This window comes from Struthio camelus, chromosome Z (assembly GCF_040807025.1).
Source record: "Struthio camelus isolate bStrCam1 chromosome Z, bStrCam1.hap1, whole genome shotgun sequence".
In the NCBI taxonomy this organism is placed as follows: domain Eukaryota; kingdom Metazoa; phylum Chordata; class Aves; order Struthioniformes; family Struthionidae; genus Struthio; species Struthio camelus.
In genome coordinates, this window is record NC_090982.1 from 68,460,137 (window position 1) to 68,532,225 (window position 72,089).

Genomic DNA, 72,089 nt, shown 5'->3' on the forward strand with positions numbered 1-72,089 from the left:
AGTCCTTTCACTGGGCTATTACAAGGATAAGATCCGTTAGGCACCAAGGCACAGTGTCTGAGGGCACATGCATGTGGAGACAAATGGCGCTCTATGTCTATCGAACAGATACACAACTCAAAACAGCGTATGGCTTCTCCAACCCACAAAATGACCACTTCTGGGCACAACAGTATTTTCCAGACATAGTCATTAACCTCTAATCTGAGTTCGCTACCTGGCTATTGGGTCTGTCATTTAGCCATTTCATCCCTTTGCAAGCAGTCTGCCTATGGTGCAGGAATACACACATGAAGGAGACCTTTATACCAGAATCATCTTGTAACTACCTGGGGCAGTTCAAAAATAGCCACCAGCCTGGCTTAAAGCTCAAGCAAAAACCTAACGTTGTTCTCGATCCAAAGAGCACGTAGGTCAAGTGAAGGTTTTTATAAAAATCCAGTCTCTCTGTCTTACCTCAGTTTTTTATCATTCTTAAAAAAGATTAGAATACTAGCAAATGCATTAAATAAGATAAACACGTGGGTAAGCTGTTAGAGTCTAGGATTTGAGAGGTTTGAGTTTTTTTACATATATACCCTAAGAGGTCAACTGAGAACTTGCATCAGCTGAGAAAGACAACCCTCCCAAGTCTTCATCAATACCGATCTGAAGAAAACTCCAAGACTTACGATAAGACTTGCAGTTCATTAAGGGTACTCCATCTCAGGCTGCCAATTTCAATGAGACACTAATACTGGTAATGAAGGGCAAGAGCCTAAGGAGCGGCACATAGAAAATTGCAGTAATTAGTCACAGAGTTTAAAGGGGAGGAGATGACCTGAAAAAGCAGGCAGTAATAAGTAAAGGCCTAAAACAGAAGAGTGCAAGAGTCAACTCAGACAATTTTTGAGAGGACACAGACAAATAGAAAATAATGCTACACAAGGAAACTGATAACCATTGGCAATAAAAGAAAGTGTAATTGTTCACATTAAAATCTCCAAAAAGTAATGTTAATGCACTGGTAAAAGTGAGAATCATTCTTCTTCAGAAGAATTTGTGACTGACCTATTTTTCCTATGAAAACAATCACGTAAAAACCTAGTTTATTAATTTAGGATATCCATACTCTGTACATAAGGAAACAGCATCCACATTTGCCCTTCTGTAATGCAAACAAAAACTATTTCACTCTATTAGGTGACATCAAAAAAAAAAAAAAAGATGTAATTGAAGACTTTCTGAAGTAGATTAGCTATGTTTGCATATATCAGATGTATTAAGATCTTGATTTGCTACCCACAAAGCTGACTAGTAACAATTTAGTTTTAGACTACGGCTGCTTTTAGCCACTATTCCCTAACATTAAGAAAAAATAACGAATATGGCTGAGCAGACAAATACAGCGAGAAAATTCAACTAATTTTCAGCAAATATTACGGACAATTCTTTGAGCCCAGCACTACTTCCCCTCAAAACAGCTTAAATACCCACTCCTGCTAACAACATTTTTCATGACAATACGGAACTAAACGAAAAAGGAGGTCATGTGAAGTCATTTTGTAGTCAGTGAAGGATGGAGCTCTATCTCTTCCATGGTTTGCTGCTAGGTTAAATGAAAACCTCATCTCCTATCAGCACGTGTATTTAGCACCCATCAACAGCACATGTATTTTAAATGTTAGATTTATTCCAGAACATGGTGCTCTCTTCCCAAAACACTTTACAAGAAAGAGTTACTGATGTGGCATAGTAAATCCTGAGAGCAGAGGATTTACATTGAGATGGAACCATTACTGAGATTCTAGGAGCTCCATAATAAGAGAAAAATGCTAGCAAGGCTTCTCCCTCCACAGCCCTGTTAACTCTAATAGAAGGACAAGATTTGAATAAACAAATACAGTATTACTGACAAAGAGTACTGCAAAAGGCAGTAACTTTATTTTGCTCTATTATTCTGAATATGTATATGCATAATTGCCTAAAGTGGTTCAAAATCAACCTCGCGCATAAAAACAGGCAACAGATGGCATCAGATGGAGATGGCAGGGGAATGCACATTAAAGAAACAACTGACTCAAGCAAATATTTAAAGAAAAAAAACATTTTAATGGTCATTTTTATGTCCGCATTCTTTTTTTTTAAGCTATCTAATTAGTAGCATCATGTGTTCTCAGTTAAGAAAACTACCTTGGGCTCTTAGCTTGAAATTCTTCACTAAATTTTACCTTTAGACTTATTCCACACAAATAAAAAGAAGTCCCACTGCTTCAATGTTTTACAGACCATGCAAACAGTCTGCTTCATTCTTTACACCCTATTTCCATATTCATCTGTTCTGCATAAAAATCTGGGTTGCATTCTCAATTAACTCCTGCCATGGCTGTAACTGTTGCTCTGTCCCTGGCTGCCCCTGCTCCATCCCACAGCACACGTTGCACTGTGTGCAATGCAGCGATCACTCATAGGCATTCTCTTCCATTTATGTTAGACATCCAAGAAAATAAAGCAAGCAGGTTTGGTGGTTTCTTCCTCGGAAGGAGAGGAGTGCCTTTTTGCAGGGAGAATGTTGATGTAATCAGATTTATGCTGGCTACATCTCTTATTTTGAGAGTAGTGTCCTTTTTGCAGCAAAAATTTGCATGCCAACCACTTTCCTACTTAGTAAATTCTTGCATAGTTTGTCACATAACACAAGCACCTCAAGCATCTTGCTTTTACTGTAAAATGATGACTGTTTTATCAATTCACTTAGCTTCCAAACACGGGAATGAAGGATATTCATTGCGGCCCAGAAATGCTTCTATAAACAAGTTCTTTGACACTAGCAACTTCAGATTTTACATGTACTTTCTCTTCTTTTCTACATACAAGGCATTTGGCATTGGACAATCGTCTCATAAGTAATAATGTAAAAAATTGGGAAAAAGCTTGCAGTGTAAGGCAGGAGGAACAGATGCCTTCTTAGACTGTCTGGATCATTGCTCCTCATTATGTTGGCTATGGCATTTAATTTTCAAAAGGCAAAAATATAGGAGTGGGATGAGCAAAGAGAAGTTCAAACTTGAAGGCACAGAAGAGGATTACAGCCAATTTTTTAAACCAAGGGATGAGTCTCTTCTTATTAGAGGCACAAAAGTCATCTCCATGTATAATTTAGGAGTGTTTTCGTACTTCTTGGGGATGTACTCATCTACAGTGGGAACCCTATTTCCAAGTGGAACTTGCTTGCCTTATAAAGTGAATCTGTTCTATCCTGGTAAGTCATAATCAAGCACTAGCTGTACTTCTAACTTCCTCTGAAAAACAGCAGTGTTATACCCTGGATACAAAACTACTAGTAACTAGACTCTTAATGAAATGTCGTGATACCAGCATTCCTTTGGTATCGCTGGCCACCCTTACCACATCAGGCCTGTCTTCTACTCTGTTCTGTGAGGTCAGAGAATTGCGTATCAAACTCAGTCCTGACTATCAAGATGCAAACGGTCCTGACAAGGATATCTATAGTTGACAGCTTTGCTACTAAGGACCACATAACTTTTCTTGCACAAGGATTAAATATAGGATGAACTTTCCCAGGAATTAGTCCAAGCCAGCGAAATGAACCTTCCCATGAGCTAAGGATCATTACAGTGTTATGATCTCAATCTCCTCTTTCTCAGGTTCAACACAGTCCTGTGCATGTTTCAAAGATGCTCCATAGCATACTTAACCCTTGGTGGGGTAATTACTGTAGACACCATTAAAAGATATTCAAGACCTGTGCTCCTTACTGCTGTGTAAAGACCTATACAGAATAAATCCACTATACCTCACTCAAGAAATGAGGATAACCGATATATTAGTTATAAAACTCCAAAAGTCTGCTCAGGTTAAGACAATGTTTATTCCTCAGTTGGATGTACAGCTGCAGCACACGTAAATACACCCAGTGCGTCAGTAGAGTTAGCAGCAAAGACATGCCTATCTAGATTTCAGTGCAATCTGCCAGGTTTCCTGGAAGATATCTGTAGCTTAGAGTATGATTTTGTAGCTAGTAATATCCAGGTTAGTTAAATTAAAGCTAGCTCGTGTACAGCTGCACATGCTGCAATCACACTCTCGATCATAGAGTAGAAAATATCACAAACGGTTAAAAAACAAAGTTAGCAACAAGCCCCAAGCCCCAAAATTTTTCTGGGCATGCCTACAAAGGCAACTGGCTTCAGCAGCTACCTGGACAAAAGCCAAAACCTGGCCGCACACCATGTGACTCCATAAGCATTGCGCGGACGTGCTCTGCCTCTGCAGTAGCGCAGCTTCTGCCAGAATATGCCCGCATATTGCACCGCAGGCCCAGGAACTCTCACTGGTGACTACCTGGCTGCGCAGACACCCTCCTTGGTTCTCTTTACTTCCAGACTTTACTAGTTTCAGAACAGGACAATTTCTTCTCACTGCTAGAGCTACCTTACTGTTCCCTAGGGCACTGTGGGGGAAATGTTGCCCATATTTCCTGTAAGGGACTAAAGCAGGCCCTGGCATACTAGATTCAGCTGCACAGCACAGAAAACGGTGAGAGCCTGCGCCCAGCCGAGCCCAGCTCCCGAAGGGTCTCTGAGAGTCTGGAGGTTAGCCCAGTCTCTGCTCAGCAGCCAGAAACAGCTGCAATGCCATGTCTGAGCCTAAATACCAGGGATCTACATAAATCCTGAACGCAGGAGTACAAAGTTCCCCTTATGCCATTCCCACGCTCACATTTTGTTGGGGTTCAGCACTATGATTCCCTCCTTCCTCCAGCTTGGGGAGCCCTCACTACGGGAAAGCCCACTGCGAGGTGGGCACGGCCCCAGAGAAAACCGGCAGCAGCACACCGTCCCCAGCCCCCAGGGCCAGGGGGTGGAGGGATTTCTCTCTTCCAGCTACTGAACAGGTACATCACTAGCACAAAATGACAAGGTCCCAGCTGAGGGAAAGATGCAAGGTTTTCAGCAGAGCAAAGATCACAGGAAAAGCCTTACCCTTCGCAGGGATCCGTACAGCTAAACCAGCTTTACCTGTTACATTTCAGAATGGGGCCCTTTTCCACAGCAAGGTCAAAGTAACTACCCGGTTAAGAAACGTTTGTTACAACATTGATTCATCTGGGCAAATGATAAAATCTCTGTCTTAGTTTCCCCACCTGTGATATTCATGTACCTACCTGAAATACGCACAGTGTTAAATCCAAGCAGCACTTCAGAGATGCAGATCTCTAGGTAGGAGCTTATTAAATGTGAAGAATATATATAAATGTACATAGAATGATTATCATCACATTATCATCAAATCTACGCATTACTTTTGTGTGCCTTCTGTGGATTTTGTCTTTCTTATTTTCTTTTAAACATAGATAAATAGAAATACATTTTGGGGTCATTTGTTGCATGGATACACTTAAAAGAGTTAGAGAGTAGGGGTCTACTTGAATTAATTCGCCACAAAAGATGAATCTATAATCATAGTTTCCTTTTACAACGTCTCTAGCAACTAAAACAGTTTAAGAGGTTCCCACTTTCTTCTGCTCACTTACCCTTGATGGGTTTATGTAACTGATTTGAGGTGTGTACTATAAACACAGCCGGTGAAACTATCCAGGTTAAAGAAAAACAAACAAAGAAAAAGCCAAAAAAATACACGCACACCCCTTACCCTCTCCTCCCAAAACTAAAAAGATGAGAAAGGTCAGATCAACTCGTTGATCTGGTTAAATAAGTGTCTTTGTAAGCACTTCCACCAGCACAGCTGAGCGGACAGAGAGCAGCAGCAGAGGCATGGGAGCTCCTGCACCAGCAAAATGAAAATGCTGAGCTACGTCCCAGCTTATGTCGGAGAGGCTGGCAGGGGAAATGCACAGAGCTGCTGTGCTGGCTGTGAACCTCTGCTCGCTCTCTCTCTCTTTTTTTTTTAACCAGTTGATTAGACCCTAGGATGGATCTGTGCCACATAGCAAAAGTCTGCACGCTGACACCCCTCTCTGCCAGGCCGAGCACACCTATGCAGCCGAGGGGAGCACAGAGCCATGCAGGAGCGAAGCTCCAGCAGCAAGGGGCTGCACAAGGGCAAGGCTTTGCTTCTCGCTGAACATCACTGCCACAAGCTCAGCTCTGCACCCACACGGCTATGCTGCTCCTGAACCCCGCGTCAGCTCGGACCCAGCACACAAGGCAGGTCTGCCCTGCACCCTTCTGGGCAGCATGGACATGTCCCTAACATCACTGAGGAACACACTGGGAAAGCCCTTTGCTGAGACTCACTTGCTCCTGGACCAGCCTTGGTTAGTTCACATGTGGCTGCTCTGTGCATGAGTGTCTGACCACAGGCACGAGGTGCCAGCAGTCGAGAACTCCTGCTCGTAAGGAGAACACCAAAACCACACCAGAACAGTCTTGTACATCGTGCTGCACATTAGCTGCAAGCCTGTGCACAAAAGCAGTACTGAATAAGCATTGGTTTCAGCCTTTTTGGCTTTCTCTCCTGCCTGGTGCTAGGCCGGGAGCGTTTGTGCCATCTGGTGGGTACAGCTGTCACCACGGGGCTGCTGGCCTTCAGCTGATTGAAGCTGAGAACAGCAGAAAAGAGCTGAAAAAAGGGAGACTAGCCTTTGCAATTCCACGTTCTGCTCTTGCAAAGGGTTTGTATACAAGTGTTTGTATACAAACCCCTGAGGGGACTGTGCGGCTCTCCAGCTGCATAGAGCTGATGGTCACACTGAGAGCATGCTGTCGTAAGCAGGCACGATTGTGCCACGTCTGCATCATACATATGGAAACATAGGTATGTTAAAAAGGCAAACAAATGCTGAGGTGACACGTCAAGATACGTTCCTGCAAATGTGCTGCTGCTGTCTAATACTGTTTCAACACCACCTCCTTTCCCCCAATTTCTCTCTCTCCTCTTCACTGCTGGAAGACATGGGAGAGGCTATGTTAGAAAGCAGATACAAGAAATGGATAACAAAGAGCAAATGCAAACAGAAGAGGAAAAATCTGCACATCACCATACCTCGTATTTTAACTAATCTTTTACCATGGCTTATCCATTCCACGTGGGCACAGGACCAGGCTGCACATACCAAGGGTCCTGCACAGTGCCTAATGTTTGAGCTTATCCCAGTGAAACTCTCTCAGAAGGAAGCAGAAAGGTCCCTAGACTCCCACCCAGCAAACCCCTACCAAACTGAGCTGAGTCCAAGCTCATTCATCTTATCTCAGAAGCTGTTTTAAAATACACTTAATATGCAGATCTTGTCGTGGTACAATAGTTCACAAGCTGTGAGACTAACGTGCCCAATCAAGGCCATTGATCAGGCATTAATATGGCAAGAAACATCAAGAAGAGCCCTTCCCCTGAAGGCAAGGAGGCCTGTTTCCGGTCTTGACCCTTGGCACAAAGTTACCTAAACAGTGCAAGTGATAGCAATGAACAGATACTACTAACATTTCCCTGGTTTGCTTTACTTCCATACACCTATTTTGAAAGGCTTAACAAAAGAAATAACAACCTACGAAAGCAAATTACATGCCTTTTATGTAAGAACTGTTATCCTTTAAGCTAAAACACAGGTTAAGTGCTCAAGAGAGGTCACATTGAGATAACCCAGCTTACTGTCAGATTTTAAAACCTTTCTTTAACTCCAGCCTCTCTCTTACTTAGAAAAACTTCTATGCTAACCCACTGGCCCTGTCAAAATCAATTATTTGAAAATCAAGGATTATATGCAGTATTAGGCTGTTTCTGCTTACTAAAAAGCCATCAAGACTTTGTATTTATATTTTGTCCAGTGTAACTTATCTTTTGTCTAGCCTGTTTGGGAACTGTATATCCACTTTATCTGAGCATGAACAGACCTTCCCAAAATGCGACTATGTTATTTTGAATGCTAACTGAACAAATGAAGCACTTTTCTATTTCACAAGCACTTGGTAATAAAATGAGAGCCGCTCAAAGCTCACACTAAAAGAATCCATAACCCAGGTAATTGAACTTCGTGACAGGAGAAGCATCAACACAATCCTGAGATGCAACAGAAATGGAGTGAATAGCACAACAAGGTGTTATCTGTTAATATTTACTGGAGAGGGAGAAATTGTTTAAGTAAATGAACAGCTCTGAATGATATCAAATTCACTTATTCCATTTTGACTTACCAGGAGAAGGAAGACAAAAATATTTTCAAACAAAGCTTTTTCCAGCTTACTAAACTAATTAATATAAATATATATATTATATAAATTTATAAATATAAATGTATATTATATAAATATATATAAATATATATCTTCCAGATAGTAGACAGTAATAGTTGAACAAACATGTGATTTATGTTTTATAGAGGTGTATAGTATGTGACGTTTCATCACCTGCTTAGAGGACCCACCTCGATGTTTCAAAACTAATCATCAAATGGGGTAGCATATTGCAAGAGGTGTCATTGTAAAGTGATATGGTCTCCTGCGCAAATCACTCAAGTGCAGCTATAGCATCATGAATCTCATTCCAGCTTGCCACTTAATTACTGCATGGCCTTCAGTAAGTCATTTTACATCTCTCCTTTTATGCCCACTCAAACGTTTTATCACTTATTTTAGAGGTGGGTGAGCAGGAGGGTAAAGGGCTTGAAATGTAGTGGTAGATCATCTTTTTACCAGGAATAAGGTTTTACTTCTTCTAAGAAAAGCTGTCAAAGAGTAGCCATAGTATATTGAGAACTGCTGTAAAGCACTCCAATATTAACATATACCAGCAATAAGCCTTGAAGTTCTGCATTATGGTACTCCTCTCTTTCCCTCAGATTTAGGTGTGCTCAGTAAGAACAGGAGCCAAGATTTTTGCTGTTCCCCATCCTGGGTGAATGATTTTACTGTTAAGTGAAGATAAAGAGCTTGACTCAGGTTAGACATACTGCCCTGAAAATGGCAGAAGCACAAGTCCTTAATCAAAAACTACCTCCTACCAGAATTCAAAGATTTTTCTCTTAAACATGGAAACCTTAAAGCCATTTGAAGAAAAAAAATTGTCATAGTTTCAGGGACAACTTTTTCCTTTGGTTCACACTTTGAAATAGCGTTACTGTTTCAATTTAAAACTCTCCCCTTGCCAATCCCTGGCCAAAAAAGCCCAATTGAGCCAAACATACAGCATGTACTAATTCAGCACAAAAGATTAAAACTCTAGCAGTTATGAACATGGCTGATAGTGCGGCATATCAGACATCCTAAAAAATAGATCATGTTGCCACCTGTATTACAGTACAGTAAGTTTTGATGTTCACAGGAAAATAAAAACATTTTTTCCCTAGTACAAATCTGATTTTAATGAAAATGTAAAATTCTTTACAGCCTAGACTAAAATTTATCTTATTTTTCAGAACACGTTTTATTTAAAAAAGAAAACAAAGAAATCTTCTATCTACTTAGGCTATACTTCCTGTAAGTCACACATACCCCTGTACATCCGTAACAACAGCAAAAAACCCAAGCGTAAGACTATTAATTAGCAGGACGTGGGGTTTTCAGTTGGTTTGAATTTAGAGAAGAACACAACACTTTCCCTTTTTATGTATGGGTACATTTTGTCCATATCATTTCAGTGCCAACATAAACACATTCTTAAGTATCACTTAAGAAACAAACTACATGCAGCTTTAATTTCTACACACCTTTCACAACCACAGTTAAAACAAAACAGAAAATACCACAGCAATGAGAGGATAGAGCATACTAGCTTAGAGAAAGACCCCAGCTATTTATAAACAGAAAAGCTCTTGAGCGCTGGGAAATAGAAAAGCCTAAATCCAGACATGGATATAAGCTGAGCATTGTAAAATAGCCATGACTAGAGACATCAAAATAATTTTTCATAGGACAGGAGTAAGTACATGGCCCAAACCTATTGATTCTCCTCTTGCAATCTTTTATTTTCCTAATCAACACAACGAGAAGAATCCGCAGACCTCACCTTCACACCTTTCCAAGCAATCAGGCTTTCAGGGAAGGGAAATGAAACATTCAGGGTCAGAAGTTCAGCAACTGCAGTACTACTTGTGGCCTTTCCTTAGGTAATCACCACACACAGCTTGGGGCCGTAACTGTACCTTAAGGAAGAAGAGGAAGCTGTTGATGCAGGAGTTTAGCCCCTCCTGCTAGCTCCTACCAGAGTCTCTCTCAAACCAGCTAGTGCAGCTAGCCATCAAGATTTACACTAGCTCTAAGAATATGATATTTGGGTGTGTTTACTTCCTCTAGTGCTGCAGAGGTACTTACTTACAGGTCTTAATTCACTTATAGCAAACGGGCACTTTTGTGTCTCTTTCGTGCCCTTCCCAGAGTTCCTCCATGCCATGCTGAAGCATTTAGCTGTAATTCAGATGGATAGATTAAATCATCCTGATGAGGATGCAATGACTAGAGCTGGCAGTGGAGCTATTTGTAGGACAGCAAAGCAGTGGGGTGGTTTCCCAAGAAAGCCCCTGGTGGGGCCAGCACAGGTTAAGAAATGAAGTTCTGAAATGAAGCCCATCAAGTTCATGTTATTATCTCCTCCAACAGCAACAACACTGAGGATGCATCTTCAAGCAGTGACCTGTTGCTACCATCTTCTCCTCCTAATACCAAAAGCTAAGGAAGAATCTTTACTTGCACAGACTGGTTTGGAGAAATACAAGGCTGAATTTCATGCCCCAGCTGCTGTTCTTCCCCTCTCCTCTGGAGTGTAACAGGCACAGTGACAGTATAGTTGGGCTAGGTCAGAAAAATAAGTCAGGCTGAGGAAAGATCCAAAAGCAGGAGCGGTGTCCTGAGCCTGAAATATCACATTGGACACGGTAATAGTCTTCACGTTGTGATGGCCTCTGAAGATAGGATGAGCTTCACAGTCTTGTGGGCTTCCCTATGTTATTTTCTCACTAGTTTATGAAAATCCTAGCTAAAATTTGTTATGGCTGCACCACAGCAGATGAGATGAAAACTGGTATGTTATACCACAGAGAAACTGCTGTGTTGTGCTGGACTTGGAGCAAGAAATGGCTACTGCTGCCACTATCTCCACCCAGGAAAATGGTGTCTCCATTCCAGCATCTGTTCCACTTCCCAGCGGACTAGATTGGCAAACTAGAATCAAAAATGCTGCTAAAAGGACTTTTGCACTAATTATTGTATGATTAAAGTACCTAGCATATCAGTGTATGTGTACCTCCTCAAGAACAATATTCCTCCTAATGGAAAAAGAGAAACTACTGCCATAAGACTTGTTTTCTTTGCTTTTCCTCCCCATACAACGTCCTGACCAAAAAATGCAAAAAAATGTGTGCAAAATTTCTCCCTACAAAACTAGGCTCTGTGACCTATATATATTAGTTTAAAGATACCTCTTTTAAATTACAGCGTTCTCCAAGCACGTTTCAAAATGTATCTGGTGACAAGATAAAACACGTAACATCCATTGAATAGCTCCTTAAAACGATGTTCTGGGTACCAAAATATTTAGGATCTCTTTAGGAATTCCTTAGGCACCATGCCAGTTTAACAGGGTCTTGTTTTCCTGAAGTAATATTTGCTTTGAAATGAAATTCAAGTTTTGCCTTCAACAACTGAAACAAAATTCCTTGTCTTACAGGAGGGAAAGTACATGAATCTTAATAGGCCAAATTTGACTAATACCAGAATACTTTTGAGTTGCTTGTGTATCTCAGAGACTATTAATGCTGCAAGGATCTTTCAGTCCTGATAAACTGTAATTTATTGTAAATTAGCAATCTACTGTGTGATTCCATAAAACAAAAAAATTGGTCAATTAAATCATTCTAATGGTAGTATCCCTTATCATGTAATACTCATTAGCTACTTACTGCATAATTGTGTAGCTGTACACTTAAGATGTGAACTTAAAATAGCAAGAATAGCAAGCAGCCCTCCTGTCATAAAGTTTTGATCTACTTAGAGTAGCATGCTCTTTCTAATAGGAGTTTCATTCTTTTAAATAAGAGCTCCTTTTAAAGCAATCAAATTCAGACTTCCTCTTCTGCAGTGGGAGTGGAAAACATTCCCTCAGAGTACTGCTTTATTGGAACATAATATAGTCTGGGTCAGCTTTCCACCACATGAAACCCCATTTGTGCCCTTTCATTGTTGAAATGAAGCTCTGTAAATAAGCAGAAAACATTCTGCTCCTATGAAATGTAAGTTCCTATCCTATTCATGCCGGACAGTACTAGAACTTTCTATATTTCACATGCAGAAACAGTGGTTTTCTCCTTTCTGTATTTCACATGCAGAAACAGTGGTTTTCTCAGGCAGAACTGATGCAGCATATCTGAAACAAAAACTTTCTTCAGAAGTCTATAGGAAAACACTTCAACAAGCACTTGAAAATCTGAAAGGCAGGTGACTGTGATGACTTCAACTGCAATTAGCTATTTGCATAATTAGCTTTACTGATCTGAAATCACTTCTGAAAAAAACAGTGTCCTAGACATCACAGTTGCTCCAGGAAGAATCAATGTCGGTTTTGAAGAATCAAGGGTACAATTCTGTTTTCAGGGAAAAATTAAACTCACTTCTAAGAGGGAAAAGATGTATGGCTGCATTTTTTATGTTTGCTTTGTTTTACTGTCAAACTTCTCTAATTAAAATGTCCTTATTTTATTTATTCAACATCTTAATAGGTGTGTAGTAGACTTGAGCTCTACAGGAGAGAACAGCTGACTTTCCAGAGAGAGCTTTTATCTGCTAAGGAGAAATCAATCAGGGTGTAGTGCGGTGGAAGGGTCCGAGTCCACCCTCTGCCATGGGTGGGGAGGGTGACCTAGCACGTATTGCCTCCACGTTCTCTGAGCTCTCGCAACTCTTTGGTGAGGCCCATCTCCATAATCCATGCCAATATTTCTGAGCTTACTGCTCCCTTTCAGATTAGTGGCAGTGAGGAAGGAAATGATTTCTGTAGCATATAAAAATAGCCCTTCTCCCTTTCCCCTCCCAGCGATGAGGAGCACAGAAGACAACCCCTCTCCAGCTACCCTGCAGCTTCACTTGGAGACGCAACGTAAGGAATCTTCTCTGACACCAGACTGGGAAGTTTTGCTCAGAGCTAGACTGACAGCAGCTCTGGGGTGAAGCGATATTTTCCCCTGGGTCATCTGAAAGGGCGCATAAAGAGGGTTTGCAGCATGGTGTGGCTAAGACTTTGCAGCATATTTTGCTCTAAGGGGAGGAGATGTACAGCATTTTTGGCATAATAATCTCTTCTGATTCTCCACAGGGCTCATCCTTCAGTATCCTGACAACTGAAATACTTTATTCCTGCTACTGTCTTCTTTTTTGGCAAAAGTTCACAGACCGCGTTGGACACAGAGGTGCTCTTAACAGTTCCTTATGGTTTTCATATTTATGGCATCCTCCTCTTACTCTTCAAATGCTCAATGTCATTTGAGCCTTAAGGCACCAAAGAAAATAAGAAAGGGTGAGCAAACTTTTCGAGGCTTGTTTGGATTGATATTCTCACAGCAAATAGCAGGAGAGAAGGGAAGTAACTCAACTTAAGATGTAGTTACATTCCTGGAAAACATAAACCTCTCAACTCTTACAGGGCTGCTCTTCCACTTTTTGCACAGTTTTAGCCCTAATATCCCTTACATGAATGGCCAGCCTTGCCACATGAGCAAACCTATCAGCTCCGAGAGAGGAGAACAACAATACATTATCTTCTAAAACCATCAAGAAAAGCAAAAGTCTGTTATACTTGCTTGAATAGAGGCAAACATTTCTCTTTATTTAACATAGATTGAGTCTTACAGTCCAATTGAGAATGCTTTCCTGTAGAACACTACATGCTATTCAGTAGAAGAGAGCTCCTTAAAACTTCAACAAAAACCTTTTTCATGGATTTTTTTCTCTGACTGAAAACTCCCTAGTGGGGGGGATGAAGGTTTAGGGGGGTGCGTAACACGCTCAATGAAAAAGAAAATGTTAAACACGTAAGAGGGAGGGAAAGACAAGTTTCCAATTTGTCTTACAAAATTCTTAAAATGTTGCCCGTTTAACCTCCAAAATATTTTCATGGATTTGCCTTTTTTGCAGTCCTCCTATTTTTCTACAGCTCTTTCCAATTGGCGCTGAGTTAACTTGTGAATTTAGCTACTGAGCAGCCTCCCTACAGGGAGGCAAAAACACCTCTCAAATAAATAAAACAGTACATTTTTCAAGGGAGAAGCAGGACACGGTGGGATGAATTGACCTAACAATGCACAACTAGCAGCACACACTGCTGTGTTTTCTTCCAGTCTGAAGTCTTCATGGACTCCTCAATAACCCAGCTAAAGTTAGTAACCTAGCAGAAACAGAATCCACCAAAACCAGTCATGACTATTCTGCTCAGTTAGAGTTGTACTGACACATGGGAAGATGCAGAGCAAGAGCTAGGTCTGCAGAGGTTTCCGTGAGGGTTGGAGACACAAGGGAAGCGAGATCCTCCATCTGTTTTAGGAAGAAGTGATTGGTTAGACAGCCTGACTCATAGAACTGCACTGTCCCCATGTGGATGCAGACGTAAGTAGCTTTATGCCATACACCGCAGTAACTTAATTCCTCTTGTCAATGGAAACATGTCTGCCTTAGGTACCTTCATGTAACTATAGTTGAATCCACACAAGATACTGGGACAGAAAATCATTATAACACATTATGCTGGTATAATTATGAAAATACAACCTGCATGTAAACAAGCCCTCACTTGCTGGGATTAGCAAGTTGCAAGGGAATGTGATTACTATGATTGCACAATAATTCCTAGATATGTCATTGAAATGAACACCAAAGCTCCCTTCAGGCCTGCTCTAAGACCTTGTCACAATCTTTCACACATACTACCTTGTATACTCTACTGTGCCAAAGCTAAAATGCGTGAGTGCGGGAATGGTAGTGAAACTCCTGAGGAAAATCTACAGACATGTGGCTGATGGCATTAGGAGGAATGATTCATTCTGCATCAGCTTGCTTTCCCTTCTGGTAAGGATGCTACCTTCCCCTTCTTTGTAACTGTTTATCATTTCCTCTGCTTTGTTAAAAAAAAATAGCATATTTTGGTTAGATGCCTGGAAATACATGCACACACTTTTGAATTTCAACCCAAGATGTTTATCTCAGGAGCCCAAAGATGTACATTTGGATGCAGAGACTGTCAGAATTCAGTTATTCTTTGTTCTGTTGCATTTAGGAGGGTATTCACCTCTGCTTTGTACAAAACCGATGGAGTGATCCTGCTCAGCAGAAGTGATGACAAGCCAGGCGGTTCTGTCTGATTCAACACAATCATCTGCCACGAGGTGCTATTTTAATTTCCGTATCTGGACTATTAAAGAGGAAGTAGAGGGAAATGTGTGTTTCTTGTGGTTTTGCTACTTCAAATACTCCATGCTATGTTGTCTCAAGTTTTGCTTGTTTCTGGCATGCTGACATTTCACAATCTACAGTGAACAGGAAATCACCAAGAATTATTGTTTACTTTTAGATGAGGAACACACATTGCTCATAATTGAATGGCAGTATCATACAAACATGAGGTAGTTATAAAAGTTACGGTGCAATATAGGAAAATAATTCTTAACTTTTTTTATCCTGGCTATATGCTACTAACTACATGTAATTTGTCTGGCTTTGTGCTCCCAGCAGAACAGCAGGGATATGTTACACATATAGCGGGGACATGAGGCGGAGAGTGCAGAGGATCATACCTCCCAATGTCTTCAAGGCAGGCTTCCTATCTATATTTCCTGAGATAAAATAAAATTCAGAAATGATGGGTTTTGAGGTGCAGAATGGAAGTGGAGAAATAAGAGAGGGAGGCAAAGCATAAAAACACTTTGAATACTGAAAAATTAACACATACATAATTTGGGGACTGAATCCTGCATAGTAAAGTCTCTGCGTTAACTCTGTTGTTATCTGGATGACTATAGAGCTGTTACTTATAAAACTGGTATTAGTCAATACTATAAGGGCCTATTTCCTCTGCTCTTCTAACTGAAGCATAGCTGAAGAAGGAATGACATACAGTGTTGTCTTCGAATTGGGGAGGATGTGGCTGGTTTGTGTCTTTCCTCATTGTGCAGAAGAAATCCACATCTGAGAGGTTATTCTGGAGGTTTGTAATTGCCTCCAGATGATCACAAGTTGGGGTCTGATCTTTCCTATCTCCATGGTACTTTAGTTATTCCCTAGGATTAAACTTCTGACCTTCTGACGTTCACATTTGGCATTTACAAACAGAATTAAAGCTGGACCCAATAGCAGATCTGCAAAAGTGTTCAGTATGCAATTCACACGCACCAGCAACACCAAAGTCCCAAATTCAGGTCCTGAATTATTTCTCTTTCATCTCTACTTGGGATTTTCAGCCATAAACCTGGAGTTAGACCCCAACCCTGTTCACCCAGGTTTCCTACCCAAGAAACAATGATAAACCCTAGTGAATTAAACACTTCATTCAAGTTCCTACAAGTTCAAATCAAGCAGAACGAGGATTTGGATGAAGAATTCATGTAACCACTTTGGATGCATTACCCATCAAAAGACCAACATATCACCCTTGTTCTTGTCTACACCAATCTCAAATACACAGATGTTGCCTGGGAGCTTGGGTCCCCTGGTGAGAGAGGCATGGGAACACTGTATTTGAAAATCCTGCGCCAGAGGCTTTGACTTCTAGAATTGTGAGCAGATACTCCAACGGGTATCATGTCTTGCTAAGTCAGCCCACTGGCAGAGACTTGAACACCTGCAAAATTAAGGAGAAGCTGATAACATCATTTCTACACCATCGGCTTCTACATCCAGCTCCCATATTCCCTGGCTTAGGCACAAAAGAGGAGGTACAGAGTATAGATGCTGAATAGAGGCACTGTACATCTGTTGAAACGGGGTTAAGAAATTCTAACTGAAATCTAGCACTGCTGCCTTGCAACTCACGCTGGGTTTAGGCTTACTGAAGGTGTACAGATGGCTCAGCTAGGCCAAGTCTACACTCAAGAATACAGGTATTAGCAAAACTGAACTGTATGTCAGTTTTCTATGGATAGAAAACCAACCAACTTGACTCCTGAGCAAAATGGCTGCTTTACTGTCCAAGTTAGATGAAATGGAAAATGGTAATGCCACCACTGTAAACTGTATGGCTGTATGGGTCCAGTGTTATGTGAACAGTCACATCCTCAGCTAAGATAAACAAACCTACAGGAGTCACAGTTTCTCTGAGAAAAGTTACACTCTTTCCTTCCATGTTTGAACAGGCCAATATCTTCTATATGCTAATCATAAATGATGACATGGATTGTAAATGACAATGGGTTGCACATTAGTATAAAGTTTTTCAGTCACGTTTAAAACAAGACATTCCTGAATTCTAGTCCTAGCAGGTCTTTAGTCACATAACCTCTGCAGGGGGCTATGTGACCTCAGGCTGAAATCATGCAAGAAGCCAACAGCTTGGGTGAGCACAGCCAGATGCAAAAAAACAGAAGGCAAGGAGGGCGATGAAGAGCCTGTGAACTGGAACTACCGGATCTAGCTGGGGCTGTCTCACAACCTCAGACTAAAGGACATACTGTTTCAGGTGCCATGGCTGGCCCTGCCAAGTGATGGCAACACTATGCAAAAGATTCATCCTTCTTTTACAAAGGGCAAAGAATACCTCATGGATTGTTTCTTACTATGAGTATATCATCTCCACTTGAATTGAACTCTGCCTGTGAAGAAGACCCTGCTGATTAGAGTAATAACTCAGGACATATGAGACAGTGGTTTAATTCACCCCTTTTTCTAGTGACTTTTGGTGTGATCCCAGGTGAGTTCCTTAAATTTTCCTTTTCTGCAGCTCTGTATTTGTAAATTTGGAGGAGGATATTCATCTGTATATACACCGATCAATGCTCACTCTCTGTCCTTCCCTGGGCACATACACAGGCAGCTCAGCACTCAAATACTACCATAACAGAGGCTGTTGGGGAGTTTAGAAAAACTGGATGTAAAGAAGAAGAAAGAGAAGTTCCCTCTGTCCTTGACATAATACAAGTCCCTGCAGGACTGTGGAATGCACTGGCAAAAAAAGGTATTACTTTGCTTTAAATACTTTAATTAGTTTATATACGTGCAACCTGAGGAGAACTTGCTGGTGATGAAACTATTTTTAATTGGTGCTATGGTAGCAATATTAGACTATTAATCAAGGATCAGGACTCATGCACATAACAGGAAGATGGATTTCACAAGAGTCTACAATATATGAGAGCTGATGCACACAGCTATTTCAGTATTGCATCTCTCTGAAATGTAAACTGACAAGAATTCACTAAAACAATGTATTTAAAATAGATCTGCAGGAAAAAAAACACTATTTTTTTCAATGCTGGAAAAATACTTCTATATAGGACTTTCGGTTCATAGCATTCATAGGGAACTCAGATCTCAATGTGGAGGGTTTCAAGAGAACAAATGTGGGAGTAACTAAAGAAAAATATTTTTGAAATACCTCCAGACAACTTTTATTTCAAAAACTGAATGGGAAGATGTCCAGAATCAAATACCTGGAAGTGCTCAGTGGAGTCAGGAAGAGAGGGTAAAAGGGGCCTAGTGGGGTTACAAACCCAAACCTGAAAGTGGCCTAATCTCTGCAACAAGAGCACCAGACTGCTCACGGCTTCACCACCAGCTGACAGCACCCTGGGTGATACCAGTGAGGAGGGGTGTCAGAGCATTCTCCAAGCACAATCTCGCTGGTACTGGCTGAAAAGGAGTTGCGTGAAGCTGCAGCAGGGATAATTTATAGGGAAGGTGCTGAGAGAGCCCTTGGCTCCAGAGCTGGCATGCGTGAGCCTCTTTTACTACCCACCCAACTAGGGAAAAGCAGACAATGGAGACAGCCATCTGCCCCTGCACCTACACATGCTGCCTTATACCTTCCCCCTGCCGTTTCATTTCGTTCCTTCCTTCCTATTCCCTTACAGAGAATGAAGTCAATGTTGAGAAGAAACCTATAACACTTCCAGGGGATTTGTCTGTTCTTCTACCCTTCTCCTAACAGGTTGGGCTGGAAACTTTTTGTCCTGGAGAGAAATTGAATCTGTAACCGTTTTCTTCTCGTCTTCATAATAGACTTTAAGTTTTAAGTTAGAGAAGAAAAAAATGCTACACCCTGCTGAAATGAGTAGAGGAAATAAAAATAAGAGCAAGGCAAGCAAGGGACTGTTTTAGTTATACCATTTTACAGACTGAAGTACAGCTAGGATATTAAATGAGCAGACAGGACACAGAATGGGAATATTAAAGAAAAATAAAGAATCAGCATGAAGCAAAATCGTTTAAGACATCTGGAGCCTGTTTGCAAAAAGAAGAAGAAGAAGAAGGATCCTACAAGGACACCATGAGCCGTTGATTTCTTTCTGAGAGACTTTGTGTTGAAATGTCACTTCTTGTTTGCCTTTAAATTCAGGCCCGCATGATTTCTTCCCCCTTTATGTTGCTTCTACAGTATCCAATATTAATGAAAAGTAAAAAAGCATATGACAGAAGAACATGGGGAGAAAGGAGATCAAACTTGGAATAAAAATTCTTAAATCCCTCCCAAAAGTTGTTCAATACCTTAAGTAGCATCTCAGCCCAACTAGCCTGCTATCTCTGCATCACTACCAGGAAGAAATCACTGTGATTGCTTCATCTCCTAATTCTTAAGTCCTAATTCCTATAAAAAGATTTTAAAGGATGTTCTTTCTGAAGTGTGCATTAACATCATGGAAAACAGCAACTCCTGTACATAGCCCCAAAAGAACACCTAATCTCTCAAGCAGAGAAGAGAGAAATATCATGTCAGGAAAGACGAGACAAAATAAAACTGGGGGCTATTTTGCAGCTAGACACATCAATACTATTCAATTTCTTGGCAACATCTAGGAGCCCCAGAAGCAAACCAGCATGAAACTGTGCAACTGCTAGACAAACACAGAGTCAAAACGTTATCTCTGTCCCTAGAAGCTTACAACTTGAGTATAGGCATTGCTCAGTAGGTTTCTTTCTAAATTTTCAAGCAGCTGGAAGAAAAGGGTAAATTAAGGATTTTGGTAGCTATGCCATTTTTCAGTGCTTTCCCTTCGGAGCAGGGAGTTGTAGCTGTCCAGAGCATCCAGAGTGCCCCATTTTTGCCTCTTGTCCAAGCAATACAGTGCTATTTTTGAGTTCATCTGTATTATTTTCATGCAGGGTAAGATGACTCATCTGAAGTGGAGCATAGCAGTTCCCGTGCCGTAGGATATGGCAGTGTCCAGGAGGTTGGGGTTTGCTGCCTGCCTGGTGGGCAGAGAGAAGAGGTAACTCTGCTAGTTTGCAAGATGGAGCGCTCTCCTGCAAATATCTTTCCCTAGTCCTTTCTTCTTCTGTAGAACAGCTGTAGAGCAGTATATTTTACATGTGCAGCTGAATTCATTTGAGCAGTTTTCTTGTCTCTGCATTCTGTTTTGGTTGGTACCAGAAGCAGAAAGGCCAAAATGGCATGAGAAAAATTATTCTCGCAACATTTCAAGCATTGCTAAAACAAAAAAGTGTTTACATTTTGGAAAATGCTTGCCCTCATAAGAACTTGAATTTAATTTTGGGGCCTAAGTTATGTGAATCAGTTAGGGATATTTTTGTCCATCCTCTTCCCTTAATATTGGTATACAGCATGAGTACTTTTTGCTGTGTACCACATTTATCCAGTCAATGCAAGTACACAGTGGAGCAAAACTGAATGAAAATGACTGGATTTTATACTGGCTTCACACTTGTCTTAAAGAAAGACACCTGCTGACAGATAATGGAAAAGCAGATACATGGGGATCTGTTCATGCCTACTAACTTTTAATGTCTCTGTGCCCTGTTTAGCCTTGAGGGTCCAAATAAAATATAAAAATTAGACACTCCTAAAACAATAGAGGAAGCTAGGAAGACTGTCACAGAGAGGAGAAAACAAGAGTCCTAGTCATGGTTCTACTTCAGACCCATTGCAAATCTGAGCCTTTTTTCCATAAAATTTGTAAAAGGTGCTATCTAACAACAACATGTTATTCATTATCTACCCCATAACCTCTCGCCATGTCCTCTGGAACCCCCTTTAACAGAAAGATTTCAGTAAATGACTAATTTAATCTTCTAAAGCTGTTTACTTTTGTAGGTAAAGTTTTGCCTAAAATGAAGCATGTTTTTTTAGGCACTTTAGTGAAATGTCTGGATCTGCTTATTAGACTGAAATTAGGTATTTCAAGTCTCCACCAATACAACTATTTCAAGATTTGGCAGTGCCTTTAAGTGAATAGGAAGGGGTTTCCTAACCACAACAAATGAACAAGTAGTTACTTTAATCTTCTCTAAAGTAGAAGCATTTTGTGTGTTGTAAAAAAAGCCACTGCTGGCAGATGAACAGTTATTTAGTTTCCTCCTCTATAGAGTTATCAGCATGGTTCAAACATAATGTGACCAGGTCTAAAATCCTGAGATATAATAACTGAAAATCTTTCTAAAAACTTACATTTACTCACTTTAAAGTCTGCGGCTTTCTGTTACTGAAAATTCATTGAGAATGCATACATGGGGTGGAGGTACAGATAGATAAGGCACCCTAACACCAAGCCTGCCGTCTGCGCTATTAAGGTAACATGTGCGGGTTTCACAGAGAGCTAGTAACCCACCAGAAACAAAGAGCTTCACCGGATATCTGCGTAACGGGTTGTCATCTGGGCAAGGAGGAGCAGCTGGAACGCTACACAAAGACTTCCTGAAAGGAAACTGGGACCAGATGAGCATGAAAAAAAAGAAAACAGGAAACACTTTGAACAATAAAGATAATAGCAGAGATGATAACTGCCCAGACAGGCCACCCATTTTGCATTTCAGCAGCACCCCAAAAAGAAGCTAAGGAAAAGAGGAGTTGGAGCAGGCTATCCTCCTCTACTTCACAGTGGCTGATGCCCAGGCCTGCTCTGAAGACAGAAAAGAGGGCATCATCGTAGTAAGTCCGGATGATGACTGCAGGAGCTGGGATACCTCTAAGGCATCCATAAGGAGAGGCTGAATAAGTAGGCTTAGATAAGAATTACAGTTTACACTTTATTTTACTTGTTTTCAGTCCTGTAACTACAGCCTGACTTCAGATCTTACTAGAAAAACTTGCTTTGTTTCCCTTTCAAGCATTCTCTTGGTGCCGCAGGGAAATTAGGATAAAATTGGCAGGGTAAACTGTCTCAGTAGAGGACCAGATGGATGTAAAGGGAAATACAGAATACTCTGAGGGAGCTGCATACTGGAGATGTGTTTTGGAAGACTTAGGGCCAACGGAATATTTCCTGCCAACCTGCAATGGACAATGGTTTTGCAGTCCACATACTGTAAGATGCTGAATTTGGAAAGGAGTTCTGCCTGGCGGGCAAAAGCAAGAGTTCTTCCTAAAAAGAATGACTGGCTGAGAGAGATCCCAGGGCCCTCAGAGAGCCTCAGTCTCACAGCTGCCTTCATCTTCTCTCATTAAAGAGAAGCGAAGCCCAGTTCTGAGCATGTGTTAGGGAAAGCTGAACCAGTGCTTTTCTCCTCCACACATGCTTCTCCAGACATGCTGTCTACAGAACAGGGTTTTGAAGAGGGGAAAGATTATAGATGGAGGTCAGAATGGGAAATTGAGGTTAAGAGCTACTCATGGTGGCTTTCCTTTCCACTAAACCTACAGGTTGCCCTAGAAAATGTGGAGTATGCTTGAATACTCAGAGGTAACTCCTAGTGCCATGAGCTTGGCAATTCTGACATACGTGTGAACAGCTGCTTACTCCATGTAAATACCATGTAAGTACTCTGAGAGTGGTCAAACGCTGGACCAAAGGGGCTGCAAATCTCCATCCTCGGAGATATTCAAAACCCAACTAGACATGCCGCGAGCCACCTGCTCCAACTGGACGTGCTTTGTGCAGAAAATTGGATTAGAGACATCCATAGAGGTCCCTTCCCACTTACGTGACCATGATGTGATTCTACAGTTCCGAACATAACCACCATTCCCACTAAAGAATAAAATCAGCAATATCCTTAAAGCGAACCATCCAACCATCACGCTCTTTGCTCTCCTGGTGTTTTAAACTGCTTTCCGTCATCCTTTGTCTGGTCTAGCCTGTGGTTCTTTGGAATAAGAGTAGTGAGGCATTGTTTTCAGTTACATTGCACTTTATAACAATTTTAATTTATCTCCTCTCTGATACTGTGAGATGTTGTACATCCCAGTACTTTCTGCATCTTTCCTTTCTTACTGCTGGGTTCTTTAATTTTCAAGTCCATCACACAGACACCTACACTCCCAACTGCAGGATAAACTTAAAATCATACAGAGATACAGAGGAAATCAGCCTCTGTGGATAGGAAGGGTATTCAAGTGTTGAGCTCAGGCTTTGTTGTTGCAAAGTATGGACTTGGAATAAAGCAGTTTGGATTTTTTTGTTTTTCTTTTTTTACTGCTGCCTATTCTATTTGAGGACTACTTTTTACTTGCTGGGCTTCACAGGGCCCTGATATGTTCAGTAGAGTAAAACTTCTCCACTCTGCTACAGCTATACTAAGGATCAGCTAAGTCTGAAAGTGTAGTTCTCAATACAGAACAGAATACCCATTGTCATCCTATTAATTCAGGGTCAAAAATGGTGATTTAATTGCTGTGCACTTTCTCTTCTGCTTGCACATTCTTCACTTCTCCCTTGTCATTCCTTCTGCAGAGTGGTATAGCTAAGCATAAGCGCAGGAAAACTAGAGTTTGTTCATTTCTAACCTGGGCTCCATACAGTTTACCTGCTTTTCCTGACCTGCCCTGAAACAACAAACTAAGTTTTCCACTTACTGACAGTAAACTTCTTTTCTATATCTTTGCACTAGTTTCTTTGCCCAGAAAGAAATGCTGGAAAACCCCTTTCTGCCAACATAAAACAAGAAGCTTTCCCATTTTTTCTTTTGCCTCCACTCATTCCACCTTTCTCTAAATTCCCTCTCTCTCAAAAACAATTTTTCAGCGTATTCTGCTGACTGGATTTGCCTACTGTGCAAAGTGATTTTCATGAAACTGCTACTTAATAGATAATCGTTAAAAAAAAATATGTCCAAATTCATCACTAGTGTAACATCATTGATATTAGTTTTAGTCACATGGGGAATTAATGTGAACTAACAACTTTGCAGAATGCTTTTTGTATTCTTGTAGGTGTGTTGTGTAACTGCCTTCAGCGTTGATGACTACTCCAGCTCCTAGAGCAGATACCTGTTGCTGAGGGGAGCTCTGCATTGTCTTGTCATAAGATTTAATTCCTTCTGACCGAAAGCTATTTAAAGCTATTTTTTGTCCAGTGGGTTTATTTGCTTTACTGCTGACTGTATTTAATATTCACATGTTAAACCATGCAAGTTTCCATAGAAAAAGATGTCAGTCCATGGTTCATGACGTTGCTAACAATATATGCTACCATTGCTGACCTATTCAGGAAAAATATGCATCAAGCATTCCTACGTACTGAACTTAAGCTCTCTTTAACGACAGACCAATAAACCCCTTTTAATCAGGGACCTGTGTACAGTGCACCAAGACTAACCTAAATCTTAGACCAAACAGCTTCCCATGTAGCATTTTTTCCCATTAACTTTGAGGACACTTTCATATATGTTAATATTTGGTCATTTCTTTTTGAATAAAAGGCAATCTAAATGATACACTGAAGTTCAGTATTCCTAGGATCTTTTCATTTGATATAAAATTTGATTTTATGACATGTCCATTTATCTTTATTATTTTAGGGGGTCTGGAAGATTTTGAATGGTAACTCTTGAAAGCTGTAGAGATATGAAAGAAGATTGGGTAGGGAGGGGAAGGCTAGCAAATAGCTAAGAGATATTTCATGTTTCTGATGTCTGGCAAGCATAAGAGCCATGGGGGATTATAGGTCATTCATAGTAGGTGGATGTTTTGGTGAAAAGAACGATTGGTTTTAACCAATTAGATAACATCCAGGGTAGCATTAGGTTTTAATGAAAATAAAACATCCAGATGCATGATCACACCTCCCTTAGCTGTTGTTTTAGAAATGTATTGCTTATTGATATGTAATGTTACCTTCACAACCCAAAAGGCTGCAAAGCCTGATCATTTGAAAATCCTAACAGTTTTGTGACTAAGAACAGACCACAAAGCGCTAGAACAATGAAATTGTTAGGGGACATGTGCAACTTTCAGGATTTTTAAAAAGCCTTCTGCATTCCCTGAATTCTGCATGCATTTATCACACTAACCCAACCAGGCAGATGAAATGCGGAAATGTGTAGCTGCGAATTAGAATTTGTGCTTATGGAATATAAACTCTACTAAAAAAAAAAAAGAACTTGTGAATGACCAGTCTGCATATGCAAAGGATAAGGTCGTGTTTTCATCCCAACATGCCCTAACTTTATGCAGAAAGAGCAAGGGACAGAGATGCTAAGAACTCTAATTCTATAAATAACCCCAGGGCAAGCTTTCTCAGCAAAGTGTGGTTGATCTGACCATAAAGACTATCTTTTGCTATATATAGTTAAAGAATGCATCTTTAAAAATGATCCAGGAAAGATCAAAAAAAGCTAAGTATTTCCAAGTGTATTTTTAAGTGCAGGTCTTGCCAGCACTAACTGAATCCAAGGACAATAGGAGATACCATCCTCTACTTAGAGGAAATCTCTGCTGAGAAATAAGCTTCCAGGAAGCCAGCTGCAAGCAGCAGTGTATGAGGCAGTCGCTGATGGCAGCAGCTTGCAGAGGCAGCAAAAAGTCACAGGTAGGCCTTGGCCATGCTGTCCAAATCATCTGTGGACAGCAGAGACAAGGACATCTTTGGGTGCAGATCTACAAATGAAAGGGTAATCCAAGCCCATAGACAAGAGTGGGATTTTTAACAGTATCTACATCCCACATTTTTAAAGTAATATAGGGACTATTACGTTCAACACTGCAAAGCCTAAGAAGTTTGGATTCCTAAATAATTTTTACTTAGAAGCCACAGGGTGGTGATTTCAGTATGGCAAAAGCATGTAACACTGGCTTTAAGCTGGCAGAACAGAACATGATAACCTACTTCTTGGCTTTGCAACCCATATCAGCTGCTGTGTTTAGATGACTACAAATGCTACCAAGTCCCTGAACTAGTCAGCTTTGCTTTAACTGGTGCCTTGAATAAGTCCCACTGCAGTCACAGCAGTAACTGCAGGCTAGGCTTCCCTTCAGGAGGCAGGTCACAAAAGGAGTTTTGAGATCATCACCAAGAAGGTCCTGCCCTACCTGCCAGTTTAGCCCTTTCATAGAGGGATGCCCAGGGGAATGCCCACCCCCAGCATCTGCAGAGCCATGGGGAAGGGCGCATGGCCATGGCTTTCCATAAACTGCCACAGGAGTGCTGGCTGGCAGGACTAACCCCGGCAATAAGCAGTGCTAACTCCATCTGCATAAAATGTGCCTATGTGTGGTTGAGGGGGGGGAGTGGAAAGGGAGGCAGAAAGAGGAAAAAAATTTCAACAAATCCAGTTCAGATGATGATCAGGATGTACAACAGTGGGATTAAAAAGCTGAAAGATATTTGTAAAGTGAATAAAAAGAACCATCTTAAGAAGAAAAGAAATATTTTAAGTCACCTCTCTCCTGGATGAGGTGTATATGGATATGTGGTATTATTAAAGCCAGCTTTCTGAGCAGGAGAAGCCTCTGACACATGCGTCCAAAAAAATAATCAGAAACAACCCAGGAGCAAACACATGAGAGCAGGCCAAACCTCCAGGGAGATCAGCAAGTTCCCAAGGGTACTTTGAAGTGAAAGATCATCATGCTTTCTTTACTTACACCAGTTAACCTCACGCTAAGAGTAGCACTGAGGAAGCAGAGCTATTCTACTGTAAAACCAGCGTGAGCTCAAAACAGGGGTAATAAATGATTTTTAACACAGCCTCTAACTTCATATACAGGTTATATAGCTGAGAAGCCCGGCTCCTTGGCCAAAATAGCCACACACGCTGGAGTCATACTGGGGCGTGCAGCGGGGTCAGAAAGCCAGTGCAAAGGACTTTCCTTCAGTAACATTTAACAGCTGAGACTTTTTGAACAGGGAGGTGTACAGCATAATTTCCTGTCACCTCCATGGTGTAACAATTAAGATCTGTTTATTTACACCAGCTGTGAGCTCAGCCATGGGATATCAGTGCACAGCCATAAGCACTCTCTGGTAGACGGGGTATGAAAGAGAGAGGAAGGCTGCTGAAGTCCAGAAGGAAAAGGGCTGCCAATGCTAGTCAGCAGCTGTGCTAAGTGTAAACAGGACAGGAAGTGCGTGCCAGAACTCGGGCAATCAATTAGACAACCAATTTAGCGTGTTTGTGTTTATAGTGCAAACCTTTGTTCCTACTACACAAAATCTCTTCCTCCTTTTTTTTCCTGAGACTTACAGCATGCAGCAGACTTGTGGGATCCTTTACTGAAAAGGTAGTAAGCCTCTGCTTTGCCCTAAAGACTTAGTCATTCGGTGAGCCAGAATCCCTCGGACGGTCAGTGAGCACATCGAACGCTAGGAGACACTCGCAGAGTGCTGTGCTGCAACCAGCGAGCCAGCAGACCCAGCCACGGCCCCCTGCTCTGCCTCTGCCCACCTTCTTCCTCTGCCTTCCTTCCGTTTTGTCTTTTTTTCAGCTTTTCTGCAGATCCTGAGATCACAGCACATCGTGATGAGATAGTTCCCTGGGCAATGCCTGACCTGTGAAGACTTGTGAAAGAAACAGCACTGACCAGTCTGACGTCATCCCCGACAGCAGAGGTAAGCCACCAGGAGTCAAAACCCGTGGCTGCAGCGGGTGATCCACCGGCCCTGAAAACCCGTGAATGAGTGAGCAGACGCCTCCCATCCTCACAGCACCATAATAGGAAGATTTCTCCCCATTCACGCTGTCCTATCATTTCTCTCTGTTCTGTCAAAAGCAAAAGTGACTGCTGTGTACAGTAGCCAACAAAACCTAACAACACGACTGACACCTTCTTTCCCACTCGGAAAGACTATTGGACAGAATAAGAGCAGGGTAAGAAAGAGCCTTGCCCTGAGGGAGAACTGTTCACAGGTTCTGATCAAGCTGTTTAGGCATCACCTGCTTCCAATTTCAGCATGCTTTATTTTCCACTTTTCACTCTTTTTCCTTTGTAAACTAATCAACGCATTTCAAAATGCCAGCACATATTTTCTAGTGTGCTCACCATGGACTGAGGCAAAACCAAAAAAGTTACCTGTTGAATGTAACAGTGAAAGGCAGTGACATGCCAACACCTCCAAACTCTAAACGCCCATTTAGTCTACCAAACTCAATGCAGCAACATTAAGGAACACTTTTTTCCTTTTTTTAAAAGCAACAGTGGGAAAATCTAGTGGCAGTCTATAGGAACAACACTGCATGACAGACAAGGACAGAGATGCCCCTGAGTTAAACAAAGAGCCCCCCAACAGCCACTACCAGGTTGTACAGCCCCACTCGGAGCGGGGTCGGATGATGCTGTGAGTAAAACCCTAGCTGGAGCCAGCCTAGAGTTAGGCAAGGCACAGAAACGTTAATAAATGGACCAGCACAGCCACAGCCACGGGGAGCTCACACAGCAGCATATGCTTCTGTTCTCCTTTTCGGCTATTTGATCAGATAAGAATCCGTTATTTTCCAAGAGAAAATCATTTGCAATTCAAAGAGTACATCTTTGTGGCAGAAGGCAGGGTGAGAACCCCGCTGAGTTCAGAGCGCTGCATCCCGCAAGGGGCCAGGGCACAGGAGGCCACAATTCATGGCTATCATGTGTGGGGATCACCCCAGAGCAACAGGCGTTACAGAGGAAAGAGGAGAGGCAGCTGCAGGCAGAGCTACCAGCACAGGCTAATTTTACAGACTGAAACAATAATGACAGTATAGGCGTGACAAGCCTTGTCACAGCTGGTTCTGGATTCAGCAGACTTTGCGTTGTTTTGATTAGCCTGACATTTGACTGTTGGGATGCTTGTATGGGCGCACGTGTGGGCGGGAGGATAAACACAGCTGAGCAAATCTGGTCCCTCATCTTGTTTCCGCACACGTGGCTTATCGTCAGCTCAGATAAGAGCCACAGCCATTCTCCCTCACACTCCCAAAAAGGTGTAGCTGTATTTAACAGGAATGTATCGCAGGAGCATTTGTGGCAATTTTGCTGAAGTTTATTGCTATAGACAAAGGGTAAATGCTTTTAATACTATGTCAAGCTGGTTAAATTCAGAGAGCTGTGAAGAAGAAAAAAAGATAGTGAGTCACTTGGGGAGAGAAGGAGGGAAAGGGAACAGGGTCTTGAATGACAAAGTATGAGCTTATATAGGATTCTTCCCCATCAAGCTAAGATACCCCTCCAAAGAGTCGACTTTCCACCAGCTCCTTACTCCAGAAGCTAGACAGAGTTTCTTCAAAGGTCATACTTTTGTTTTTGAAGAGCGTTATTGGCAACTGGCTATAAACACTCAACTTGCTTCTGAAGGAAGAGCTGGCTCTCAGAGACTGGGAAAGGGAAAAGGAGGGTAAATGTTAGGACATGAGCTGCGGGGAAGGCACACGTATAGATGGGTGTATGAACCACCACCAGCTTACCAAGCTAAATTGTTTAAGTTTGTGGATTCTCAGGCCTCTTCAGATATACTCTCTATTCTGTATCCCTGCCGCTCTTTAAAGTGGATGATTTGACTTTCTCCAGCTTCAGGATCTTTAAAAGAGACAACATTTTTTGCCAGTAACTCATATAAAAGGATAATAGAAAATGATGTTAGAGTGGCAACAGTATAAGCTGTCTCTGCCCTGTTTCCCTATAGCTTTTAAAAATTGAAACTTTTTAATGATGTATTACAAAATTAATACTAGCAGCTGTGAGCCTCTCTAGGGGTTAATAAATAAACACTGCCTACACAGATGGCTGAAAAAACACAGCCAAAACTTTGTGCTTCACAGTGGTCCAAGGCTGTAAACTCAGGCCTGCAGCTTGCTAATCCACCCCGACAGTACTTTAGTGCCATATGAAATCGTCATTACCACCGAACATGAAGAATACCTCTTTAGAGCTCCTAACTGCTTCAACACAATGTTCTTGGCTAAAAACAAGTACTTGAAGGTCTAAATGGCAAGATTTAGGTCAACAACAAGATCCAGACACAGGAGTGTGGATACTGGAAAATGTAGGCATAAAATAATGTTCAGAAATTATGACAGTGATGAACACTACCATCTTATAGCAAATGTGAAATAGTAGCATAGGCTCAGAGACAGCAGTTCCTATGGACCAAACCAAGACAACACAAACTGAGCTTCTAGTAACACCTAGTAGTGAAAACACTCCTGTTTTCAGAAGTGCTGGGAAATTGTTTTCGGGTACTTCTGTATTAGCATTTTTCTTCATATTAGAGTGTACTTTTGCAGTCAATCTCCCGACTGTCCTCACATCAGAGCTGCTGAAAGAGACAGAAACCCTCAGACGGCCACCAGCTCCTTTGCTAGAGGTTCCTGCTGCTCTCCCATTCTGCCATTCAAGGTGCTTGTGTAAACACTCCCTAATTATTTTGTATCAGCCAAGGGACTTCAAACCACATAAACCAACTACATTCATTTGATGGGCATGTAACAATTCTGCCAGGAGACAGGCAGGAAGCTGTTCACCAGTTCAACAGTTTGAAGAAAAATCATCTATCTATCTACATCTATTAACACTCAGATTTTGATGTTTATGGGAAGGACTACTTATCTGCCGTTCTGCTGTCTGTCCTATTTTCAGTGATATCCTCATTAATTAGAATGCAATGAGGATAACATGCTTAAGCAATAGCAAAGCAGGAGGTGGAAAGCAGAAACGCTCTCTGCCCATCTGTGAGCAGGAAGAGAACAAAAGGATTTCAAAAAGTGAGCATAAAAGAAAACAAAGGATATAGAAATGTAAAAGGAAGGGGAAAATGATTTGCCTAACACTGCTCACTCCATGGTTGTCTGAATAAGTAAAACCCCCCATATTCATGCGACTGAGAGGTGAGTGTAATCTATTGACACAAATTGACATAAACAAAGGCTGCACTGTATCCAGTGTAATTTGTCTTGACCTTTTGACTCTAGACTGCTGTATAAGCTATGCATTACATAATAAGTAATGGGCTTTTTCACATATTAATTATTGGCTATTTAGTAGAAGTAACTAATTAAATAAATGATTCCTAGATATTGTCCAACCATTTGGAAATGTGCGTATAATAAAAAACCCCACATGTGAATGGGGTTTTTTTAGTAAAATATGTTAAAACTCTTTGGAGAAGACAGTGCGTATTACTCAATTAGCACCAAAAATACTTCATCCATCTACAACATGGTTGCTATGTCTTATCTGTGCAGAGAAGTAATAGTCTCTAAAGTGAGCTAAAATTTATAAAATTTACAAAACAACAAAGAACTGCTTTATGGCTACATCGAGACTGTTATAGTTATTAGAATTAATTATAACAAGCCTCACTCTTAATCTCAATATTCCAGCAATGGATATCTTTTTCTATGTTGTAGAAGTAATTTTTTTTGCATGGAGGGGAATTTCTCCTGTGTAACATCTCTGCTGTTTATACACTTCATTTTGAGCCAGAGGGAGTGTCAGGGATGGAGCGCTGTTCCTTTTGGAGTATAGGTCCGACCAGCCTGACAATTCTTACGTTCTTGCTTTTCTAAACTTCTAAGACAATATGGAACCCTGAACATGTCTGAATCCTTTCCCCCGTTATTTCAAAACCATCTTTGCATCGCCACTGGGACAACTGCAGAATTGACGCAATCTAAGGTGTGGCACCCTTGCTTTCCATCTAGGAGGCCAGTCCAGAAATAGTCACAACAGTAGGGCTTCCCTGCCAACTTGACAGACACTGGCTAGCTGTCCTCAGTCTGGATTCGATCATGATTCAGAGGGTTCATGCTGAAATTCATTTGTTTTAACTACGGCTTCAGGGAGTTTCCAGCAGCAATTCTCTTATCTTTTTCTTTGCCCAGGTGTAAGGATGGAAATTCTTGATGTTATGAGGAGTGGCAGTGAATTTAACCATTCTTTCATGGCTGCTATGCCCCCACAGCACTGACTATGTCATCCTGCCAGCTATGGCTGGATACAAGCTAGATGCACAGTCCACATCAGAATCCATTTTGTCAGAGGATATGGGTGATCAAAGAAACTGGTTGTTTCCATATGAAATGGATTGAATTAATCTATCATCTTCAACTGAATACATTTCTTCTTTGACAAAAAAAAAAGGAGAAGGGAAAAAGGAAAAGGGAAAAAGGAAAAGGGAAAGGGAAAGGAGCTAATCAAATTGTTAGGATTATTAGAACACCATGTACAAAATGCAGAGGTGCTAGAGTAAAGGCAGAATCTTCATCTCGTCGGTAAAGCATGTTAAGGGATGAATGGATGAAACAGCATTCCACCAGCAAAAATGAAGTGTAATCCACATCCCACTTTACTAGCTGTTGATTTATTCCAGTTTACCAACACACTCAGGGCCTGCACACCACTCTACTGAGGAACTCAACATCTGTGGGACTTTTGTGAATCTAAATAAGTATGAAGCTGGCTGAAGGCCAGCTGAATTGGAGAAGGCTGAACTGGAGTTCAACCCTTCAGTCCATTCCCGATTGTAGGGTGGGCCACTGTGCTTTCTTTTCACTGTATCTTGAAACATTTATTTGGAGGCTTGCAAGCCAAACCCCATGGCTGATCTTCTAAGGTTAGGAGATGGAATAGACCAAGCACTCATAAGAACATCCAAGCCAGTGGGTATCTATACTGTAATAAAGAAATCTTGCCAGATGTGATTTTATAGCAGGATTGACAATGCATGCACAAAGCAGGCAATTCCTTAGGGCAGCAGAGCACTGGGTGAGGGAAACAGGCATTTTTCCCACACCACAGTGGTGATGGCTGCCCAGGGAAGGACTTGGAGGTATCAGTGCCTCTGGCGAGGAGCGGCACCTCCACACCTCCCTGGCACCCCAGCGGCAGCAGCACACCCAGGTATCCAGAGTTCCCCCCTTTCCCCTGCAAGGAGCCGGTCAGCCTTCACCCCTTATCCTTAGGACAGCAAAATTTAATTTCCCCTGAGCTGCTGAAGAACCCGGAGCCAGCTTTAAATAAAAGGCATATCAGTCAGGAAGTACAAAGGAATTCTGAAATAGCAAGTGTCCCTGGAGCAACTAGGGAATGGCAGCAGAACACAACTACCACAAAATAACCCAGTGATATTTTTAATGACAATTGCTGAGAGCCTTTTTCTTACTTCTCTTACCAAAGATGGGTCAGATGTTTCCAGCCAGACCATCTTTGATACAGCAACTTCATTTTTCCAATCAGAATAATTGTTTGTATCCTGCCAATATAAATAAAGTTTTAAAGGGTCTCTGATTTTAATTTTCTCCATAACATTTCATTTTTCAGATGTATTGCCAAAACCACTAGCACAAAACCAAAAGAATATAAATAACAAAACTATGTATTCAATGTCTGCATTGAGTATACTATTTTAACTGTATTTGAAGCAAATTATTTTCTATAATATGTTTACATCAAAACTATCTAAATCCTCTTGTCATTACTAAAAAAAAAGAAATATTATTTTACTTTTGACATAAAAATACCTTCTCTATACTGAACAGAAAAACATAAATTCCATCAAGTTGCTATCACGGGCACAGGAGAATATCTTGACTGAATTACAGTTTTTCAGTTCCTTTCCATCATTTATTTCATCAAAGATACTTCTAAAAAGAAAATTTTGGCTTCAGCCAAAAAAGAAATCTGGCTGAAAACAACTCCAGAGACCTCCCCAAAAAGTGTTTAAAGAACAAGGTCTGGAAGCAGCTGCCAAGTGTAAGAAAACTCAAATAAAGTTTGAATTTTTATCATTATGGTCCCTTAATACTACCTCACCAAGTGCCTGGAAAGGTTTGGGTTCTGAGATCAGGACAGAGTACGACCACACAGTAGAAACAATACTTTGCAAAAGCCAATGCGCAAAATTTCCTTCAGCTAGAAAAGCTCCTAGAGAACTCCCAGGGGAACTGCCCAGTCACCTTGGAAAAGTCCCTGCAATTTATATTTTAATGGATATTTAAAATAGTTGACTTGGCAAGCCTGAAACAGCTCTAATCCTAGCAGCCAAATTCGACTTTTATTTGCACAAGAGAAAAATCTGGAATAATTTTATTGACGCCAACCAGCCGTCCTCAGGAGCGATGTCTGGGGCCTGGAGCTCAGGTATTTTCCCCTGCAACCCAAGCCAGTGCACCTCAGCCTTACAACGAGGAGACCACCAACAGCATGAACACTGTCAGAGCTCATTTGACTCATGGAATCATTATCATACTGTCAGTATAGATTCCGGCACTAGTCCTCATATAAGCCAATTGCAGTGAGGTTTTTTATTTCTTTTTTGTAAGCAAGATCAAAATCTGACCCTATTTCTATTATTTTTCAGTGCAATTTACAGACCATGACTCTATGCAATTTCTATCTCATGAAATCCTTTTGAAACCTGAAAGGTAAGCAGGAACCCAACCTATTTGCACAGAAACTAGCATGGCAGGAGCCACGTACAGTGCAGTTCTAAACATGAAGAAGCTGGCTCATATAAATCAGTTTGCCCAAGCCTTCACATAAGCAGTGATACAAAATTCAGATTTATTAAAATGATGAGACTATCAGTATGAGAAAGAGGTTGTGCAGTTTTCACTGCCTCTTTCCTGGTGGGTTACTGCCAGTTGCTCTAAGAGGAAATGGGCCATCTACTCTCTTCCAGATGATAGAGCTGCTCCCATCTCTTCCCCACACAGGCCCTCCAATGTCTTATGTTATTTCCTGGGATTAGGACCATTTCTGGATGCACCACCACAGTCAGATGTAGTCAGCAGTTACCCATTTTTGTTATTTTAATAAATTATTACTCATTGTCATATGACTTTGATTTGGGAGGTTCAAGACACAGCTCAGAGCAAAATGCTCTGAGAACTCTTGCAGGAGTCATTCAAGTCTAATCAGAAATTGCTGGAAGTATTAAGGGCAAATTATTCTTGCAAGATTATCTAGGCTAATTTTGCAGCCCTCAGAAGTTCGGAAGTAATTTGGAATAATCTGAAATGTTGTATGCTTCTCCAAAGCAATCAGGAAAACAAGGTTCTGCTTTCGCTAGTCACCACTTACCACCATATAGGAAGAGACTGTGTAGTTTAAATAATACATTGCTCATCCCATATCAAAAGTGTCTGTCAGAATATCAGAAAGCCACAGAGCTCTTTAAAGCTGCAGGAGGGGAAGGGCAGATGATCTCAAATTTGAACACTGAAGTGTTAATCCACCCTCAGGCAATATATCAAACGTGGTCAAAGGGATCAAAGCAATACTATTTTTTTTTTTATGGGACTCCAAGCTGGCAACTTGTATGCCAAGTTTCAACATGATACTGTTTCAAACAGCTGAGATAACACACAGTACCTTGCAAACCAACTTGTTTAGTAGAAAGTACAGGAAAAAATATAGTGTAGAAGTACAAGTACTTGATCCAAAGCAGATAAGTCATATATGAGAAAAGTAGAAAGATATGAATGAAACATATCGCTTTGGTACATGAAGATACAGAGTGTGTCTTTTACATTCTATCTCTCTCAAAATGAAATCTGACAATTCCTGGAGAAATAACAGAAGTAGATTTGCTCTGAAATAAGCTGAAACAAGAGAATTACCAGAAAACAGGGATGGCTGCACTGTTGCAACATCTATGAATTTCTTTCACCTAAACTTGCATCACAAAATTACAGATGGCAGATCTGGGAGGCTTTTTTATTGCAGGAAATTTTTGAAAGTTATGAAAATGTTAAGAAAGGAGAAAGTAAAAGTATAATAGAAATAACATGAAGACCTTCTCCCTCTTTGATCATCTGAGCCTGGAATTCAAGACAGTTCCTGGGGTTTACAAGATTATAATGGCTTATAGGATGAAATCCATTATCCCCTAAAAACTTTCTCTGGATGTTACTTTCTCATATGTTACATTTTGCAAGCAGTGCTGGACCAATATATTTCAGCCAAATATTTTTGCTTTAGAAAATACTATTTCCTTGAGATGATGTTAGCACACAGTTGCTGCTAAAAACATTACAATCAGTAACATGCCACTGAAATTAGGCATTTTAAAAAAGGATAATATAAGCATTTGAGCCTTACTAGAATAGAACACTGTGATTTTTAAGTTGTGAGGTAGCTCTTCATTAACTTCATGGAAGATGTGATTTATTTTGTTTTGTAAAACTCTAGAGTGCAAGCAGTTATTTTTAAAGTCAAGTGTCCTGAGGAGCAGAAACTAACCAGATCCAAGTACAAGTGCATCAAGTGCTACAGTCAGGCACATTATAGCCATACATCTAAACCGGCAAGGAGCAACAGATTAGCAGAGAGGTGCTCTTAGATAGCTCAGATAAAGCTGCTCATCCCCTTGGAGAAGTGCCACACACGAAAGGTATCCTGCCACGTGCCCAGCCCCGCCACCACTGAGCAGCGCCCTGCTCCTGCGGCAGCCCACGCTCTGTCCTCTCCTAAACCCTACCTCTGCTGCTGTGCCCCAAGGGCGATCGCAGTTGTGCACACATCCTGGGTGCCGTGCAGGGCCTCAGAATCGAAACGAAATGGACAGTGAGCTTCGCACTAGCTGAAGAAAGCACGGCTCCTGACTACGCAGAGGAGACAGGGTAGTATTGCTTTTCTGCAGTTCACAGAGACATCTGAGAGTATGTGACAGACCAATACTCTCTATATTTTAGTGATGTTCTGCAGGGTGAAAGAGAAGATGCTGCTAATGAGGCAAGCTGTGAACTCTTTGGCATCTCACTGAATCAGGGTAATTCGGGTGGGTTTGGGAACCTCTGCAAGTTGTTAACTCTAACCCTGTTCAAAGCAGAGCCAACTTCAAAGTCACAGCAAGTTGCTCAGGGCCTTCTCCAGTCGTGTTCTGAAGGTCTTGTAATATTTAAAGTCCAAGCTACTGTATGCGGAGGCATAGGGAAAAGGATGAGAAGTGGAGAACATTTGACTTACTGAGGCGACTAGCTTCTGACATCATACCTAACTGCTAGCATAGACAGATGGAAGCTCGAAAACAGCCAGCTAAATAAAACTGCTTACCTGGAGCATGGGCCCCAGCTTCCTGCCTGGCGCCTCTGGCCATGCCAAACCACCAGTCCCTGCTCCTTGTGGACAGCCGTAGCATCCAGCCAGGGCTCTGAGGGCAGTGATGATCACGCAGGCCAATCAGGCAAGTTTGTCCAGGGCAAGAAACCTCCAGGCAGGTTATGAGAATAGCCCCATTGGAAGCCCAGCTCAGGTGCTGCAAGCGCGGCAGCGAGGTGAAGCTGTGAGCATCATATCCCTCCTCACAGCCTCTGCCACCAGTACTTCTTTAACCCTTGCATTGGGCACCCTGGGAGTGTCACAACAACACACCATACCTCATACCTCTCTTTTGCTCTAAAAGGACTGTGTACTTAAGAGAGACATTAACAACTCTGATAGCTTCTCCTCTTTTCTTTACACATGTATCATGCACACCCTGGTACCTTTGTATTTCAGTGATCTTTACCAATAGCCTTATGGCAAAGCTATGTAAATTTTTTCTATCCTTTCCACTTTACAGCCCCACTGTTATCATTACAGCAGGAACAGCCAGTTACTGGACAAAAAAGCTTGCCAGCTTGATAAACAAAAGGCTAATAGGAAAAAAGTTTCAGCTGGATTCCCCTAAAATCAGCCAGATATGAAGCTAAGGAATATGCTAATACCATCCTAATATGGAAGTAAAGTTTGTGTCTTAAGGGGGATGTAACTCAAAAAGTTTACACAAAAGAAATTGCATCAAGTGCATGCTGATATGATCTCATCTCAGCATCTCTGCAGACAAGTAAACTATTCCCTTTCGGTATACCTACCGCCTTGGCTAAGAGCGTCACTCACTACTGTTCTGTGTTTGGCTGAGAAAGGTGCCCTCCCACTACCTTAAACTCTTCATTTATTACAGGTCCCTACTTTCTCCTGGCTGAGAGCTGTGCATGTAACATGACACTCGGCACTTAGTGACAGGCACTACTTACTAGCTCAGAAAAACAGCCATGTTGCCACTTCCCACAGAGCTAATTTACCCTCTGAACACACACCCCCATCACAGGACATAAAACTACCCTCAGTTCATCCGGTCAGGGACTCTGTGCGTTTGGGCAGTAAGATATCAGAAGGTGAAAGAAAATTTCAGAGAGTGCTCTCCCCAAATCACCGTTCATCCTTTGATTTGAATACTCTCAAGAGATTACACAAATATTCAGGATTTGGTCGCCAGACACAGAAATCGAACTCTGCCGTGGCACACAACCATCACACACTTCACAGGCATACTTCTACCCTGTGCTGAGCAGCAAAACACTTCGCTGCGGCCCGTTTCTGAACAGAATCCACAAAGCAGGTGTTCCCTTGCCCACTCCACTGCAAGAACCAAATCAGGAGGAATTCACAGAGCAGATTTGCAAGAATTTTCTCTTCTGCCTTTTTAGTAATGTTCAGTAACGCATGGTTCATGCAGCACTTGTTCTGGGTGTGGGAGACCAGGTTTCAATTCTTTCCCTGCCTGACAGCACTAAAATCTGTGTCTTCTCTGGCTGGACACACTCACTGGTTTCCAGCATGTTCGGTGGTCAGGGGCTCTCGGGCCCTCCCGTTTAACAGCTCCCCTTTGCAGAGAAGAGTCAGATTCATTAGGCCGGAGGTGGGAATAAGGGCCACTGTCCGGCCTAGCATGCAGGGCTCTCCCCCATGACAGAGGATGCGTAAGTCCCACTCCTTATTCCAAAAGATATAAAATATCAGACACTTCAGCAGTACTTGGAGCTGAGTCTGACACCCAGGTCCCCTGGCCTCTGGGTGAGCACTGTGACTACAAGGCTTGAGAGACAGGCTTCACAGTCCCTCAAGACTGAAGACTGCTTCATGGCAGCAGCTGTCTCTGTGAAGGCTCCTGGTACAGACACAGCATCAGATACAGGCAGTGGGGTCCAGCCACAACAGCTGTGAAACCAGAGGAGGGCACCCTGAAGTCTACCCCTGAACTTCAGTCCTGTCTCCCAAATTCAGTCCCCAATCCACCACCACCACCCACAGCGGCATCAGAGTAACTTCTCTGGACCTGCTCAAGCAGCCACAGCTCTGCCCCGCTGTAGACAGAGGGGAGGCAGGATGGCTTCTGAGCAGCCTCCCCTTCACACTCCTTTGGGCAGTGAAGGCTGGCTCCCACAGCTCAGGCAGCTGGTCCCCAGCTCTTTGGGGAAGTCGTGGCAGGCCCAAGAGGCCAGCCCGCTGGCCACATCTGCCCCACCAGCTCCTTACTGCACCCTATCCCACTAGTGTCTGGATCTCCACAGAATTACACAGAGTTGCATTGGTTCACCTTCCCCTCTGGCCAAAGCCGCGGTCCAAACAAGGCCCCACTCTCATGTTACTGCACAAAGAACAGCAAACAGCTGCTCAAAACAGCTCTTCCTGAGGGCAACTCGTTGCTTGGAGTTTGGCTGCACGCCCACCATTAGGGTCATTGCTACATCCTTGCCTGCAATATGCCCCAGGAGGTTTTTTAGCCAGGCTAATCTTAAGAAAAGCCAGATCTTCAGCTAGCATAAATCAACACAGCTTTATTGCTTTAGTAAAAATTATACGGACTTCTGCCAGCTGAGGATCTGTTCTCCTAGTCCATTAAAGGCTGTGAGCAACAGAGAGGTAAAACAGCAGCTACGAATGCATGCAAAACAACAGTAAAGCCTCAGGCTTTCAAATAGCAAAGGCTGTCAACAGTTAAAAATGTTCATCGGCAGCTAAGTACAATTTAAATGAATTAAAGCCTCTGCATTCAGAGGGCACAGATTATAAGCTTCTGAAGCAATGACACAGCAGCAATGTATGGAAGCAATGTCATATCTGTATTCTCTCCAGCTGTTCCACTCTGATAATCACTTAGCATTGGCTCTGTGCAATCATACAGATTCGCATCACACTGGTAATAAAGCTGATTATTTTATTATGCAGCACTGTATTTGAAGTCAGAGTAGGCAATCTGACATGCCGTTCAAGACTAGAACTACTTTCAAAACCTAGTACATGCCTTGCAGCTCCACCACACTTTTAACTTCCAGGGACAAATCCTCAGCGTAAATTGATCCCATGGAGCTATACCAACTTGCATCCATTGAGAATCTAGCTCCCTATCCCCTGAAATAATGTCCTCTAACTTCGCAACATGGAGGCTAAAATAAAAACTGAGAAGTGAAAATAGCCAGTGTAGGTACAGCTTCCAGGCAAGTTTTCTTAGCTATTTTAGTGAAAACAATCTATCTAATAACCACCTAACTAAAAGGATAATACAAAACCTGACAACTGACATCTCTGCTCTAAACTCTTGCTGTTCCCCCTGAGTCAGAGAGACCAGAGAGCCCACAGCAGCGTGTGCACAAGTGAAATGCATGAATACTGCACACAGCTCTGGTCTCTCTATCTCAGGAGGAAAAAAGGGCACAATGAGTCACTGTTATTCAGAACACAACAGCTCAAGTGCACCTACAGTCATAGGGTCTCAGGTTTGAAACAAATAAGAGGAACTATGTTTTCACAGTGCATAATTAACTCATGAACTCATTTCTACAGATCTTTAGAAAACTAAAAAAAAAAAAAAAGGATTAGTAGATTAGTAGAAAACAAGTGACTCTTAAAAAGGATGATCCGGGCAACATATTCAAACTCTAAGCCCTAAACCGCATTGTCAACAGGTGGAAGCATTTGCCATGGGAATGGTCACTCAGAATATGACCAATTTCTTAGTTACTGAGCGTCTGCTGTTTCTTAGTTACTGAGCGTCTGCTGAAGGTCAGTATGAGAGACAGGACACTAGACTAGATGGACCTTTGCTCTGAGCCAGAATCATGCAACCAAGGAAGAGGGTCCACAACAGCTTTCTGGGAGCTAGACAGCGGCATTTTTAGTAGTGATGGTGCTTCAGGCTCCCACATTGCAGAGGAAAGGAACTATACTCCTATCTTCAAGAGTAAAAACCCAATGGTGTTTGCAGATGAGGCAGCAAGTCATCACATCACACATTAACACCAAGCTCAGTCACTGCAGCCCCATTTCTATTCTCTTCGTACTAGTCTGAAGCCAGTGACTGCAAAGCTATAGGTGTAAGTCTGAGCTCAGGTCACCAGAAAACCCACCTAACCTGTGCCACGCCATCCCTTTCCTGAAAGCCCTGTGGGCCTTCCTCCAGCACAACACCCATTAGCACATGTGCTGTCATAAGGTTTCACTTCCAGCCACATGACTGCAACATGACAAGACTAGAAGGGTCATAAGACTGGAACCTGCAGCCATAGCCCATCATGGGGCCCATCACATGTCATCAAGGGGAGAGACACTCCCACACAGGTCCCACACAGGTCTGGTTGCATGATGCAGAAAAGGCCATGAAATTCCGTGTTTGTGACAATAATGAGAGGTAAGATAGTAACAGGGTTGGATCCTTCTGCTCTAAACTTCACAGAAAATCATAGGGCAAACAACAGAAGGAAAATTGGAAGCGTTTTATTCAAGTATTTTCAGTCTTGAAGCTTTTGCAAGACTGACTTGAAATAAACCCATTGACCCGTGTCCCCTTCCTCAAATCCAGATGTCATAACAATGTCCTGTATTTATTTACAGTTCTGTAGGGTACCAAATTCATGACCAGGATTTGTAATACCTAGCAGGAGGGCACAACCAACATAAGCACACAATTAGCTATTATAAATAAACTGTGGCTAACAAACCTAATCATCAGAAACGCCGACTGGGTGCATCTTTTGCTGCAGCTAAGAGAAGAGGCAGTTATGTGACATCTTTTCAGCAGTCAGCTTATAATAACAGTATGGACAGAAAGAGGGGAAAAAATCAATTGTAAGAAGTCTCCCTCTTTAAGTTTGGAGCCACACTCAGTAACATCATATATTGTGTATGTTCTGCTCCAAAAAGAAATCTCCCTCATCCACAAATCCTCAAGTTTAGCCATTAAATCATGCAGAGCAGGGAAATAAAAGCACTATTTTCTGTTCAATTGCATTCACTACATGGGTTTGGGTCTCATCCGCCACCAAGATCAGCAAAGGAAAACCTTTCTAGTTACTGAAGCATAGCAGGAGCATCCTAATTTTGGTGGTAATAATAAATGGCAATTAGTCAGTTACTGGTGCATAGGGAAGTTATAACACATAAGCATTCTAAATGACAGTTAGCAAAGCTTCATACTGTTTATTGCTACTTCAATTTCAAGCCTAATTAATGGTCCATATAATAATCAAATTAACTTGCTATGGATTGTCATTATGTCCTACCCTCAGGAAATGCCTTATATAGGAGGACTCATTGCTAACTCTATTAGCTCATGAGTGATAATAACATGCCGCACTATAAATCAGAGTTGGCTCAAGAATAGCAATAGTCTTTAGCTTTGCTGTATAGGGGGCCTCATAAAAATGCATTTCAATAACCTTCAGGACAAACAAGTAACCGACTTAAGAAATACAATCACTGCAGCTACCTTTCAGCAACTCGCAAACTAATGAGGAAAAATGGCTGTGTCACTAATTAACATGTTAGGGTCCTGTGAATGAAGTCCCCAGCAGCACATTATGAAGAGAGGTGGAATACTCTGATAAAAGCCTAGGGCACTGCAGAGGTTGCAGCATTAAGCATAGCTGAATGAAAGCAAAGGAACATACAGCTCCTCTTGAGAAACAATGTAAAATAAAACAATTGTTTTAAGAGACATGGATATGTTTCCAGATGATTTCAAGTGCACGTAAATAGCACTTGAAAAATGAATAAGTGCATTTCTGCTCTGAAAAGCAATTACATATCAATAAAACTGTCTCATTCAAATGACTCTCTGCATGTACTCCCATTAAGACCTTATGATGTTATTTTCAAAAAATCATAGCTAACAATTTTTATTTGGAGCAGTGTTGTGAAGCCAAATTCCTGGCAGAGCCAGTTGAAAATGGTGAGGTCAGTAAAGACCTACTTCTGTAGTTCAAGTATACATGAAATGTTCTTGAGTTGTTTCAACAGCTTCCAGATATTGAAAAAAGTGACAGAATAAGCTTCACATTTTCACAATAAGCTATTCACATTTTCATTTTAGAGATGGCAAAGAAAGGTCAAAGAGCAGAAACAGGTTGCTGTCAGCCAGAGAGAAACCTTGGTGGTAGAACGCAGAGGAGAAGTCCGGAATTTTTCCACGTCATCCCCTGTGCCATACTGCTCTGATTTTCTTTCCTAACTGTTCTGTAAGCGCAATTTTGAAAGTTCTCTCAAGCCTGTGATTTGAGCCTCTTGCGGTAAAACAAGGAAAGATTGTTTAAGCACCACTAAACAAAAATTTTGACAGAGTTACCACTAACAAAACACAGCACTCATGCAAAATTGGCCTTTGTGACCAGGAGGCATTAAAGGCTGGTGAAACCTTATCAGAAGGTCAATCTGTAGGAATAAATAAGCAGCCAGCATCAGTGCAGCACAAAGGGAGAGGGGAATTGAACAAATTATTTTTACTGTGACTAATAATAACAACAAAAATCAACTAACATTCACTTCTCCTTGCAGTGTCAAAGCAACAGCAGATGCCACCATGTTAACAGAGCAGATAGACCTAAGGCACTTCAAAAAGAAAATCTGGATATGCTTCTCAAAGGCTGTTAAATTCTTGCTGAAGGAGAAACAGTCAAATGCACAGTGCACTAAAAAACTACTCGTTTTACTAAACACAGGCTAAAAGTGCAAACAAAAGAGGCCTGCTAGATCTAGCATGAGGTTAGGACAATGTTCATCCTAGTGCAAACGTTACCAAGAGAAGTAAGATGATGACTGTTGTTTGATTTCTACATTGAAAACAGTGAGGCTAATAAGTGGAGATGGAGAAGATGCTTTTGGAGGAAAATTTTGAAGCCGAAATCAAATCTGACTCAATTACAGCCTTTTCTAAAGGTTTATAAATAAGGTGACCCAGATTAGAGGTGAAAGTATTCAAGATAACCCAAGGATGGCAGCTTTCTTGAGCTCACTAATCTCAGCTGAGTCCAGAAACGATCCTTCTCTCTCCAAGGCTCCTCTTCAGTATCAGGTGACAGAAGATCATCTTTGTATTGTTTTAATTCAGAAGCGTCTTGTGTAGCTAAATATGTGGTGGAAGAGTCCAGTAATATAGAGTATGCTGCCTGCTCTTCTTGTCACCTTAACATACACAAAGTTGATGAATTAGCTTTCCAGTACCTCGTTTTCACACTTGAAGAGGGAACTAAATCTCTGCAAAGATGCTGGCTCTCCTCAGGGACGACATGGATTTAGCTGGGCTCAAGCCCATCGCTGTGCAAACACAACTATCTATTCTTAGGGACAACCCAGTTCTGGGAGCAGAAGAGGTGCTTCAGCAGAAATACAATAAAGTTCTAGCTATTCCTGTCCTTTGTCCAGCCTAACCTGTCCCTCCTCCCCTGCCTCCCCAAATAATGAACAATGGGGAGTACTTAGATATCAGATCACTCTGAATCTGGAAAACAATGTGGGGTTTTTATATGATTTGACCAGCTCATAACAGGATCATCGTGCTGGAGATCAAGCTAAAGTCAGCTAGAAAAGAACTAGGATTGATTTTAATAAGGTTGCACCCAGCTTCTTTAGAGGAGAATTACATTCATGTAGCAAATGTGCATCTAATAAACAGTAAAGACCTTGTTCTCTCATTACTCACGTTTTGGAAGTATTTCACCACTGGACAGTAGAGGACAGTGTATGATTCTTGGGGCATTATTTACCCTTACTAAGCTAAAGAACTGTCAGGACCTTGATCCAGCTTCGGTTCAGAACCTGCAAAAAAAGTCTCACTGCTATGAGAATTTATTCTCACAAATACTGATAATGGTGTTCCTTTGAAGCCAGAGCTGGGAGCTTAAAAACTGTAGCGCTGCACTCAGCCTGCTGCAAAAGGCTTCCACACTGCTGATGCTCTGCTAATAAAGACACACTGAGGGGTGCATATCTGCAAAACAGCTATCTTGAGCTGTTGCTACAGGATACCTTAGTAAAGTAAGCAAACACTGATAGGATTGAGTAAGCTCCCTCAAGCTTTTTTTTTTTTGTTAGTTCGTTGGTTGCTTTTTTTTTTTAATCTCTTCATATGTAAAAAATTATTCAAGCATATTCATATAGGACAGGCATTTATATTTAAGAAAAATAAAAAACTGCTATGTTTATTCTACACTTTGAAAGGAGTGCACACAACGTTTTCTAGACATGAAAGTTTAATAATGTCTTAATTCAATCCTTCTGACTGCTGGAAATGTGCTTGTTTAGAATGCGTTAACAACACATGATAATTTGCTTCTTCCAAAGTTCATCACTTTGAACATGGAGATGAACTGGATGTTTTCTGTTCATTCAGAAAATGAAAAGCTTTAAAGGATTTTTAAAACCAGGATGATTTAAAGCAAGACAAATGGTACCCGTTTTAAGTTTGTTGTGTTCAGTCCTATCCTCCCACATAAAAAAGCCCCCCTTCTCCTTGATCCTAAACAGAATTGTGACTGATGACAGCAAATATGAATACGAAAAATATGAATGTGCTACTGACTCTAGGGGAAAGAGTTTCTTATAGTTTATGGGATTTCCTGTGGCGGCTCTTTGATCAGAAAAAAAAAACGTTAAGTGATTTAGAAAAGTCTGTCATCAAGTGAATGGTGCTGTTGTGATATATTGTAATAAAATGTAAATTTAAAAAGGCTTAAAATAATACGAAGAACTGAAAACAGAAATACAGGAAACTAATATGCAGATTTCTAAAATGCAGGAGTTAAGAGTGCTAAGCAAAAATTACTCTAAGCTGGGATATTTGAACCTAACTACCCTCTTTCCCAAAGTCTGGGGGTGTTATATCTTTGGGGGTGGTCTCTATTTACCACCTTGTGTTAAAGCTGATTCTAGTGTTACATTTCCTTTCTCTTTTATTTGACAGATGAACAGGCTGGCTCTTCTCCAACAGAAGACAAAAGATGAAGCTGTTTGGGTACTTTCTGAAGAGCTAAGGATAGAAAATGAGTTTATTCCCTTCTTAACATGGGCATTCTTCCACACTTCACCAACCACCTTTTATACATTGTTCAATATGTATAGATTAAATACTCTAAGAAACAAACAAACAAATAAAAGAGTGAGTAAATAATTAAAGAATTAGATCACAATGCCTAGCTTTTTTTTTTTGGCTTTTTTTTAATTGCAAGTATTGTGTCCAGGTTCGGGGCATCTTTTCCTATCAGCTGAACAGGAAGTTAACTTCAGCACGCACACCTACACCCACAGTCCTTGTGAACATGCCTCCTGAGAGGGACTGTTAGTCTCCAGCTAAGCACCCGGTGTTTGGTGAACACAGCTGTGGGTTCACCCAGAAAACTGGTGTTCTGCTTGGGCAGACTCATACTACTTTCTTAAAAACTTTAGCTTCTAAAGACGGAACCAAAGTACATCAGTAGCTTATCTGTGCTCAGCTGTACTTGCCTCGGACAGAAGCAGCCAAGACATGGCCATTCTATTTCTACATATTTTCTTTTCATGCTGTATGTCCTTCTCCCATGAGGAGCTGAACAAGTCCTCTGACGTACAGAATCTCCTTCTGAAAGCAAAGCTGGCCTGATTCACATCAGCAAAGGGACTGGCCGATAACATATTCCATGTCACGGGTATTTTGGTCTGGATGAAAAAAATTGCAGTAGTCTAATTTATGTCACTGTAGGCATGCAGTTTTACCCATACAAGTATAGGTATACAAGCCCTGATGTGGATGCAACTGTATCACTAAGACTGAGTTCCAGTCTGACTGTTTCCTGCTATCAAAGTTAATATCACTGTAGTTGCATTAAAAAGGTTGTAACTTTCTTACAGTTTGCACTTCTTATACAAGTTTTAGAGACCAGATCTGCACTATAGACTGATGCTAGCATTTACACCAATAGAGAATAAAAAAGTTGCACCTCTTACTGATACGACTACACCGCTACACAGACAATTTAAAACCACCAAAGAGCTTGTCTGTTTGTAGAAGGAGTAGCTAACCACCAGCGGCAAAACACCACCATTGGTAATATGTATCTTCCTTCCTCTATGCTTTATACCTGCACAGCTGTGTAACAAACCCCTGAGGTACAGACTATCCTCTGGGGAGAAGGCTTCTACCCTAACATAAGTAGGATTCATCTTCTCATCCAGCTGAGACACTGCTTCAAGGTGCTGAGCCACCCAAACCCTAACCCCAGCAAAAGAGGTGCAATGCACCTCCTCTCAGGCACACAGGCACTGGCAACAGCAGCAAGGCACAGGATCACAGCACCCAGTTTCGGTCAGCTCAAGCTGCTGTGGAGCTGTGCCTTTGAACAACTAAGCTGGATAGTCACCAGAGGGTCCCCATACAGCCCTAGGTGGAAATGGGCATTCTCAGAGCAATTTGTGTCTTTCGAAACAAGCATCAAAGACTGGATACCTTGTGGTTCCCATTTCAAGTCACTGTCTCTCTAAGAAGCTGAGGCTGACTAGTTCAAGCTTAGGCATCTTGCTGACCTCTGAGGTTGGGGCACATGAATGCCACCTCCTAGTAACTTATATTCGAGAAGGAAAAAGATCTCTGCTCAGGAGGTGCCCACTATGGCCAACAGAGTGCACGTGGTAAGAAGATTTTGGCTCCAGTTATGGCCATTAGACAAAAAAGGGACATGAAAAGCATAATATATGCTTCTGCGAAGTAGCACATAGATAAAACCACCACATGAGGGGTTTCCTTATAAGCAGTACACGTACGTTTGTACAGCTTTGACGTATACACATACTCATTATTTATACAATATTTTGAGATCTCAGACATTAATTATATAAAAATCAGTCTTTATTTGATCATAAAAGAAACTGTTCCTTTTCCCACTGTGACACAGTGACAAAATTTCTAATAATTTCAAAAGGAAGTAAGAATAGGCCAAGAAAGTAGGTGACCTTTTTCCCCCCTTCCAGTTTTAGCTTCTTAGATCTAATATTTATGTATGAAGATCAGTATCATGAAATAATAATAGCTTCAGCTTCTGACTAACCACAAGGTTGAATAAGCGAAAAGAAAATAAAACATGAGAAATCTGTATCATCAGCTAAAAATGGTAGGAAACGGAACACCACTAAACTCCAACTGAGACTCCGTTTTTAATTCTGAGTGTAGACCAAGATCCTGCTCTGGCAACAGACTGAAAAAAGATAAATTTAACTGACGTGCCTCCAGGCATACGTAGTGTTCCAACTGCTCCGAACTCTGGGGCCTTAGATCTGAAGAAACCAAATAAAATTATTGCTTGTGCAAGCCCAATAATTATGTCTTAATAAAGGAATTGGATTCCTTGTGTATTTTAGGAGTCTTTAATCCTTTAGTTTGACTTCTTTTGGGGGAGGAGGATAGTTTTGGCTTAGATTATAGAAAAAAAAAAACAAAGATCAAAAACATCCTAAGAATTTCTGAGAAGCTATCCAGAGAAAATATATTTTTTACTAGAGCTATGCATATTTTCTTTCATAGAGATGTGCCTAATGTTGGGGTGGGGGGGTCAGTAAATTTAGACCAAAGTGTATACTAGTCAAAACAGTCAAACCAGTGTGCCTTCATTTCAACTGCACTGAAAACAGTGATTCTGGTCTTGTGGGAAGCTTAAGATTCTTAAAATACAACACTGATGTGACTTGAGTTCATGGTACCGGATATCTAGCACATCTGACAACAAAGGCACTTTAGTTCATCACAGGTGGTTTAAGATCCTAGTTTTAGCAGTAAGTCTAAAAGTCTTGTCTGAGGATGAGGGCATGAAGTGCTCTCAGCCCATACGGGAGAAAAAAGGAGTCAGTTGCACAGACCTCTTACCTCCAGCCCTTTGCGTGGGAGAAAGCAAAGACAGGACATCATCCCCCGACACATTCCAAGAAATACTAAGTTATTGAAGAATATATGGTGTAACAAGAACAGCTTTCTAATGACTTATGTCCTGCATGGGACCACAGAGAGACAAAGGAAAATTGTGACTTCCAGTGTTATATCCTCATCCTCCAAGATCTTTAAGCAGCAAGATTGCTCTTCATATGGACTGTATGCACCTAGATATGGATTTATGTAATCGCCTTCCATTCTAATTCACCATAAGTACATTGGTGGTATCTTTTATTACTCCACTGCTGTATCCAGAAACCAGTCTAACTTCCTGGCAATTAAACTTGCGTTTAAGAAGAAATGAACATTTTCTAGGATTAGTCCAAACACAAGCTGCACATTTTTTAGAAATCACGTGGACCAAGTTTGAAAGCTGCCTCAAGTATCCCTTCTCTTGCATCTTTATGCCAGAGACAAGCTTAGTACAATCCCACTGACATCCAACTAACTGCACTGGGAACAAACATGGCCCATTAAAATCCCACTACCACTACTCCTCCTTTTCAAGAAGTCTACCCTTAGGCGGTAAAGTTGATATAGCAGAATTTAGTCTCAGTCTTCAAATAGCTGAATGGGGAGCCACTATAACAAGGGATTATAATGGAAACAGCTTCAGAGCTCTGAACGTAGTAAGCTAGAGAGCAAGGGCTGTTAAAATGAAGTCAGATCCTAATGTTTCATGTGACGCAGTTCCAGCTTCAAAGCCACATGCCAAATTGCTGTACTCAAAACCACTATTAAACAAAGCGTAGTTTTGAAAATACAACATTCTGTATGACCACACTTAAGAAAACAATATTTTAACAAATGTTTTCCTTAACCACTGTGTGGTCTATTGGGACACAATTCCCCAGAAAGCCACATAGATGGCACTTTGAACATACAGACCAACCTTTATTCTTAGATTTGCTGATTCACAGCTGCTGGCATAAAATAAAGATGCACGGGCCAATTACTAACTTACTGATGGTATAACATCCTTCAGGACTTGCATCGTGCCACATTTCCTACTCATCTACCATTTTAGATACCACCTACCCATCTAAAGTCTTCAAGCCCTCCCCCCCCCCCCCCCAAAGTTTACTACTCTTGAGATAAGGGCAGTGAGACAGATGCTATCAGACAGATCCAAACTATCCCTCCCCCAGGTCGCAGCTAGTTTGAATTTTGCTCTGACTCCTGACTGGAGCAGCAGAACATACACCTCCTATCCTGCTACCCCTGCAATAATGTCTCACAGCAGGGCAGAGAACACAGCTGAGGACAATAAGATCTCCAGCCTCTTCAAAAGCAGATGCCTACATGCAAGCCACAGGGTCTTTTCTGAATCCCCTTAAAGGATTGCTTTTGATGGGCCACTAGTGGATACAGGATATATAACTTCCAAACCCTGTGCAAAAAGTCTTTCCCAGTGCAATTTGAGTCCTGACTTCTACCCAGTACTCTTACCTCCTTATATATCCATATGTTCACCATAATAAACTCTCCCATGTTAGCTGGGAGTAGAATGTCACAGCATAAGAGTTAATGCTGATGGGATGCTACCTCCTACGGCAATTGCCCTGAGTGATGGGGAAAAAGGAGCTAGCAGTGTGTTTCTGCCTCTAATACCTATGAGCCCAACCTGAGAGGATGAATAGCCAGTTTTCCACTAAAATGAACAGCACTGAGATTTAAATATCATCATTAAAGTTAGGGGTGACCAATTAAAAGAGCAGAAAGACACCGGCCAACAGTTTGTCAGTGGTACATTTAATAAAATAGCTACATGCTATGCTTTAAGTCTGCTGGTCAGGAAGTAGAAATAACACCCATCATTTGGGCAAAATACTGCAAACTGTGAGCCTGTGCAATGTACCTTTTACAAATGAACTGTACTTAACAGCTATTGACTGAAAATCCTATTAAACAGATTCTTTTTTTTAATGTATTTCTTGTCCAAAATAGCAAGAAGCTCATATGTTTTTATCAGAAAGCTAGGTCTCCGTTTACTTCAGAATTAACACCTGGCAATGGAAAGGGAGAGGAGGGATGAGAGAACTTCTTCCCTCACTCCTAGAGGTATATAAGGCTTGGTCTACTCTCAGCACAAGCCCACATATAACAGAGCCATTCCACAATCGGAGAGTATGACAGGCAATTTTTTCTTTTAAATAGAAGTTATTTTAAAAGAAGAGTCATGTTACAAATTGATAGTTCAAAACAGCAGCTGGATCAAGCAGAACAGCCTCAAAATCAGCAGCCCATCTCGTTACAGTTTTGCTAAAGCAAAATCAAAGTCTTCTGTTCATTTCTAGTTTGAGGGCTAAAATCCTCTGTCATGAAGACCAATACCTAATGAGGGCAAAGGACCCACTACAATTGTGTTTGGAATAGCCTGCTTCTGCTGGCAGCTGAATCAGTAAAGCTGTTAACCACATGAGAGTCACACCATTCACCCTGGCTGAAAATCCCATGGATGGTGGCTTACGGGATGTCAGGTGTTGCTCTTGATGTCAGCAATTTGGCTTACAGCTGCCTCCAAAATATTAGTTTGAATATTTTATGCAGACTGAAGTGGAAGTAGAATATGAGATTTTAATGAACCAAACACAACATCTGAGACAGTGCAGTGGATCCGGTAGAAAGTGAATCACTGAACATATGGTGCATCATATTCTAAACAACGAGCATCTCGGGATGAATCAGTTGTTTTGTAAATAACAACATAAGCTCTTCAGAGCTGTGGACAACTCAGCAGCCCTGCATTTTCTCTATTATGTCCTAAGCTTATAATACCGCAGAGCGGAGATGACGCAATAAATTGCCTATGAAAATATATTACATTAGGAATAATCACATGGTGAGAACTCACTGCAAATTAGCAGGCTGTTTGCCATCTTGAAGTTCAAAGCATTCTGCCTACTGGCTCTTCTACGTCCAAATGGAAATTAATTCCTAAATATTTATTTTCACGTTCTTTTTTGGAGCACGCATAAGCCTGTCCTCGACCTTGGTTCCAAAATCTTGACCGCTTCACGGTCTGGGCCAGTTTGTAGGGTTTTTTTACTTCTGTGTACTGGTGCCTTCACACTGCTTGTCCCACACAGCTAACAGACAAACACGTCCAGACAAATCCCTCTGTGGACAGCTACAGCAGCAGGCAAGGGGGGGCCTTATCTCCGTAAGGCTTTTCAGAGTCATAATTTTCATTCCCGAAAGCACCTATGTGCGCATTTAACTTGTTAGACACACCAGCCTCTGGCAGGCGAGCCATCCCTGGGGAGCAGCATGCTGCACCAGGATGGGTGACTCAGAGAACTGTCATTATTGCCTTCCCCAGGGGTACACTGTCCCTGTGGTCCCCAGTCAGGCCAGCTAAAACCCTCCATGGTTGCATCAGCCATGTCTTTCCATTTCTGACCCTCTTCACTGTCTTCTCCTTTTACCTTGTTTTGCTTCTTACCTTCATTTTTGAGGTCCCCTCCAGTACGTTCCTGTTTACACTTCCAACATCCACTCCTCCTCTGTGCATGTGTCCCACCGCCCCTCTTTGAATCCTGCTTTTGCTTTTATCTGAGTCTTTACCCTGCTACCGCAACCATTTAAAAGCTATCCTCTCTTCTTTCTGTCAAACCCCTCTGCACTGTTGCTCCCAGTCTTCGCTTCAACTCCTTCAGTTTGCCAAAGCAGCTCCTAAACCAAACGCCCCTTCCAGCAGCTCCTACTCAGATCCCACGTGTGCCTTGAAAAGCCACAGGAAGGGCAGGCGAAGCTGAGGTGCCGCTAAATGCTGCCTTTGCTGCAGGAGGCTGTGTGAGCTCCCTCTGAGAAGGGCTGCACAAGCCATGAGGTTCAGAGACAAATCAAAAGCCTCTAAGATACGTATATGCAATTAATTTCTTTACACATATGCCAGCTTTTTCACCAGCTATAAAGAAGGATCTCATTTGGGATTCTTTTTCACATGTTTTTAGAGTTGGCTCAAAGGTGCAACACTTGATCCAAACTGCTGCCATAACAACACTGATCTAATTACCTGTCATCCAGTTTTGTGACGACAAAAGCTTTCATTGAAGATTTTTTACAGACTGACCTTATTCATGTTTCTTCATTTCAGAGATGAGAGAAACAAAATGAGAAATTCAGATCTTGCTCAGCCCTAAATTTTGGTGGCTTAGGAAAAACTGAAGCTTAGCCAGCCCCTAAAGAAATTGCTTGTTTTGGTTTGGTTTTACTAGAACTCAGCATTCTGATTCAGTTTTTATACTCTTATCTTTACGTCTCTTAGCTCTACTCTTATCTTTTAGAAGAGATGGGCCAAAAATCAGATCAGATATCCATACACTTGCGGTTCCTGATAAAAAATGACATGGTTTTCCCCCATGACATTTAACCTTTTTACCAGAAACAAAGCAACACACTGATACTTTGAGGCGGGAAAAAAAAAAAAAAACTGTCTAGTTGAAGGCTCCCTAAACTGTGGGGGTAATAAAGATCAAACCCCATTTTAGAATTTTTTTTAAATAAATCTGATTAATCTTTATAACTGTCCACCAAAAGGCAAATGAGTACACAACCTTCGAAACCTAAGTATTCAGAATTCAACAGTAGAAGTCTGGGTTCCTACTGTCGTGAAACCTGTAAAAGCTGAACATCTTGGAAATTTCCACTCTTCTATCAAATTTAGAAAAGCAACACAATGGACAGAAAAGTTATCGGTGTTACAGCTGCAGAAAAGGAAAGAGCAATTACATAAACTTCATTTCATTAAAAACTTCAAAAGGATGCAATTTCCCAGAGTACTTTGTGGACCTAATTTGTATACCATGTCAAGCTCTGTTTGGGGGGGGGATGGGAAGAGGGGGAAGGCATGCAGGGACACACTGACTTCATGAATCCTCTGGTTATCCCCAAAAGGAGTAATCCAAAGTCAGCCTTGACTGCATTTGATAAAAAGCTCCTATCTTCACAAACAACAGTCTCTAAACAGAAGTAATTCATCTACAGAAAATCTCCTGTACAACCTACAGGTTGCTGGTATTCCTAGATGTCTGGGTCCTTCAAGTACACCTAGAATTCCTTTTGCAATACCATTTCATGCCCCTAAGCCCTAAGTAGTATCATCACATGAGAAAGAGAGATCATAGGCTTGTACCGTTTTGGAGAAAAACACTACTCTCTAGCAGGAAAAGTTGCAGTCCATCTTTAACCAAAATTGCTCAGTACTAGCTATAATTTTGATGAAGTAGTACATTACATCTCTGAGGAAAAAAAAAAAAAAAGGACCATGCATTCAGTTTTAACCCAATTTTGCTCACTTTACTCGTCTGAGTAAACCTTTCCACAAAAGGGGCCTCCCTCGTCAGTGAAGTCAAGCACAGGATTAAGCACATCAACAGAAACCTGCCAAGGGGGAACTCATAAGACTGCTGAAGGCCGTGGAACGCTTCATCATTAAGACAGTCTTGCAGACACCAAGGAATGGGCTTTGGAGAGTGCAAAGCTCTGCACTTTAGAAAGCAGGCACTTAGCTACTTGGTATAAGGACAGGGCTAGGACAGGCCTAACTTTCAGTGTACACGCACATACACACACACACATAAATTTGTCTGTTGTTCTTGGAGCCAAAGCTTTGCACTCTTCTACCTAAAAGATTAGTTGTCCCTTGATTTCTGGCAAACAGGTGAGAAATAGTTACCCAAAGGCTTAGATACAAAATTGACAAGCTCAAACTGTTAAGACCTGTTTAAAAAAAAGCTTACAAGTATTCTTGGAAAGAGGAGAGGAAATTTGGGTGTAGGAAGTATAATCTATCTCTACCTACTAACGTGTGCATTAAGGAGGACTACGTCAGCGGGAAAAAGGAAAAAGTAAGTGTGCATTGCTATACTCTCATGGTTTTTTAGGCATCTTTTGAGGTTCTACTCTCTACTCAACTCTGAGGTGCACTCCACTACACAGCACGTGGAAAAGGAGGAATAAGCCCATCTTTAACCAATCATGGCCAGCTCTCCAAATATTTCTGATATTTCCATGGGCTTCCTTTATGGCCTTGGCAAATCATCTGATTTTTCAGTGTAATTTCCTAAAATTCCTTTGAAGTGGCTTGGGTACTTTTTTCACTCACTTATTTCAATAGCATCAATATGCTTCTTGGGTGCCTACATCATTAATCTTTATTTATCCCCTAGAAAACGGGCTGGTTTTCAGAGGTCCTAAGCATTTACAACTCCTCCTGATCCCAGCTCAGCACTTTCAAAATCAGCCTTACACACAACTGGAAAATTCTGATATCCTACACAAGGATTGGTTCAAAAGCAATGTGAAAAACTAGTTAGCGCTTTAGAAGAAATTTCAAAGCCTGTGCGTCAAAAAAGCGGAGAGTACAACAAAGGGTTGATTTTCACCAAATTACCCTAAGAATGAAAAGCAAAACAGAATCAACAAAGCAGGAAAAGGACATCTAAAATGCTGCTTCCAAGACCCTAGTTACACTGCGTTGCACTGTACGGCACCAAAAGTCAACATGATCACAGTAGCTCTAGGTCAGACTTAAACTTTACCTGGTCTAGTAACCCTTTGCCACTAAGCTCAGCAATAGATGCTTTAAAAAAAAATCTTAACAGTTGAGGCAATTACAGAGCGATCTTCTAGCTTGCTCTAGGCTCCCTTGGGATCTCTAACCACAGTCCTTTGCATGACACAGATCTCTTTCAGGGCTCCTAACTGCCTGACTCACTTCTGTAAACATGTATTTTGATTCATAAATAATTGAACTGATTTTGAAAATTTTAGAGTCTTTGGGCAGTCTTTGCAGGATGGATTTTCTAGATACCCTTAATGAGGATACCAAAAGTAGGAGCAGAGACAAAGTGTTGGTATGGTAAGAGCTGACACAGTTGGAGACCTTACTTGCAGGGTACACAGGCCTATTGCAAAGGAACTTGTTAGGGGTGAGCTCGTAAAAAAATCTTTCAGCATACTAAGAATTTTTCAGACCTTTAGTAATGTCTTGTAACTGGAAAATATTAGCCTTTTTTGTTATAAAATGAGGTATTTTTTTCTTTATCCGTCACTTAAAAATCTTTTTCTTTTCCAAAAAGGGGACTTTTTTCCAGTACTATAACTTATAAGTGAGAAATAGAAGAAATTGCATGTAATTAACTCTTATTATGAAGACAAATAAACCATTTAAATAAACCATTCTTTACCATTTAAAGAAAAAGTTCAGGTGTATTAATTGTATTCTATAAGGAAACAGCAGCATTAAGAAAATTATCCTTTACAAAAATCTCAGGAAAAACCTAATATTTAAAAGCAACAGTGGAGGAAAAAAGGAGAGCAAAGAATGAAGAGACATGAAAATGGCTATGAGAATTCTCTACCATTTTATGTGTTCTAATACGAAGACATCTTTTAATACCTACTTTCTGTTTTTAATTTGCATGTTCTAAGCTTGAAACATTTTACTGTTGCGTGGATCACTTGAACTGAGTGTTTGGCAGTCCATAGTTGTGAGATTCATAAGTTTATTTCAGAACATAGCATGTCTGGTTGCACTGGGTTCCACCAACTGAAGTCTCCTATACTGATGAGATCACTATGCAGTAATGTATAATTTTCTTCATTGCTGCATTCGGTGACCAAAACTTTGTTTTATTTTATACCTTGAATTAAGCAGCTTGTAAATTTGAAGCTCACACCTTGTAAATTTGAAGCTCACACATATGCTGTTTCCAGCATCCCTTTGCTAAAGTGTCTATGCTACAGATATTGCTATGTATCTTCCATTGCTAAATACACATTGACATTCTCACCAGAATAAGACATATTTTTAATTTCCAAATAATATTTTTCAAAAACTTTTTTCCTTAAAAGTTGTTCACAAAAGTTGGACAGCAACTTGCTCATTCACAATATACTGCTGTGATTTCAGTAGTGTTTCACACTAAAGCAAACTATCAACTAGACTTTATTTACATAATCGTTTCTATTTGAAAATATTCTGTTTTAATGAAAAGTTTGCTAGTATTTTAATGAAGAATTTTTGGTACAGCTTTAGCTCCCTCCTGAGAGTCCACATGACTGTTATTTTACAGGAAGTGGTGTGTTCAGCCCCAATTGTTGTCCTATCATCTACTTAGGAATAAAGCCTGTTACTACTGAGAAATATCCAGGTTTGCTTCAGTACTTATCACACAGTCTTAAGCATTTCCAGTGATTGTTTTATAATAAAACTTTAGTAATGGTACATTTATACTACATAAATATCATGGACAACTGGCACCAAGATGTTGAATTTCTTCAAATGCTAACCCAGAGAAGGCTGCATCTTCTGTTTCTGGAATAACCTGAGTGTTTGAGGGCATATCACATCTTTTTTTTTTTTTTTTTTTTTTTTTTTTTTTTTTACTAGGACAGTCAAAGGCTCAGATTTTCTTCTAGGCAGCTGTGGGAAAGGCAGTGCATTTCCTGGAGGGGAATTGGGGGTCAAACCTTAGAGGATTATAAAAGTGATACTACTTTCATCATCACTAGAAAATGGGCTCATTCCAGTCTGGGTACAGCCTAGGCTTTAGCTTCACCCTAGTACTTCTAGCTGAGTAAGTAAACTGCAGATGCACTTCACACACAGTCTACACATACAGACTTTAATCAAACCCACCATGTAGATACAGCCTGAGAGAAAGCAACTATTGAACAATACTCGTGCCTATGAAATAAAGACTTTTGTTCAAAACATACTACTTCCATTTTTTGGCATTTAAAATATCTAAAAAATAAATCTATCATAAACCTTCTTGACCAGTCTGGCAAGCCCATAGGAAAGGTAAGAGCCCAACCAGGCAAGAAGCAGGAAGAGCTGACTGGGACAGGCACTCTGCCCTGTTTCTCAAGGACTCTTCCTTGGCTAACTTGCTACACACCTCCAAAAGCAAAATGAATAAGGCAGTTCCTACAAAAAACAGCTTCATCCACTCTTCATCTTCAATGAGGCTACAAAGCAGTTCGGCTCTTGGTACCGGAGAGGGCAAGGAGGCTGTGTCAGAAGCAGGATGTGTCTTGTAATTAGAGATGATGTTGCAATGCATAGGCTAATTAAGGCTGCACAAAACACCATAATATTGGCATTCCTTAAGTTACAAGTACATAACTTTACAATCCTAATAGTGTCCATTTTACATAGTTTTTATGTCTGTGTACTGTTTATGTATAAAACGGAGGCATTCAGGCAATCCATGAATATTTAAGCAGTAATAGTTGAGGCCAGTGGCATTCCCTGGAGAATTAATGACTGGGTAGGAGTATCGATGGCCCAAGGGGAGACTGAAGGCTATTAGCAAAGCGTGAATCACCTGAGAAATGCTAGGGGGATGAGGCGGTTATTTCTCCAGCAGGGATGCCCGTGAACCTTAACTCTGGGGTTTTGGTTGTAAACTGTATAGCATGGAAAGTGGAGAAAAGGTCCTACTCTTAAGGTCGATGCTACACAAAACAGTTTGCAGTTCATTCGTGAGGATTTTTGTCAAATGCCTTTACTTTAAAGAGAAAGCAGCAGAAGGCTTTAGACCTTTTTGTTTGAAAATGATTAGCGTGGCATTAAATCAGATCACCCCTGAGCAAAGCTGAACAGCAGTTTGAAAATATTGTCTCTGGTTGTCTTAATTTGGTATAATCCCCTGAATCTTTGAAATTAATACCAGCTGTCAGACATTATTCACTATTTTCTATTCTCTACTTGCTCTTTTCATCCTGAGTATAACATTGTATCAGTTAGGGTTTTATTTGCAACAATTTTTTTGCTTTACTTCTTAAATTAGTCTGAAATAAAAGATATCAGAACAAAAAAAATATCTATGTGACATTGTAGTGTTGATTTGTATGATCCAATAGGGAAAATAAATCATTTTTTGAAACTTAGTTGATGGAGACCAATTAACCCAAATTCTTGTACTGTCTTAATGACTCATTATAGTTTTAGTAATAAATATAACATATATGCTATATCTAGAAGGAAATATAATATTTTATACAGTGCTCAAAATGACTCCATCTGCAGCAATATGCCATAAAGACAGTTCTTACAATGTCAGAAACATATGTATACATATACAGACACACTCACATACATATATATAACAACTATATACATATACATGCATATAATCACACAAAATATTTCATGTATTGGGTGCAGGACAAATAAATGTTATGCTATGGTTTCCAGACTTCTGGCAATTCTATACACAGCAGTGATTTAGAATGTAAAAATAAGCAATCAAAAAAATCTGCTGCAGAAGGCTGCAGGAAAGGGTATGCAATCCCTGAGAACCTTTGCAAACACGGTTTCTGGAAGTGAAGCCTGGACTCCAGACACCACTGGAGACAGGTGGAGATCATGCACACAAGAGGAGATATTTACTCCCACTCACACTTCTACACGGGCATATAGCCCAGTTTACTTTCTTACTGGAACAAAGCACCACACATAGCTAAGCAGATCTTATATTCTATGGATAAAAAAAACAATACTATATCTTAAGCCTTGAATAAAAGGAAGTATAGCAATCTTATCCCAGCGCCTGGCTGTGCTTATCACAAAGACCACCGCACAATGTTTTGACGCCTGTGTAGCGCTGGGACAGGGGCTTTCTGCAGCAGACACCCACAATAGTGCTTTGCTTGTGTACAGCTGCAGGGACGGGTTATGACCTTCCCTGGCTTGTATCACCGCAGAAAAGATAGTGCTGTTCAAAATGAAATCTTCACATGAGTCCCCACGCTCACAGCAGGCAGCGCGCTGAGTTCCTGGCCCTGGTTATGTTTTATCCAAGCAGCAGAAAGAGCCCTCCCATAGCAACCTTATGTTCCCTCCGTTTATTTAACAACGGCAGAAACCACAGGCAGCTTCAGTGATAAATTGTTTTCTGCTACTGAAACACTAGGTAACTCTTTCAATAAACGTTTTTGCAAGTTTGATCATGCTAGATGAAGAAACAAAAAGAAGTTTTAGATCACTTCCTGTAAGACCTATGTAAATCTAACTAATTTCAGGGAAATGCAAAAACAGGCATTTTCTTTGTAATCTCAGCATCCAAAGCTACTCATAAAGTTACACTGAAAATAAATATTTATGTACTCCAGTAGCAGAGCAAGTCTATTACTCAAGGCTGAACGTCTATAAATTAGTCACATGACCAAATACCGACGTCTATGAAACCAAGCATTACTGAAGCAAGTTAGTGCATAATGAAGTAGTTTACTGGACAAGAGTCAGCATACACTAGAACATGCAATTGCGTGTACAAAATAATGAGTTACATATCAATAATTTCAGTTAGTCAAAGAAGCTGGCAAGAAACATCTTTGAACTGGAAGCAACATTTTAGGAGTCAAGAAGCAGAGCGATGATGTGAGAACTTCGAGAATTGAGTGTGACTTTCTAACAGAAACTAGCTACAACTAGCTACATTTAACTACATAAATCAGAATGGCTCTACTACTGTAAGGCGGGATAGATTATTTAGGCAGGACCTAAAGGTATCTGAAATCAGAGGTAAAATTTTCATTAAGAAAAAATGCTAATACAGGGACAAAGGGAAGTTGGGCGTAATGGTATGAAAACGAAAATTACCTCCAAGTGGAAGGAAAACTCAATGATTTTGTGCACCCTTGATTAAGGGAACTAGATGAACTCCATCTCAGAATTCCTAAGGCACTCCATATTAAATCACATTTTTGATAGCAAACGTTTTCCAGAAACCTCTCTAGTTAGTGGAGGTCAAACATGAGTGGATAACAGAAAATTAATACCCTTATTCAAAGAATAGATGGATAAAGTGACCTAGACAAGACAAGATCCACTGGCCAAACCTCAGTGACATTTAGGGTTTTAGAACAAATTAGAAAAAGGAACCTAATTAAAGATAGAGTGAAATAGAAACTAAGGTAGAATGCAACAAAAGCTTATCGAAGGCAAAGCCAAGCTAACCTATTACCTTTCTTTAGGAAGAAAAGCAAGCTTCTTGACAAAGCAAACACAGGAAACAAACTTTGATAAGATTACTTGTGGAAGATTACTTGTTCAGTCAGAGAAGGCATTAGTGCAAGAAATGTTAAAACAAGCATGCAGCTAAAGGAGAGCTGTCAACAAGCTGTGCTGGATGGAGAATTGTAACTCTGGAGGGAAGAGTCCCCTCACATTTAGTCTCAGGGCATCCGTGTCATTTAACGTTCTCACTAATAAACCTGGAGTAATGGCTATAGATATCTATTGGTTAAATCTACCAATACAAATCTGAAGGAATAGGAACAGAAAAGCAGCAGGATAGTCTTCAAGAAGCAGGTGATCTCTGGGCCCAGTTAACCAACACAAAGAGCCTTCCATGCCAAAACTGACCCCTCAAGTCCTTTCCTTGGTCTCCAGTGAAAGGCACATCGCTCTCTGTTTTATGAAGCGGGAAAATATCCCAGAGAAGGTCACCATTCTACCTGACAAAAAGGGTTAGGATGCCAATGTTGTTGCTGGCTTTATAGAAACACAGGTGCGTAGGGAGACTCCACTCCTGATATGGAGCCCAGCCATGTCTCGTAACCTAACGATGAGCAATCTGGATGATAGAAGCAGTGAAAACAGAGTACTGAATTCAGTAGTTCGTAAGGCCATGCACTATGGTACGGGGAGCCAAACAGCTGGAAACCAAGAAGGATGTGGGTACGCTAGCCAAACATGAGAAGAGAGGGGTGTACTTGGAAAGCGTCAGCATGGTTTTATAAGGGAAAGTCCTGCTTAATAAACCTCTTGGAGTTTCTCTGGACAGATCAGCAAGCGTGTGGATGAGGATGTCTGGTTGACAGATCTCAGTCTCTCTGAATTTCTAACGCTTTCAGCAAGGTCCTTCACCAAAGACTTAAGGAAATGAAGCAGCCATAACATAAGAGGCAAATAGTCAGCCTTTGCCATGAAGGGACATGACAAGTAGAGTTCTGCAGGGGTCTGCACTGGGACTTGTGCTGTTCAGCAAATTCAAAGTGACCTGGAAAAGGCAATGTGGTGACAAATTTTGCTGATGATACTTATTTATTCATGGTAGTTAAGAAGGCCAATTCTCAACAATTTCAGAAGAACCTCATGAGACTGAATGACTGGGTAATAATAATATACAAATGAAAGTCAGTGCAGATAAAAACAAAGTTAACCCCACAAAAAATAAGATCCTAATTTCAGATGTCAGATGATGAATTCCAAGCTGACCATTACCACTGAAGAGCAAGATTTTGAGGTTATGGTAAGTAGTTCCATAAATATGTCAGCTTAGTGCTCAGTATCAGTCAAAAGAGTAAACTGAATATTAAGAATTATTGGAAAATGAACAGAAAATAGAAAACAAGAACACCATTATGCCCCTGTATAAATCCAGGGTGTATCCGCAAATTAGATGTGTGTTCTTCCATTACTCTCATCTTAAAAAGGACATAATAGAATGGAAAAAGCTTCAGAGAAGGGACAATAACGATACTCAAAGGTGTGGACTGTTTCCCTCTAAGGAGCAACAAAGTTAAGGCCCCTCAGTCTGAAAAAGAGATACGTGAGGAAGAATGTGACAGAGGTCTGCAAAATCATAAGTGGCAGTGAAAAAGTGAACAGGTATCAATTATTCATTGCATCTTTCAATCAAAGAATTAGAGAGCATCAAATGAAACTAATAGGAGCTGAGCCTAAAACAAAGGGAGTTAATTCTTCATGCAACGGATGGTATACCATAAGAAAGGGCTGTCAGGGTTATTGCAGCTATCACAAGCTTAGGTGATTGCAAGGGGAACAGGGACATGTTCATGGAAGAGAAATTCACTTTGGTTACTAAAGTATATAGAAACCTCCACTTGTCTCAGGAAGCCCCTGAGCTGAAACTAACTGAAAAGAGGAAACATTAAGAAAAAGCGTCACATCTGCTTGTCCTACACCCCTTTATGGCCACATACCTATCTATCAGGAGAGGTACCATGGTCAGAAAGATCATGTATGCTAAACCACATATTTTGATTGCAGCTGGAGGCAAGACACCATCCATTTTTGTGTGCAAGTTACCTGCATGATGTTGGCATGGAAAGGCAAATGCAGAACTAAGATACTTCAGAAACATTTCCATCAGAGACTAAACTAATTTTCCTTAAACACAGAAGACAGCACTGTAAGCTTTAGCGGAAGAGGCTTTTTCAGGGCTTTGTACATTGGCATTTTTATGTCTCGTATGGAAGTGTATAAAAATTGGGAGCGTATAAATCTGGAACACAAACTGTCTTCTGGGATGAAGATGATAATGGAAGCCTATCCTACACTAAAAGAGCTCATTTGTCCAGTGTAGGAAGCAAAGGCAGAGATGATATGCTATTCTGCATGAACCCATTAGGGAAATAAAAATTGGAGAAGGAAAAGAACTACATAAAGCAAAGGTCATCAGTTAATTCAGACGACAAACAGAACAAGATTTGTAACCAGACTTTTCAAAAGGAGCAATGAGAACAAAAAGATCCATTTAAAATTCATTTACCTTTAAGATGATGCTTACTGGTGGTTTATGAATAGGATTATATGATGTAGTTCTGGTGACAAACCTACAAGCCTTACTGTCCCATCAGTCTTATATTCCTAGAGTGAAGTTTAATTAGCTAGCAGCTATGGTTTTCCCTGTATTCCCTTTATTTATGCAGCGATTACCACAGCAAAGCTCTAACACCAACGTTCTTCAAAGCCAGAGCAAAGCAAGCAAGCTGCAGTCAGTGTCACACAATGAAAAACAAGTATCTTGGCCTCACCAAGGAATATTTAGAAGAGATGTGCTTGTGGAGCATGCCTTCATCTTGAAGTAGGAGTTAACAGCACATAAACATCTATACTGAACGTAATTGGCCGAATGTTCCTATGCATACCTTTGGAAACACCCACCTCCTGTAGGATTTATCAGAGAGTAACTGTGAAGTGCTAAACGGATCTCAGGAGTCCAGCCAACACAGCCTTCAAGGAGAGGTGCTGACTCAGCACCAGAGAGGGTTTAATAGCTATGTCCCAGGGCAGGAAGATGGTCCCTTACATTATTTACTTGCCACGGTCTAATGCTAAGGGATATAATACCACTAAACACTACATAATTGGCGGTTGTCTTGGGTAGCCACAAAACTTCCGAGAGCGGTCATGATTTCCTTCAGAGATAATATTGGGTTTTCCACCCTGTATTTCCACTCACAGACAAACCTTCACCAAAAGCAGGATGAACATCCTCCAGGGACGGAGACACAGCATCTGTCGGGCAACTAAAAAAAAATATATATATATAGTGGGGGCTGACTTTCCAGGAAGGGCATTTTAGCATTAACCATAGAAGGACTAAGCCAAGTAAGGTCTGCAGGAAGAAGTAATGTCTCATTAGATCAAACAATACAGCTGAGGAAGAGGCAACAAGTTTTTTGGCACACCAGTCCTTCTTCAGGTTAGTAGGCACATGCTGGACAAGACATTTGCCAAAAAAATGTTTCTCTCAAGGCCTATATTGAAGTGTCTTAAACTTTTTCATTTTCCTAATGACTTACTTGCTTTTGTTCACAGAGCATAATACATGTCGATTATTCTACTGTTCTCATAATGTCTAGGCACTGGCTGAAACTCAGATGATTTTACTTAAACACATGAACTCCTTAGAATGGGAACATTTAGAAAGGCTTCTCTGCCTACAGAGCGTCAGTTCTTTAGGACTGTATCCTATCCTATCCCTGCAGCTGTTTTTGCCATTTCAGCGTGCTACAACATCATTCCATACACTACAATGTACGGAATCACAGAAAGAAAATAGCTGCAGTTATTAACAGACAAAACCAAGGATGTAAATGCACCTTTGTAGCACAGTTATTTGGTTTACCAGCACTCAAAAAAGCACAAAAACCTTCTACTGATCCATTTATATACTTCATGAAATGCTTACTTAAAAGCTGTCACAGAACATTTGTTGTACTAAATCTGATCACTAGCTTCCCTGCTCCAAACGCCTCCACCTTATCTTCCTCACCATACTCAGTTCTGTGTGCAATGACTCAAGGTTCCCCAGAAACAGGAGAAGGAACCTCTGCTTCTGGGTTACAGATCTTCAAAAGTCATTCCCATCCGTTCGGAGTCCTAATCTAAAGATACTGATCTGGATATATACAAGCTGTGATCACACTGGCCCTTCAAATCAAGGCTTACTTCAGCATTAACTGTATACCATTATTTCTTCCTAAGGTGCGACATACACATAGAAAGGTTCCCTACAGAGGCCAGTGCAGCTCCTTACATATGGAACTGATGCCTGTAGCTCAGCATTTTACACCTATGTGGTACTTATCAATGGCTTGCAAGGTTAGCCTGCGGTGCAGGAGACCCTTAGTCATTTCCCAATGAGTCTCAGTTCATCACTTAGAGAGAAAAAAAAAAAAAGGCAGGAAAAAAGGAAAGAAAGAACAGGGGGAAAAAGGAAAGAAAAAACCCACTCAGGAAGAGCACTTCCCTACATAACAGGAGTACTTAGTACAGTAAAGATAATGAGGCAGCTGTAGATTTTTTTTTTCCTTGTAGGCAAGACGCATATGCAAGTGATATTATCCATTCAGAACAACAGTGTCTGTATATCTATTCATGCTGCTGCATTACAGGCTGATAAGGAAGCAATGCAGCCTGTAAAAAAAGTGCACTAGCTGAGCTCTTATCTGTGCCATATGCTACGATAGTGTCTTCTCTGATTTACCATCCAGCACATTCAATTCCTATTACGTGCAGTCTAGGAGTATTCTGCATTTTCCTTCCTCTGTAGTAGTCCAGCTGAATAAGAGCATTTTATCTTTCGATTACCTCCCCCCCCTGCCCTCCTGGAAAAAAATTCTTAACGTAACAGAATGACAGAGTATCTGTTAAATGGACGACTACTGAGTAGGAAAGAGTTTCTTGTTCTCATGTTTATTGTTCCCTTATCGGAAATTAAATACATTTGCCATCTGTTACCTTAATGACCTAAGGAGCACATCAGTAGAGTCCTATCCAGTTTGGCATCACCTGTGATTGCACTGGAAGCCTTTTTCAGAAACAACAACAGCAAAACAAACAAAAAAACCTCATAGAATTAGTGGAATTGCCAGAATGCACACTGGGGACACAGTCATTAAAATGCTTCAGAATTAATTTCAGTCTGGAAATTATCTATGACCTAAATGCCTTTTATAGATTACCAATTCTAATGACTTTTTCCTTAATGGCACATTAAAAGCAGCTTTCCATCATTTTTAATTAATTGTTGAAAGCAAACAAACCTCCAAACATCTGATAGCATAGCCTCAATTCTGTAAACCTAAGTATATGTTTAATTTTATTCACACAAACAGTTCTTTTAACTTCATACATATAAAAAGCCCAGGAAACCAACTATATTCATACGTGCTTGCAAAATTAGAGCCAAGAATCATCACCAGCCTTCTCTTCTTACAGTGAAAAATATGTCCTCTCTTTTTATTCCAGAGCGCTTGTGGTAGAGACTAGTTGATCTCTTTGTTGTTAGGCAGGGGTGGGAGAGTGGAAGTTAGGAAGAAACGTACGGAAAGAAGAAGAAAAAGAATAAAATAAACATTTCACAGCGGTCTCCAATGAAAGGTACCACAAGATAAGCCAGCACTGCCAGATGGATTGAGTATATACAAATTTCAACGGATTTCCTCAAAGGTGTAGTCCTGCTTCTATGGCAGCACCATAGAAGTTGATTGCTTATGGTTTGCGTTTATTGCATCTCAACAGCTTCATCTTAGATATACTCAGTTGAATAGAAAAATCATAAAGCAAACAAAATCCCTTTCTTGAAAATGACTTCCCAGCAGGCATTAGAAAGACGCGAGATACAAATTCATCATGTCCTGCCTTAGAACGATTGCTGAAGTTTTATGATTTTCCTTCATTTCAGATCCTGATTTGCAATTCAGTGTTACTCTACAGGGTTAAAGAGCTGCTGCACACAATTACAGGAATGACTACATAACAGCAGCGTGCAGTGATTTTTATGCATATTATGTACAGGGAGCAATAAAAAACTGCCCAAGACATATGCGAAATTTCAAGCCGAGTGAAGTGTGTATTGTAGTCAAGTAGAAATCAATCACTGCGTATAGAGATTTAGGAACCGCATGCCCGCTAAGGGCTTCATGGTTTTGGAGCCATAGCCCATTAGATGAAAGTATATACACCTAAGCTAGAATCAACCACAGTAAGTTCCTAAAAGCAAATATTTACTAGTCAGATCTAAAGACTGGATGTGTCCTTCACACCTGCTAGCCTTTATTCTGGCTTCCTGCCACTAGTCAAATATGTCAAAATCAAGTCCTTTCAGGAGAATGAATATAAACATAGGCTTATAAAAGAAGCCACAAGCCCAACTACTGCTTTGGAACTTATTAACAAAGGGGACTAGGCAGGCAACCAGGGAAGGCATTACATGAAAGCATCTGACAGAAGTTGAACTTTGGGCTGCACAAGGCTATTGGCCTCCGTTCAATTGAAACTGGTTTTGCTACCAATTATTACAGGAAAGCAACAACTGTAACATCAAAGTCCTCACATATCCTTGACTACAGTCTCCAGCCTGTTCAGCCCAGGCTGCGAAAGCAGCATGGGAGTTGCATGGCTTCCTTTGTCCAGTTCAGAAGGAGCTCATTAAGCAAGCAGCCGTGCCAGGTCTCTTCATCTACCATCTGCCCTGGACAAGGTGTTCCCATATAGCATTTTTCACATCTATTCCAGGTTTCCATTTTGTTTATCGCTTCCATAAATAAAGGACATAAGCAGACCTTCACTGAGAGAAGCACAAGAACTCAAGGGAGCCACGCATATCAATTCACAACAGGAAACAGAGGAGAAGAGCTTGACTGCAGCAAAAATGACAAACAACTCCCAGCAATTTCAGCACAGCCAGAATTACAACCCTCAAGGCTTTACATGATTGATACACTTCTTGCTCACACTTGTACACAAGCTGTGGGAGAAGAATATTATTAAGGTTGAAAAGTCAGCATGTGCAAGGTGGAGAACACTAGAATTAGAGATGCATTTGCAATGTAGGTGGGACACGAATGGTTTTTCTATCCTAAGAAAGTCGCATGTTTTGGAACTGCTTCTCAGCTCGATTTAAGGTAAAAAGCTGACATTTTGAAAACTGTTTTTGGATTAGTAATTGTTTTCCTTTGATATTTTCAGAACATTTTGTTCTGATTTTGCCTTCTTCTTTTTACAAATTATTTTCTGTAAGGTAAATTTTCAGAGTAAAAAATCATTTTGCCCAAAAAAAACAAAAGTTTTGTTTCCAAATGAAAAGAATCAAAAAAAAACAGACAGTTTCAGACAATTTTTGAAGTTTTTGTCCAGAACTACTTAACTGAGTGGTTCTGTAAAACCAGCCCTTTCCCCACACATTTTTTTTGCTCAATCAGCATTTCTGATTCTCTGTACTCGGTATGTGTCCTCATGTCTTTACTGCCCACCATTCAAATCATACTCAGACAACACAATTACTAGTCTCCCAGTGAGCTTTCCTATGACATTCATCACTAGAATATCTAACCAAACCTATACATGAATGGATTTATTTCCACACTGTCCCTGCTGAGCTCCATCCCAGGCTCCAACAGAAAGAGGGCTCTAGGTAGCCCATACCCTCTGCCCAGTCTAGTCCAAATTTGACCCCTTCTTGTCTGCTGCACTCAATATTTTATTGCCCCAGGCACATCATTTCCATCCTCAGCTTCACTTGTCTTCTCATCCCAACGGTATTTTTGTTTTCCAGTCCTGGCTAATCTGTGGTCTCTGGCTTTGCTGTCTCAAGCGATTTGTGTCTCTTCCCATTCAAAGTTCCCTGTTTAGATTCTCAAAGGCAGCTGAGCAGTTGTAGCCAAAACCCTTCTCACCCTCCACCAAACCCCTTCAAAAATAAATGCATGCTCAAGTCAGCTTGAGACAGACTGCCGACACTCAGAATTTCAGCCCTTGAGGTTTAGTTTCTTATTACTTGGCCAGATCTTAAGTCTTCTAATAGAAAGCATTAAGTAGCCTTAATAAATAATGTATTTTTTGCAGCTAAAGGAAAAGACAGACTTTCTACAACACAAACCTGATTCTCTTTCTTAGAGGATGTTTTCCTCTCTCTTACTACTCTTTCCCAAATGCCTACAGTCCCTCTGACTACGCTGCCTCTTTACTGCCTCTTCCCCCATTCCCTTAGTCCCTTCTGTTCCTTCCCACATTTTAGGCATGTACCATGCCCCACCAAAAAAAGGGGAAGGTCTGATCAAGTGTCCTCCTCCATAGAGGAGGAAGACATTGTGCCACTGCAAAAGCAAGCTGTTTTTCACAAAACATCTATTAGCTGTGGCAGGTGATGTTAGCACTTCTGCTCATTATTAGTTCATGGATTTTAGGGAGCTAAATCAATTTTATCCCCAGCAAGATAAAGATTTCCTTTTCACCTCAAGTGAGACTATAAAGTAAATACACATAGTGGGCAGAGGTTATTGGTGATAGGGACTCCAGAGATGCATTATTTAAAGCAATGGCCCTAAGTAAGTCAAAGACTTCATATTTCAGAAGTTGCTTACAAGTTCAGCAGCTGAAAATCATGCTGCTTTTATGGGAAGAGGGATTACTACTAGTAGAGAATATCAGCCAGGAAGGACTAAACAGAAATCAGTCACACTGCTGTCCGCTAGTGTTGGTATACTGTAAATTCACTGGCTTTGAACAGTGAAAATAGATCAGCCTCTATCAGAGCATGACACAGGCCAGATAACATTATTGTTTCCCTATGTTAGCAAAACATTTCTTTCAAAAGACAAGCAAAAAGGGGAAAATATGGAAGAAATTTGTATATTTCCTACCAAATCATCTAATACCACACTCACAGCAGTTAGTGTGAAAGCCATTACAGAAGCATCCCAGAAGTAGTGCATAGTAGGCCAGACTGGTTAAGAGCGGCTGCTCGCGCCAGAGGCATTCCACTTCCCAAATGATCCTGCCAGTGCTCCAGCAATGGCCGGAGACGCCTGAAGCTGATCTGCGGGTCCCTTTCTGGCAGGAACTGTAAGCGCCCTTAGCAAGAGAGAATCAGCTTGTAGTCTACAGAGATGAAACCTGAGATGGAAAAAAGAGAAGCCTGGAGAAGCAAAGTGACTCCTAACATTACACTACAGGACAACAGCAGACTTGCTTTTAGAGTCTGTATCACAAGCGCAGAGCAGCGGGTACCAAAAAGGAACTCTCAGCACAGTGCCCTGGTAAAACCTGATGGCATTGCACAAGGGTTAAAAGGAAGCTCTGTAAACGGGCAAAGGCTAAAGTGCTCTTAAACCTCCTCCTCTGGGAATACAGCAGCACAGCTGCCACACACATTTCAGCACAGCTAATGTTGGGGCTTTAGCTGAGACAAAACCGCTCAAGAAACTTCAAACCTTACTATTGTTATGTTCTTTAAAAGGTATCCTTGAGGGTGAAGAGATAAGAAAAATAACTATTTGGGGCTAATAGTTATTATCTAGTTTAATTAAAGAGCTGCCTACTTGCATGCTGATGAATATGCAGGCAACACTAAGCACCACAGAAGTTCCACGGTCCCACTCCTTTTCCTGTTAGGGGAGTGTTAGAGGTATATTTGAACCAAACAGTTTAGCAGTTCTAAAATGGAGAAGACCTACTTTGTTTCATTAAGTGGGTCAACAACTGCAAAGTAAAAGAATGACCAAAATAGTGTGTGTTTTCATGTACTGAAGACATGTACCCCAAAAACCTCTAACAAAACCTGAATTCAGAAAGTGTCTAACTACAATTAGACTTGAAAACAACCATGTGATAAGGGTCATCTGCCACAGACAGAGGTTATTAGTGAATTTTAAGCCCTCAGATATGGCATATTAAGATGTAACCATAGCTAAGACTACATGAGTAGCATGTTACAAGGAAAAAAAAATGGATGTAGAGGATAAATGCAGCAGCAAAGGTTGGTGACTTCTTGCCAGCGATCACATTCTGGGCATCTTAAAAAGTGTCTTCAGTACATGAAAATACCTTTTAAGACCCACTTACATAGAAATAATGCAGAATTTTATATAGATTACACCTACCCAACAAATAAAATGCCTAATGTAACACACTGCTTTCCTTCAAATCCAGAATAACCTGGGAACTGATACTGGTGGGAGAAAGATTCTGCACCACTGTCATACAACAATATTATGCATCTCCTAAACAAAGAGCAAGAAAACATATATAACTTATTTCGAGGGGAAAAGAAATTAATTATTTTGTTCTGCAAATATGCCCTCACCCATGTAAATTGGCATTTAAATGCCATATATTAGTGACGTCTAAAGCATGCTGAGGCTGGATAAAGAGACAGGACAAGGTTGGCTTTTACATCTAAATATATTAGAAGGACGGAAGGAAAGGACTGGTGATTTGTTAACAAGATTTATTTCTGTGCTGTGCATTGATTTACACCTGCATAAATAAGCAATAGTCCTGAGAACATGTTGGTTTGCTCTTTGGGAATTTGAGGAGGAGAAAGGCCTTGAACAAGCAACGCCATATTCCAGCCACATGCATTGGGTTGTCATCTGCAGGCAAGCCACACAGTTTGCAGGAGAACTTGCTGCTCCCCTCAGGATTAAACCCTTTGGTGCAGTGGTGCTCTGCTCAATATGTCTGAGAAGCTGCCTGCTTCTGCGTGACAAGTCACCTAAAGCCTTCAGCAAGGTTAGCCCACATCAGGCTTGCTGCAACATGCTGCAGCCTAAGAGTACAGCTTACCCGTGACCTGGCACATTCACTGCACCAAAATATACA

The 72,089-nt window shown here is 41.0% G+C and overlaps 1 long non-coding RNA gene across 1 annotated transcript; it reads left to right on the forward strand.

Moving 5' to 3' along the window:
* Positions 1–27,508: 27,508 nt before the first annotated feature.
* LOC138064399 (uncharacterized) lies at positions 27,509–46,350 on the forward strand. Its single transcript, XR_011137639.1, has 3 exons — positions 27,509–27,537; positions 27,742–27,865; positions 46,223–46,350. It is a non-coding gene; the product is annotated as an uncharacterized lncRNA (long non-coding RNA).
* The last annotated feature ends 25,739 nt before the right edge of the window (positions 46,351–72,089 follow it).